At 44.9% G+C, this 72,089-nt stretch overlaps 2 long non-coding RNA genes across 4 annotated transcripts; both read right to left on the reverse strand.

Moving 5' to 3' along the window:
* Positions 1–7,529: 7,529 nt before the first annotated feature.
* On the reverse strand, positions 7,530–34,341 carry LOC137352450 (uncharacterized). 3 transcript variants are annotated; one of them, XR_010969718.1, is made up of 5 exons: positions 34,151–34,341; positions 33,889–33,937; positions 20,330–20,537; positions 14,427–14,484; positions 7,530–10,796 (listed from the first exon to the last, which is right to left on the reverse strand). It is a non-coding gene; the product is annotated as an uncharacterized lncRNA (long non-coding RNA). The 3 variants fall into 3 exon arrangements; XR_010969717.1 differs by lacking the exon at positions 20,330–20,537; XR_010969716.1 differs by lacking the exons at positions 20,330–20,537; positions 34,151–34,341 and having other exon boundaries at positions 33,889–34,128.
* Positions 34,342–41,571: 7,230 nt separating this feature from the next.
* Positions 41,572–43,573, reverse strand: LOC137352457 (uncharacterized). The gene is made up of 2 exons (XR_010969719.1): positions 43,520–43,573; positions 41,572–41,955 (listed from the first exon to the last, which is right to left on the reverse strand). It is a non-coding gene; the product is annotated as an uncharacterized lncRNA (long non-coding RNA).
* Between the last annotated feature and the right edge of the window lie 28,516 nt (positions 43,574–72,089).

The raw sequence follows: 72,089 nt of genomic DNA on the forward strand, positions 1-72,089 counted from the left end.
GTGTCTATAGCTGAATATTTGTCCTTGATATGTATTGTGTATTCGTAAATAACTTTAGACTCCTTGATGGCGATTTAAGCTAAACTGTCCGGTGGGAACAGGATAACCATGCCTTCAAAAATTTATGCTCCCATTGCCGTTTAATTCCTGCCACCCCACCATTGCTTTAACTGTACAAGCTGGCATCTCATGAATCCATGCAGTTGGGGTCCTAAAATGTCATTAGGACTCCAAAGTCTTTTTAACATGGAGAGTTGGATGTCTCGCCAATGCCCAACTTGCTGAGGAAGGTCTCATGCAATTGGTTTCAGAGGCTGACTGGAAGCTCTATTTAAAGACAGGCAGGCACAGACACTCAGATCATAAGGATTTATGTACTAGTGGGCTTTTTGGATTTCCTTGGGAAGTTTGGGCTTGGAAATTGCTTGTTTCTGATCTTTTCTTACTTTACAGAAAGGGAAAACAATTGGGAGAGATGTAAAAAGGAAGGCCAATTCATTATGACCCATCTTCTGCCCCGTGATAACAGTTAAATTTAACCCCATTGAAACCATTCAGCCAATGTTTATATCAATGACATGCTGACGATACAGATTCAGAAGCTGCTGTGGAAAGACACTGTAGACAAAAGTGACAAATGTGAAAAGGTTATTAATTTAACGCCAAATGCAATATTAACCTTGAATTCTTTTCTTACTCATTGCAATTCATCGGGGGGAATTTTATGCTGGCAACAGGGGTCTCGGCGTTGGGGGAAACTGACGCGGAGATCCCCGCATCACTTCTTTTCCAGAAGGCCTGCCGAATTTGATGCTAATGAGGCACTTAACTGGACAGTGGTCGACCTTCTGTAGGATTTATGACCCCGTTATCGGAAGTCCCGGCCTTGCAGAGCTGCCAGCCAATCAGAGGAGGCAGTGGCTGCTGCTGTAGCTGCAGCGACCAGACATCGAGGAGCGGCCCTGGAACCAGACCTAAGGTAGGTCAGGGCGGGAGGGCTCTTGCGGGGTGGGGGTTGCGGGGAGGGGGGACTTGGGGAGGGAGGTTGGCAGCAAAGGGGGGGGTGGCCCTCAGTGGGCCCCCCACTTTCCTGATGCCAGGTCCCTTGTTCAAGGGACCCTTTGAACAAGGGTCCACCCCCACCTCCCTCATAGCTGGAGGCAACACGGCTGCCCACCACACAGGTAATTGCGGCTGCAGTGGGAAGAGACCCTTAATTGGGGTTAATTACCAAGTTAAAGGCCACAATTGGTGGCAGGGCAGGAAGGCCGTTCACAGGACTAAATTTTGGTGGAAGTGGGATGGTGGCTGGGGGGGCCCCTGCCACCATCCCATCTAATCCCATTTTATGCTTTCCCCAGCTCCAAACCCACCGTGGGGAAAGCATAAAATTCCACCCCCTGTGTTTTTCTGAGAAGATGGTTTACTAACTTGTCTACTCCTATGGGGTGCCTTAAATCCACTTTCCTGCTGGCTCCCCCATAACCCTTGACTTCCTTCTAGATCGAACATCTGTCTAACTCAGACTTGAATATATTCAATGACCCAGCTTCCTCTGCTCTCTGGGGAAGAGAATTCCAAAGATTAACGACCCTCTGAGAGAAGAAATTCTTCCTCATCTTTGTCTAAAATGGGAGACCTCTTATTTTGAAACTGTGCCCCCTAGTTCTAGATTCACCCAAGAGGTGAAACATCCCCTCAGCATCTACCCTGTCAAGCCCCCCCTCAGAATCTTATTAGTTTTAATAAGATCATCTCTCATTTTTCTAAACTCCAATGAGTATTGGCCTAACCTGCTCAACCTTTCCTCATAAGACAACCCTTTCATTCCAGGAATCCACCTAGTGAACTTTCTCTGAACTGCTTCCAATGCAAGTGTATCCTTCGTTAAGTAAGGGGACCAAAACTATGCAATACTCTAGGTGATGTCTCACTAAAGCCCTGTACAGCTGTAGCGAGACTTCCCTACTTTTATACTCCATCCTCCTTGCAATAAATGCCAACATTTATTTTGCCTTCCTAATTATTTTCTGTACCTGCATACTGACTTTTTGTGATTCATGAAAGAGGACACCTAGATCCCTCTGTACTGCAGAATTCTGCAGTCTCTCTCCATTTAAATAACATTCTGCTTTTTTATTCTTCCTGCCAAAGTGGACAATCACACATTACCCACATTATACTCCATCTGCCAATTTTTTGTCCACTCACTTAACCTATCTATATCTCTTTGAAGTCACTTTGTGTCCTCACAACTTGCTTTCCTACCTATCTTTGTATCATTGGCAAATTTGGCTGCAATACACTCGGTCCCTTCATCTAAGTCATTAATATAGATTGTAAATAGTTGAGGCCCCAGCACTGATCCTTGTGGCACTCCACTGGTTACAGTTTACCAAACTGAAAATGCCCCATTTATTTTGACTCTCTGCTTCCTGTTAGTTAGCCAATCCTCTATCCATGCTAATCTATTAACCCCAATACCTTATCTTATCTTATGTAGTGACCTTTTATGTGGCACCTTATCAAATGCCTTTTGGAAACCCAAATACACTACATCTACTGGTTCCCCTTTATACACCCTTCTTGTTACATCCTCAAAGAACGCTAATAAATTTGTCAAACACGATTTCGCTTTCATAAAACCATGGCTGTGCCTTATCACTCCCGCTGATCTTAAATTGACTCAGGGATTTGATAGCGTAGATTCAGAGAAACTACTTCCTTCGATGGGCAAATCCAGAACAAGGTGGAACAATGATTCAATTAGATCCAGGTCATTCAGGAGAAAATCAGGAAATACTTTTACACACAGAGGGTAGTGGAAATCTGGAACTCTCTCCTCCAAAAGGCTGGGTCAATTGAAATTTTCCACACTGAGATTGGTGGACTCTTGTTAGGTAAGCGTATAAAGGAATATCAACGAAAGGTGGATAGATGGAGTGGAGGTACAGATCAGCTATGATCTAATTGAATGGCAGAACAGGCTTGAGGGGCTGAATGTCTTACTCCTGTTGCTATGTGCCAATGGACCATATACTGGAAAATATCACAAAGACTTAGAAATATCAGAATGTGACAATATGCCTCTAGCCCCCTACCGGCTTTGTTCTGTCCCTTCTGTGTTACAACTCACTAGCTTAAATTGCTTTTGCTATTACCTGCAAATAGGTTACAGTTGGCATCCGTCTGTCTATGAAAGACGATGGACATGCAGTAAACAATCCATTTTGGTGGGGTGTCTTCTCTTGGTGCACCTTTGCTGATGGCTGTGAAGGCCAATCCTTGAGACGCAGGTTTTGCTACAAGTGCTGCATGTGAAGCTGCCGTGTGACGCTGTGAGTTGTTGTTTTTGATGTTGGCGCCTGTTGCCACGCTGCTGTAGCAACTGGTCATCGTGGTAGTGCACAGAGTCCACAGGATGTGTCACCATTTCCCTCTTTCACCAACTCATGACTCCCAGGTGCGATAGTTGACAATTAGGGCCTTCATATCACGCTTGCAAGCATCTTTGAAGCGGAGCTTTGGGCACCCCACTGGTCGTCTGGCCTTGGCTACCTCACCATACAGAAGGTCCTTGGGTCTTCCATCCTGCGGGCATGTCCGATTCACCGAAGCCACCTCTGTTTGCTTAGTGCCAACACACTTGGGGAGCTCTGCCTTTAAGAGGACTGCCACATTTGTGATTTTGTCCTGCCAGGATATACCCATAATGCACCACAGACAATGAAGATGGAAATTATTGAGTTTCTTTTCCTGGTAGCTGTAAGTCGTCCATATTTCACAGCCACACAGCAAGGTGCTGAGAACACAGGCCTTATAAACCATCAACCTGGTCCTACTGGTCAGCTTGGTGTTATCCCATGCACGTTTTGCATGTTGGCCAAAGGTGGTAGCTGCAATCCCTATGTGGAAATATTATTGAGAAAGGCCATGGGATGGCACATGTGAGAAATGGAAAAAAATGTCAAAAACATTGATAGCAGTGTGCCTGCCATTTCCCTATATTTGTGACTGGCAGACAAAGCTCCCGCCAGCAGTATGAAATGTTTCATCTTAACACACCAGGATGAATTGGAGTAAAACAAAGAGCTATTCTTTTCCCGCAGTCATCATCTTCCCGAAATGTCTGTCATTTTTGCGCTCTCATCCTGATGACCACCTTCGTGTGCGGCTGCATCAAGCTTTGTGTATAGCCCCAGTATGCAAACACCAAGTGTCACTACGTGCTGAGGTTCTATCTGTCCCCAGTGTTGTGAAGGATGGGCTTGGTCACATTGCCGCGGAACGCTCCATCCAGTTGGACTGTGCCATACCACCTATCCTTCGTGGGAAAGTTTCTGAGGGAAAACACCTTTGACCACCAATCCATCAGGCAGTGGTCTGCACGGAATGTTCTCAAGGCCCTGCGGGAAAAGGAGATGGTGGATCCTGTCAGATGGTTCCCCGAGCAGACTGCCAAAACCATTTGCAGTGGGGAAGAGATAGTTGCCCACCTCCTTCAGGAATGTGTCTTTGCAAAGCAGGTGTGGAAAGAGATGCTGTGGTTTTTGTCGAGGTTCATCCCAAGCAGCTCTGTAACACAGGAGTCTGTGCTCTACGGGAAGTTCCCAGGGACGCACACCGAGATAAACATCAACTGCTGCTGGAGGACCATCAATTCGGTGAAAGACGCTCTTTGGTCTGCCCAAAACTTGCTGGTCTTCCAGTGCAAAGAGTTGTCCACGACCGAGTGTTGCAGGCTGGCACATCCCAAGGTTCAAGACTACATGCTGAGGGACGCACTAAAGCTTGGGGCAGCTGCTGCAAAGGCTCAGTGGGGAAAGGCTGCTGTCTAAGGTCCTCCTACTAAAGTGAACTGAGGGGCTGGACCCATGGGAAACCCCTTGGGCTGTATACACCTAATATGGTTTTGCTGTAAAATGTACCTGGCAGATAAAATGGAATGAAAGGGTTGTGAGGCAACTCATTATTGTATTGAAGAAAACTGATGTCCTTTGCACTTTTAAGAATGTCAACTTGGTGCTGTTTTGAACTCTTTCTTAATGAATGTTTTTACAGATTTTTGTGAATAAAGTACATTTTGGGGGGGAAAAAATCTGTCATTTCTGTGTCCAGTCACTAGTGCAAATTAAGGGCATTTTTGTACTGTAGCACTGTGTCAACTAGGTTTAAGACTATGGAGATACATTTTGCAGTTAGCAGGCAGAGGACTTGCATCCCATTAGTCTGAAGTGAATGCCCACTGTCCACTAGACCAGCCAACTCCTCCCATCTGTAGTATTCTTCTCAGTAGACAAGAACTCTGATGGTTTTTAAATAAGGATGGGATTCTATCTCTCTCACTGCAATTCTACTTGACAGTCTTTTGATACTCCAGAATGTAAAATCAAATGATTAATACTTTAAGAAATCCAATATTTTGTTTTTTTTAAATTTGCATGTCATGGATTTAATCTTCAGTGCATGCTGGTATTATAAATCACAGATTGGAAAAAAGGAAGTAAAATGAATGATTTTTTAAGTTAATCTCTTAAAGCACTGTTCAGTATTCCAATTATGCTTCGAGAGATTAATTTTAAAAGCCATCATTTCTTTTATTCTCTTTTTCCAAAGAACTAAACAGTTATTAGTAAAACCAACATGTACAAAGGATTAAATTGGCTACAAGCAACTGAACTGCAAACAATAACATTTGTATTGCTTTCTTATTGTATGAATTGCTGATTATAGCTGTGTTTATTTTAAAATTCCAGAATACACACTTGTGTCCCTGCTTGCAAAAGTTCGACTCTCACACGAATCATCATGAGTTACCAAGTCATTTTTTTGGTTATATTTTTCTACAACCTGAAGGAACATTAAGGTTAATTTTCTAATTTCATGTTTCGAGTTAGATGCCTTCTCTGTCCATTGCACATAGTTACAAATTTTAGTCTGTAGCTACCTTCTTGAGTTCAGTGGTACCAATCACTCCTGATCATTTACTGTTATGATAGTTCACACTGTCCTAAAGCTAGTTATACAACAGTATAACCTGGGGATCAAACAACACCGCCTCCTTGTGACCTGAACTGGATAGTCATGTCTTTTGCACATGAAGGGCTGAATTTGATGCAGCAGCGGGGACCCCGACAATAGGCCCAAAAGCCAGGGGCAACCCTGCTTCTGCCGTTTCTGGGACCCCTGGCTGCACTTTGGGCTAATTAACTGCCAGTGGGGCTCCTGTCCTTTTAAGGGACAAAAGCCCGCCTCCAAGAGCTGCCAACTAATTGAAGGGCTGGCATCTCTTCAATCTCAGCAGTACCACCGAGAACAGTGGCCACTGCTGGGACTGCACCCAGTCAAAAGGATGTACTGATGAACACCAGCGTTGCATCAAGGTGAGCGAGGTTGGGGGTTGCTGGGGCCAGTCAGGCAGGCCCTGGCAAGGGGAATGTGGGGGTGGGGAGTTGGTGAGGGCACTCTACCCCCTGCCTTCCCTCACTATTTTACAGGCCATCCCCCCCCCCCCCCCCCAAACTCATCCCTAAAGAGCTGGTGAAATCAAACCCGAGCTTTTTCAGTCTATCTCAAGGAGAGAGTGAACATTTGGTAAGACAAGGCCAGATACAAATTGTTAAGCTGCTTTATTTCAATACATGTGAACATAGAGTACTGATTGTGATTAAAACTGTCTTACTCCATTCAGCTTCACCTTGCTTTCTGTACGTTAAAAAATCATGAACTCACCACAATATATCACACTGATGGATTATACCACTCATATATTTTCAGAACCCTCTTACCTTTTGTGCGACTGTTGGCTCTGAGAAACTGAGCCCAAATATTTTGTCCTTCAGCCAGGGCAGAACCTTTTACTCTTCGCAGGCTTGTGAACTTAACCCCCTGAAAGCTAAGTGCAGCTCAGTAGTAGCATTTTTTAATACATCAAATTTAATACACACATTGGATTTCGGACACTCACTGCACACAATTTTCATCATTAATCTGTAAATGGAAAGTCATGTGTAGCAGCCCCTGGATTCCAATATCTGCCAAAAATAGGCGAGGATCCCCAGGGAAGCGTCAATTTTCAAGAGTGGAAAGGGGTTGGGCCTACATGTGATAAGCTGTAGGCCCTACATTGTCAAGTAAGTATGGCCACAGGGGGCATGCCTCTCACCTACCTCTTCCTATTCTGGAGCTGTAGCTATAGCATGGCCAGACAGAGGGGTAGCCTTATAAGCTGGCATTGGCCTTCGACCAGGAACCTCCTGCAGATCAGAGAAGCTCTGTATCCCCCAGCAACAGGCCGAAGAGAAGTCCCAAGGTAAGGTTGACATATCTTAATACTTTGCCAGCAGATCTTTGGGCCTTGGGGCCTTCTGCCTATTGCTATCCTGCAGCAGTGAGAAAGCCCTGAGGCTGGTGGCCAGGATTATAGCTGGAGACATTTGAGGCCTGAAATAGGCTTATGCTGTTGCGGGTGGCGGGGGGGGGGGGGGGGGGGGGGTGTGTGTGTGGAGGAGTGGGTGGTGCCATGGGCCACATTAATGATCTGGGGCATGAACATCTGGCACAACTGGACTGGTACAATTGTAGCCCCTTTGGGGAGAAGCTGGAGGAGTAGAGAGGGCAGTAAAACCAGCCCCATGGTGTAACAGCTTGGTGCATCAACCCATTTAAAATAAACAAATACAGTTCTGCACAGATGAAATGGTACAGACAAGAGTTTTAGGTAGTTTAATATGTTCTTGAGCCTTTTTATTAATGCTTAATTTGAAAGAAAACCTTTAATATAACAGGTGCTTAATCACAAGTTTATGTCACAGTTTATTTTACCTTCAAGTTGATCAAACGCATGTTTCTTTCCCACTGTCTGTGTTTTTTTCTTATTCCATTTTGATGTTAAAATTCTAAACTGCACCTGCTCTCCATGCTGAATTCATGCTGTATAACCTTTGTTTCTTGTGTTGGGTTTTTACATCCATTACTCTGTGCTTTAGCTCACCTGAGTCTGGAGGTGTAGGTGATTATATATTCCCTGAGAATGCCGTAGTCATTACCCACAGTAGACTTGACAATATGACCTAGGGGAGCGAAATTGAGATACCAGTATTGGAGGAGATTTGACAGGCTGATCAGAGCAAGTGCCAAAGACTTGCAGGTTGATAGGTAAATTGGCTATTATAAATTGCCCCTAGTATAGGTAGGTGGTAGGGAAATATATGGGCAGGTGGGGATGTGGTAGGAATATGGAATTAGTGTAGGATTAGTATAAATGGGTGCTTGATGGTCGGCACAGACTCGGTGGGCCGAAGGGCCTGTATCAGTGCTGTATCTCTAAACTAAACTAAACTAAAGGTTATTGGGGCATGGTCTAAAATATATTTGATCTATGCCATGACTTGGACCCTAGAGAGGTGAGTTTTCTTCCATTCTGGACAGCATTCTGAGATGCATGAAGGCCATGACCAACATTGAAATTCTCCTAGACCTTAATCTCTTGTCTCCTAGAATTGACCCAGGGTCTCCCTCAGGTGCACAGATTAACATAACTCTGCCAGCAGCAAGAAAATGCAACTCATTGATATGGTGAAAATGCAACCCTCCCCCAATAACAGGTGCAATCATATGTAGTCGTATGCCAGTTCAAGCATATGCTGAGCGGCCTCCAACTAGAAATAGGAACATACCAAAAAACCTGTGCCCCTTCTAAAAGGCCTACAAGACAAAATTCCCCACGGCATACTCCACAGCAATCTCAGTCACTCCTGAAAAAAGGACAGACTAACACAAGAGGGCTTAACTTTCCATTCACTCCAAAGCGAAGAAAAATCAGGTAGGGTACAAAACTGGCGGCTGGTCTTGTCAATTTCCTAAGTGGGTGTGAGTGCCCTCCCCAGGCCCCACCTCACTGTATGGGTTGTGGGAGGCCCTAAAAACTCTCCTCCTGTATAGGATCCTGAGGCCTAGTGTAAAAATAATAATAGCCATGGAAGAAGCATTCTGTCAGACCACGAATCCTTCCGCTGCTTCACACTATTCTAGCGGGAAGAGCACGAAGATAGAAATTATCAACTTTCTGAAATTTTGCAATAAGCTGATCTAATCACTAGGTGACAGTACAGCAGGCAAGCAAACAGCAATCCTCTTGGTAACCGGCTTCTCTATCCAGTCCCAGTAGTAAGCAATATCTGAGATATATTTGTTGAAATCAGTGCCATTGGTTTCAAAGACTGGACATTCAAAATATAACACTGTATTAACAGCAAGAAAACATTGTGTGAATTGTAAGCCCAATATTACAGTATTGTGACTTTCACTGGAATGTATAATGAATAACAGGAATTGTAGGATCTGTTGAAATGATCCACTGGGTGAGTGTAGGTGGTGGTAATCCATGATTCTGAAGGGACTGGGTGGTTCATATATTACAACATTGCAAAGTTTATGTCCCAAAGTTACTAATTAATTTATTTTGTACGTGATCACTCATGCAATTCTTGAGACAGCTATTCAGAAATGTCTAAAATGTAAACTGGGTCGCCAAAGTTATTTTTTAAAACAGTGAGTTTATTTTCCTCTAATGCCTGGCAGGCTCCCGCAAAGATTCCTGCCACAAAGAGGGAGCTCACCAGTGCTAAAAGTAGGATCGTGATGGTACTGCACTGGTGACACTGCAACACCATGAGAGCCGGTGTTGGACTTCCAAGGGGCAGAGGCACTCTGAAGATTGGAGGAGACTTTTCCCACCAAAGGCTTCAGCCAAGACTGAGGCCTTCAACAGCAACATACTGACCATGGTGGGATACAAATGGAGGAAGTGAAGGCCACTACAAGTCCCTTTTTCTTCATAGGGGAACGTCACAGCCATTGCTTCTGCTTTCAGCTCCCAATTCCACCTTCTCAATGGCAGCCCTGGGAAGCAGCAATAATACAGGTGAATGGGAGGGAAATACACTGGGTAACAAAGCCCTGCCATATGTGGCAGGTGACGAAGGAGTGGCCAGCAACGGTGTCTGCAGGGCTGGAGGAGGAAAATACAGGTCAGGAAATGAGGTGGTGATAACCGTTAGTGCCTGAATTTTACTTAATTCTTTGTCACTATCCCACCTGATTTGGGGTGGGATTACGGAAGAGAATCTCAGCCTTGACCCAGTGCTATTCTAAATCTATCTGACTTTGAGACTAGCAACAGGTGGCTTTCCTAGTTCTTTGTTAACTTTCCTAACTAGTGTTACGTCCATGTGAAGAGGGGTCTCAGTTACCTGCCTTGCCTTTCTTCTTATTTGACCGCAACAGGGTTTATTCCTTTTAAACAGTAGTTGTGCTTACCACCTCTGTGAGTGTTTTACCTTTTTCCTTTACTGTGATCTTTAAAGAGCCAATTCGACAGGTTTTCTTGAGTTTAAACAAGAAAGAGATAAATTTATTATACTTAACATTCTAACCCCGATTTAAAAATACTAAAATCTACGTTACACATTCACGCACGCATTCACACGAGAACACACGAATTCACACACACAAATAGATTACAGAGGGAAAAATATATTTGGTGGTTGGATTAAAGTCCAGAATAAATGGAACTTAAATACACAGTCTGTGAAGTGAATGATCTGGTAATCCTCTGGCTGAAGCTGTATTCTTGAAGTTTCGCTGGTCAAAGTGTACTTTGTGGATGTCCTGCTTTGCTCAGGGTTTTCTTGAAGGCAGAATTGTAGTTGGCTGTCTTCTCCTAGTCGCTGGCTGTAGCAGTCAGTAGGCTCGGAGGGTCCACAGTCACAGATGGTTTCCAAACTTGATGTTTTCTGGGGAGAGAGAAAGAGAGAGTGAGAGAAAGGGAAGCCTACAACTTTCTCTGCTGCTGTGGTCTCAGTTTCTACTTGTCTTCTTTGAGTGTAACAAAACTTCTGTTTTTTCAGAAATGGCCAGTCACATGGCTCCTTTGTTTTTAATGAGGTCTAAAATCAAAAGTCTAAAACCCAAAAGCTGTCACAAGTGGGTTGTCAGTGTTTTTCACCTGGGGGGATGTCTCCACTTATGAATGCCTCAGGATGACTTTGAATGGCCCGCTAATGAGAATGATCTGGGTAATCTGCACAGATAGCCAAAGCATTGTTTTAGCTGGGCTTCTTGTTAGACTTTTGTCTCCAGTTCAATCTTCTGATATTTCAGATGCAAATTGCAGTGGCCATCTTGGCTGCTAGTTTTTTAAAAGTCACTGTAGGATTTTTTCTGTTAAAAGTCTATGTAAGTTTCAACCGATGAAATTAATATTTCTCATTTGGCATATGGGGTTTTCTTGACACTAGTTTTAAAGAATCATAGAAATCATAGAATCATAGAAAGTTTAAGGCACAAAAAGAGGCCACTTAGCCAATCGTGTCTGTGCCGGCCGAGAAACAATCCACCTATTCTAATCCAGCATTTTCTTCCAGCATTTGGTCCATAGCCCTGCAGATTACGGCACTTGAGGTGCATATCCAGACTCCTTTTGAATGAGTTGAGGGTCTCTACCTTAATTACCCTTTCAGGCAGTGGGTTCCAGACCCCCACCACCCGCTGGGTGAAAAGGTTTTTCCTCATCTCCCCTCTAATTTTTCTACCAATCACTTTTAAATCTATGCCCCCTCGTCATTGACCTCTCTGCTAAGGTGAATAGACCCTTCACGTCCAGTCTATCCAGGCTATTCATAATTTTGTACATCTCAATCAGATCCCCCCTCAGCCTTCTCTGCTCCAAGGAGAACAACCCCAGCCTATCCAATCTTTCCTCATAGCTGCATTTTTCCAGTCCTGGCAACATCCTCGTAAAACTCCTTTGTACCCTCTCTAGTGCAATTACATCCTTTCTGTAATGAGATGACCAGAACTGCACACAGTACTCAAGTTATGGCCTAACCAATGAGTTATAAAGTTCCAGCATAACCTCCCTGCTCTTGTATTCTATACCTCGGCTAATAAAGGAAAGGATTCCATATGTCTTCTTAACCACCTTATCGACCTGTCCTGCTACCTTCAGGGATCTGTGGGCATTCACTCCAAGGTCCCTCGCTTCCTCTACCCCTCAGTATTTTCCCATTTATCGTGAATTCCTTTGCCTTGTTTGACCTCCCCAAATGCATCACCTCACACTTCTCCAGGTTGAATTCCATTTGCCACTTTTCTGGCCATCTGACCAGGCCATCAATATCTTCCAGCAACCTACAGTTATCCTCCTCGCTATCTACCACACGGCCAATCTTTGTGTCGTCTGCAAACGTCTTTTTTTTTAGAACATTACAGCGCAGTACAGGCCCTTCGGCCCTCGATGTTGCGCCGACCTGTGAAACCATCTGACCTACACTATTCCATTTTCATCCATATGTCTATCCAATGACCACTTAAATGCCCTTAAAGTTGGCGAATCTACTACTGCTGCAGGCAGGGCGTTCCACGCCCTTACTACTCTCTGAGTAAAGAAACTACCTCTCACATCTGTCCTATATCTATCACCCTTGATCATGCCTCCTACATTTATGTTCAAATCGTTAATTTATCACAAAAAGCAGGGGACCCTGTACTGAGCTCTGCGGAATGCCACTGGAAACAACCCTCCAGTCACTAAAACACCCATCAACAATTACCTTTTGTTTCCTTTTGCCACTGAGCCAATTCTGTATCCACCTTGCTGCATTTCCCTGGATCCCATGAGATTTTATTTTTTTAACCCGTCTGCCATGTGGGACCTTGTCAAAAGCCTTGCTAAAATCCATGTAGACCACATCAACAGCACTACCCTCATCATTGTTACTTCTTCAAAAAATTCGATCAAGTTGGTCAAACAAGATCTTCCCTTAACAAATCCATGCTGACTATCCTTGACTAACCTGTGCCTTTCTAAATGACAGTTTATCCTGTCTCTCAGAATAGATTCCAATAATTTGCCCACTACTGAGGTTAGATTGACTGGCCTGTAATTATTCGGTCTATCCTTCGCTCCCTTTTTAAACAGAGGTTCAACGTTAGCAGTTCTCCGATCCTCTGACACCACTCCAGTGAGGACTGGAAAATGATGGTCAGACCTTCTGCTACTTCCTCTCTTGCTTCTTTTAACAGCCTAGGGTACATTTCATCTGGCCCTGGTGATTTATCAACTTTCAAGGATGCTAGTCCCATTAATACTTCCTCACTCCCTATATTTATCACATCCAATACCTCACACTGCTCCTCCTTAACTACAATATATGCATCGTCCTCCTCTTTTGTGAAGACAGACGCAAAGTATTCATTAAGAACCATACCAACATCTTCTGCCCCTACACAGAAGTTACCTTTTTGGTCTTTTATGGGCCCCACACTCTCCTTAGTTATCCTCTTACTCTTAATGTATTGATAAAACATCTTTGGGTTCACCTTGATTTTGCTTGCCAATATTCTTTCATGCCCTCTCTTTACTTTCCTAATTTCCTTTTTGATTTCACCCCTCCACTTTCTATACTCCTCTTGACTTTCTGGCGTATTGAGTTCTCGGTGTTGGACATAAGCTTTCCTTTTTTGCCTTATCTTACCCTGCAGGCTCCTTGACATCCATGGGGCTCTAGATTTGGCTGTCTCATCCTTTTTCCTTGTGGGAACATGTTTACTCTGAACCCTTTGAATCTCCTCCTTGAATGCCTCCCATTGTTCTGACACTGATTTACCTTCAAGTAGCTGTTTCCTGTCCACTTTTGCTAAATCACTCCTCAGTTTAGTAAAATTGGCCTTGCCCCAATTGAGACCTCTAACTCCTGTCCTTTTCCATGATTATGTTAAAACTGACTGAATTATGATCTCTACCAAAATGCTCTCCCACTGCCACTCCTTCCACCTGCCCATCTTCATTTCCTAAAACGAAGTCTAAAACTGCGCCCTTTCTTTTTGGACATGCTACATACTGGGCAAAAACGTTCTCATGAATGCACCTCAATAATTCTGCTCCCTCAATTCCTTTCACACTAAAACTATCCCAGTTAATATTGAGGTAATTAAAATCCCCTACTATTACTGCCCTATTGTTCTTGCACTTCTCAGAGATTTGCCTACATATCTGCTCTTTTATCTCCCTCTGACTGTTTGGGGGTCTATAATACACTCCCAGGAGTGTGATAGCCCTTTTTTTGTTCCTTAGCTAAATCCATTTGAAGAACCTTCCATGATATCATCCCTCCTCACAGCAGTATTAGTTTCCTTGACCAAAATAGCCACTCCCCCTCCTTTCTATCGCATCTGAAAATCCTGTAACCAGGAAAATTGAGCTGCCATTCCTGTCCCTCCTTAAGCCATGATTCTGTAATAACTATGATATCATACTGCCATGTATCTATCTGTGCCCTCAGCTCATCTGTTTTATTTGCTATACTCCTTGCATTGAAGTAGATACCCTTGAGCACTGCCAAACTATTTTTTTATTTTCTAACCTTTGTTTCCTCTGTCTTCCAGGCTCATCCATTAACTTTCTGCCTTTCGTTTTCATTTCTGAAAAAAAATGTTGTGAATGTTTGGTTGTTAAGATAAATTTACATTTCCTTCAATAAAGACATATTGCTGTTGCTGTATTGAGCTACATGTCTGAATAATAGTATTTATAGTAAATAAAAGTCATGTTTGTAATATCCTCAGAAAGTGAGGCTTCAATTATATGAAAAAGTGTTCTTTTAGGGGATAATTTCCGAGTAAGTGCTGGCGGTAGGGGACCTTGCAGGCACAGTCCCAAAATTTTCCACTAAGTGTTGGCACTAGCACCAGACAAGATTCCCTCAGAAAATTGCCCCCCCCCAAAAAAAAAAATTTGATGAATTTTAAGCACATTAAGGTGACACGATGGCAAGGCTGGGAACTTAAAACCACTCTGGTTTTTCCACCTGGTATTAGGCTGCAATACACTATCTCAATGATATGCCTTTCTAACTCTAGCTTCCTTCTGCTCTTGTCTGACACTTCCATTTCTCATACCAGTCATGGTCAATCTCTTCTGATGCTTTTATCTGCAGCTAGGATGAGGGCCCCTTTGCTAAATGTCAAACTTACAGTATAAAATGAGCAGAGACAAATTGTTGCTCTTACAGGTAGTATCACATCAATAAAATCCTATTGGCTGCAGCATAAAACAGCCAATGCAAAACTCCACCAAAAAAGATTAAGGAGTTAAAGTGAAAGATCTGAGATGTCCCTCTTACTTTAATAAGAATAATAAGGAATAGAAAAAGGCCAACAGCTCTGTCCCTTTTTCAGCAATCCATCTAATTTACCCACGTTCTCACCAATCCCTCTATCCAAACATTGTTTTCTGAATCTACTTATACTGTCCGCTTCAGTGGTCATCCCAATACCCTATTCAACAACAACAACTCGCATTTATGAAATGCCTTTAATACAGAAAAAAAATCCCAATTCACCTCACGGAAGTGTAATCAGACAGAAAATGGACTTGGAGTCAATGAAGGAGATGATGGTCCATAATTTGCCATAGGAGTGTATCTAATGGATTTGCTGATAGTTAGACTTGTCCTTGCTCATTTAATCTCAACAATATTTTGCACCACAAGTTGCTGGCAGTTTGAGCAATGACATTTCAGTGAGCGAAACAGGGTATCTGGGGCCTGAGTGAACAGGGCAAACAACTGTGTATCTCCTTAACCAATCAGCTTGAAGAATTGCGAAATGAATAATACAAGGACTGAGAAGAAGGTGTAAATCACAGTGGGTGAATTCAAAATCCAGTCAGGTACTGAAAGGGAAATAGAGTGAAGGAAAGGAAAAGTAAAAAAAAAAAATCACATTTTTCATATATCCAACAACAATTAAAACCTAAAGGAGTGAGGCTCTACACTTGTAATAGTTAATTTTCAGCACCAATTGTTTGATTGGCAGTAATCAAGAATTAGCCCAGCATTGAAAGAATCTCTGACAGCTAATACAGATTTAAATAAATATGCTCAGACCTTAAATGGTTCCAAAACAGGCTGTTAGCATCACTTCAGACCAGCTGTATGTGTGGCGAGTTTAATTTGTATCTGCCGTGGAACTACAACAACTTCATACCATTCAATGGTGAGCCAGGTGCGAGATGCAGTTCTTATGAAGCTAACAGCAAAATGACCCCTCTGAGACAGTAACTTCAAGACTTCCACTATTTACCCCGCATCTGGCCTCACCTGAACTTTCTGTAGTAATTGTGTATAAATAATGTCAAATGTTATTAGTTATTAGCCTCCCTGTCATTTTGACGGCAAATTAGGGATCATTAGGATATGTGACTGAAAGCTTGGTCAAAGAAGTTTATTTTAAGGGGGCTCTTAAAGGAGGAAAGGGAGGTTGAGAGACAAAGGAGTTTAGGGAGGGAATGTCAGAGATTGGGGCCTAGGCAGCTGAAGGCACAATCATTAATTCCCATCCTAGAAGGAAGGGGGATGCATAAGAAGCCAGAGTTAGAGGAACAGAGGGTTCCCTGGGGGGTGGCGGGTGTGGGACTGAAGGTCATATGTTACAGAGATAGGGAAGGTCACAGCCATGAAGGGATTTATATACAAAGTTGGGAATTTTAAATTAGAAGCATTGGGGGACCAACATCCAGCGTTAAGTGAACCAGGACAAGGATGATGAGTGAATGGGACTTGGTACAGATTAGGATATGGGCAGCAAGAGTTTTGGATGATCTGAAGGTGCAGTATGGAAGGAATCCATTGGAATAAATGAAAGCAAAGGTGCCAAAAGCATGGGTGAGGGTTTCAGCAGCAGATGGGCTCAGGCAGGTAAGTGATAGGCAAGATATTATGGAGGTGGAGGTAGGTGGTCTTTGTGATGGAGAGGATATGGAGTCAGAAGCTCAGCTAAGGGTCAAATAGGACACCGAGGCTGTGAGCATTCTGAGACAATAGCTGGTGGGGTGGTTGGAGGTGGTGGCTAGGAGCTCGTAGCGGGCGCGAAGATGATGGCTTCAGAATTCCCAATGTTTAACTGGAGTACAAAAGCAAAATATTGCAGATGCTGGAAATTTGAAATAAAAACAGAAATGCTGGAAATACACAGCAGGTCTGGCATCTTCTGTGAAGAGAGAAACAAAGTCAGAAGTGGTTAAAGGTCATCGACCTTAAACATTAACTCTGTTTTTCTCTCAACAGATGCTGCCAGACCAGCTGGGTATCTGCAGCATCTTCTGTTTTTTTTTAACTGGAGGAAATTGCTGCTCATCCAAGACTGGTTGTCAGACAAGCAGCCTGACCATGCACAGGCAGTAGAGGAGCAGCCGGACTGTACACAGGCAGTGGAAGAGCAGCCTGACCACACACAGGCAGTAGAGCAGAGCCGGACTGCACACAGGCAGAAGAGGAGCAGCCTGAACATGCACAGGCAGTAGAGGAGCAGCCTGAATGCGCACAGGCAGTAGAGTAGCAAAATTGACCACGCACAGGCAGTAGAGGAGCAACCTAACCACACACAGGCAGTGGAGGAGCAGCCTGACATGTACAGGCAGTAGAAGAGCAACCTGACCACACTCAGGCAGTAGAGGAGCAAAATTGACCATGCACAGGCAGTAGAGAAGCAACCTGAACACATACAGGCAGTAGAGGAGCAGCCTGACCATGCACAGGCAGTAGAAGAGCAGCCTGACCGTGTACAGGCAGTAGAAGAGCAGCCTGACCACGTACAGGTACAAGCAGTTGAGGAGCAGCCTGACCACGTACAGGCAGTAGAGGGTTGGGAGAGATGGTGTAGAAGTTGTGCTTGGAGTTGTTAACTTGCATGTGAATGATGTCACAAAGACTCTACTGGCCTTTGAGTGAAAATCGTTCATTTTTTTTCTTACTCCTTAACTTTGTAATCTTTAATGGGATAATTTTTTGTCTTCACCACTCGGCTAATAATCTAGTGGTGTGGATTACCTGCCTGTTATAGGAGCTGCCTGATTTTCAATCCACTGAAATAACTGCCCACACTGTGAAGGTGAACATTTACCCATGTTTTCTGACATTTATACATTTGCTACAGCTAATAATTTGCTCATACTTAAATTCCTTTCATAACAGGCAGACTATCTTGGCAACCATAGCCTAATGGATAAATGCTCCTTCCACCTGTTTGACATATGCACAAATCTGCCTCCTGAATGTCACAGCAGTGCTAATAGAACAAAGAAAATTACAGCACAGGAACAGGCCCTTCGGCCCTCCAAGCCTGCGCCAATCCAGATCCTCTATCTAAACCTGTCGCCTATTTTCTAAGGGTCTGTATCTCTTTACTTCCTGCCCATTCATGTATCTGTCTAGATACATCTTAAAAGACGCTATTGTGCCCACGCCTACCACCTCCGCAGGCAACGCGTTCCAGGCACCCACCACCCTCTGCGTAAAGAACTTTCCACGCATATCCCCCCTAAACTTTTCCCCTCTCACTTTGAACTCGTGACCCCTAGTAATTGAATCCCCCACTCTGGGAAAAAGCTTCTTGCTATCCACCCTGTCTATACCTCTCATGATTTTGTACACCTCAATCAGGTCCCCCCTCAACCTCCGTCTTTCTAATGAAAATAATCCTAATCTACTCAACTTCTCTTCATAGCTAGCGCCCTCCATACCAGGCAACATCCTGGTGAACCTCCTCTGCACCCTCTCCAAAGCATCTACATCCTTTTGGTAATGTGGCGACCACAACTGCACGCAGTATTCCAAATGTGGCCGAACCAAAGTCTTATACAACTTATAACATGACCTGCCAACTCTTGTACTCAATACCCCGTCCGATGAAGAAAAGCATGCCGTATGCCTTCTTGACCACTCTATTGACCTGCGTTGCCACCTTCAGGGAACAATGGACCTGAACACCCAAATCTCTCTGTACATCAATTTTCCCCAGGACTTTTCCATTTATTGTATAGTTCACTCTTGAATTGGATCTTCCAAAATGCATCACCTCGCATTTGCCCGGATTGAACTCCATCTGCCATTTCTCTGCCCAACTCTCCAATCTATCTATATTCTGCTGTATTCTCTGACAGTCCCCTTCACTATCTGCTACTCCACCAATCTTAGTGTCGTCTGCAAACTTGCTAATCAGACCACCTACACTTTCCTCCAAATCATTTATGTATATCACAAACAACAGTGGTCCCAGCATGGATCCCTGTGGAACACCACTGGTCACACGTCTCCATTTTGAGAAACTCCCTTCCACTGCTACTCTCTGTCTCCTGTTGCCCAGCCAGTTCTTTATCCATCTAGCTAGTACACCCTGGGCCCCATACGACTTCACTTTCTCCATCAACCTACCATGGGGAACCTTATCAAACGCCTTACTGAAGTCCATGTATATGACATCTACAGCCCTTCCCTCATCAATCAACTTTGTCACTTCCTCAAAGAATTCTATTAAGTTGGTAAGACATGACCTTCCCTGCACAAAACCATGTTGCCTATCACTGATAAGCCCATTTTCTTCCAAATGGGAATAGATCCTATCCCTTAGTATCTTCTCCAGCAGCTTCCCTACCACTGACGTCAGGCTCACCGGTCTATAATTACCTGGATTATCCCTGCTACCCTTCTTAAACAAGGGGACAACATTAGCAATTCTCCAGTCCTCCGGGACCTCACCCGTGTTTAAGGATGCTGCAAAGATATCTGTTAAGGCCCCAGCTATTTCCTCTCTCGCTTCCCTCAGTAACCTGGGATAGATCCCATCCGGACCTGGGGACTTGTCCACCTTAATGCCTTTTAGAATACCCAACACTTCCTCCCTCCTTATGCCGACTTGACCTAGAGTAATCAAACATCTGTCCCGAACCTCAACATCCGTCATGTCCCTCTCCTCGGTGAATACCGATGCAAAGTACTCGTTTAGAATCTCACCCATTTTCTCTGACTCCACGCATAATTTTCCTCCTTTGTCCTTGAGCGGGCCAATCCTTTCTCTAGATACCCTCTTTCTCCTTATATATGAATAAAAGGCTTTGGGATTTTCCTTAACCCTGTTTGCTAAAGATATTTCATGACCCCTTTTAGCCCTCTTAATTCCTCGTTTCAGATTGGTCCTACATTCCCGATATTCTTCCAAAGCTTCGTCTTTCTTCAGCCGCCTAGACCTTATGTATGCTTCCTTTTTCCTCTTAGCTAGTTTCACAATTTCACCTATCATCCATGAGCAGCAGAAGCACAGATTCCTGCTGATGTGATGCAAAGTATTGAACTGATATTGTATTCTTTGGTGCAGCAAAAACATAGCATTAATAGTGTTGCTAACTTATTGCCAATCGGTGCTGAACTATGACAGTATTCTGCTGGGGATTTGTATCAAGTAGGACCTGACTGAAATGACATACACTTACCTAATGTTGGACCAATGTAGATTAGCTGGAATACAGAGGAGTTTAAATACTACCAGTCTGAACTGGATCCAAACTCAGGTTTCAGTGGTGAAAGGGCAGCATTTTAGCCCATTGAACCATCCAGTGCTTCTTCACCATGGCTGATAGGTGGTTTTACACCCAACACACGGATGTGAGTTTTGGAGAAACTTGATACCTTCTGTGGATCCTGTGAAAGTTTGAATGATGTGGCAATGAGCCCTATGATAGGAAGAAGGAATGTTCTTTGTGTAGTATATTGTACATTTAACAGAGTTGCACTCAATCCCAATGTGTTGGAATTGACCTGTGCTGTAATAGCACATATATACCACAAGAAGCAATCTTGGGTATCATTAAATCCAGAAGGAAAATCCTGTACCTGCATTTCACATTGTACAGCTGTGCAGAAAAAAATAAACTGCTGTATCAGTTAAAAGTTTCTGGCCCAAGCATGCCTTACCTTGCACTTTGCAAACTGCTGGGACAAGAGACAGTTATTCCCGTACTGTCACAATTGGCATCAAGGTCATTTCTCCTTACTTGGGCTTAAAGCAAATAGTTACACAATAAAAGTTTAATTATAGTTGGCACATTTGTCCCCCTTATCCCTAGACAGCCTGTCCCTCAAGTGCCTGCAGCCGTTTCCTCAGACCGAGTCTATGGTTAAAGAGACTCTGTTTCCTTCGAAGTGTGGGAACCTCGACTGTCAGGTCATCCAGCTGTACCACCAAACTGCTTTCTCATATTTGTCACAAGTGTCTAACTGGATCTACAATAAAACTGTAATGAACAATAAACCAGGCTAAGTCTCAGGGGTAAGCTGAGAGAATACAAATATTGTGCTCACCTGCCTACCCCCTTCCTATTCATACAAATCTACTAATACATTGTAAATGGAATTCCCTCTCTCTGTATAGAAATAACTTCCTTAAGGACAATATCACAACAATTATTTACTTATTCCTTTGGAAATAAGTATTGGCACACAGGAAAGACATGTTCCTTTGAAGCCCAACAACAGCATTTATATACTCCATTAATAAATAAAATTTGGCAAGGTTATTCATTTCAGCTGACTAAAATATTAACCTCTTAAGGCAGCAGTAATCCAAAAGCACAGATTCTGAATATGCCAATGTAATTTCATTTATTTCTTTTGTGTTATCTTTTTTCTGTTACTCGAGCAAATGTTCTTGTGCACAGTTCCGGGAGTACCTGTCTTCAATGTAGTGCGCGGGCGATTTATTTTAGTATGTGGCCCCTTTACGCATGCACAGTAACTTAACAGGGCCAACTTGTGCACAGCCTACGTGGGAACTCTTGGATTGCTACGTAGCCATGCAGCTTTGAGGGAACATAACCTGTCTTGGCCCATGTACATAGCACAGGGGCACATGCATTAGAGCCCTGATCCTGACGGGGTTTAGTGTCAGTGGAAAGGATAGAAAAGTGTCTGTCGAGGCTTGGAGATTGCAGAATAGAAAAATAAAGCAATCTCCTAATCAGATTTTGAACAACATGCCTCTGCTGTAGAACTAAGGCACTAGCTTTGCGGGCTGCATTTTCTGGAGGAAGTGGAGCTCCTGGCACCGGGCTGAAATGGTGAGGGGATGGAGGGGTGGGTGGGCAGGGGGATAGCCGCGTCGGCCTTTTAGTGCCCCCGGAGTGATCTTCTGATGTTTTGGCGGTTAAGTGGCCCGTACTGGGATCCCTGTCCCTTTAAAACGGGAATCCCGCCTCCAAGAGCTGTCGGCCAATCACAGGGCCGGTGGCTCAGCAGAATCAACAGTGCTACTGGAGCGGTGGCCACTGCCGGTATTGCAGAGGCCTTGGACCCAGTTCCATGCTGAACCCTGGACCTCAGTTAATTGAAGCAGGGTCGCCGGGGCCAGTCCGGAAGAGGGAAATTGGGGTGGGGGGGCGGGGTGTGGTTGTAAATCCCAGGGGGACGGGGTTCCTGGGAAGTGCATTGCTTCCTAGCCAAGGCCCTCAATCGGCCACAAATTTCCCATGGAGGAGGGATCCCCCCAAGCCCACAGTGGCTGGTGACTTGGTCTTCTGGATACTGTCTACTGCCCAAAAGCAGCAGCCAAAAAGCCTCTAACCTTCAGAATGTTATTCCTTGCCACAGAACAAAGGTGACACCTTTATCACCACCATTTTCAAGTGAGCTTTTACTGCTTGGACAGGGACCCTGGTGACCGGGGTTCAGTCGCCTTCTTGACAGCAATAGTTTGCAGGCTTTCCAGTTGGAAAACCTACTTTAATAGAAGGACCACATGAAGGTTGCTGTCTCCCCCCTCCATTGCCCTGTTGGCTACCAAGCCAGGCAAAGCAGCAGGAGTCGATGAGATTTACCCAGAATTCCTGAAGAACATCGGATCACGGAGAAGGAAGTGACTAGCAAAGCTATTTACCAACATCCATAGCACAGGCATCATTCCAAACATCTGGCGTCAATCTAAGATAGTGGCCATTGCCAAGCCAGGGAAACCACTCGATGACCCATGCAGCTACTGCCCCATTGTCCTGCTCTCAATAACATATACGGTCCTGGAACGCCTCCTGCTAAACAGACGGAGTCCCGTCCTGGAAGCAGTGATGCCCGCTCCCCTCCCCAACAGGCAGGTTATTGCACAGACGGCAAATGCTCTGAGCAGGTCCTGACACTGACCTCACATATTAAGGCTGGATTTCAGAAAGGCCTGAAGACAGGAACTGCCTTTGTTAACTTATCCTGTGCCTATGACACAGTGTGGTGGACAGGCATGATGCTGAAACTCTCCAAAAGCATCTGCTGTGTGAAAACCCTGAAACTAATCAACTCCATAATCAGAAACTGACCATTTGAACCTTGGAGATCAAATCAGCCATTCACGCATGACCTACAATGGGCTCCCACAGGGATCAGTTCTCGCACTGGCCCTCTTCAGTATGGATAAAAGTGACCTCCGTTCCACAAAGTCACGGCTTTTCATATCTGCCAACGACTTGGCCCTGGCTTTCCAGGCTAAAGAACTTCAGGACATTGAGAAAACACTCATTGAAGATCGATGTTCTCTGGAAGACGACTATAGAAAAGAGAGACTCCCACCAATTTTTTTTTATTCATTCATGGGATGTGGGCATCGCTGGCTAGGCCAGCATTTATTGCCCATCCCTAATTGCCCTTGAGAAGGTGGTGGTGAGCTGTCTTCTTGAACCGCTGCAGTCCATGTGGGGTAGGTACACCCACAGTGTTGTTAGGAAGGGAGTTCCAGGATTTTGACCCAGTGACAGTGAAGGAATGGCGATATAGTTCCAAGTCAGGATGGTGTGTAACTTGGAGGGGAACTTGCAGGTGGTGGTGTTCCCATGCATTTGCTGCCCTTGTCCTTCTAGTGGGTAGAGGTCACGGGTTTGGAAGGTGCTGTCTGAGGACCCTTGGTGCGTTGCTGCAGTGCATCTTGTAGATGGTACACACTGCTGCTACTGTGCGTCGGTGTTGAAGGGAATGAATGTTTGTAGATGGGGTGCCAATCAAGCGGGCTGCTTTGTCCTGGATGGTGTCGAGCTTCTTGAGTGTTGGAGCTGCACCCATCCAGGCAAGTGGAGAGTATTCCATCACACTCCTGACTTGTGCCTTGTAGATGGTGGACAGGCTTTGGGGAGTCAGGAGGTGAGTTACTCGCCTCAGGATTCCTAGCCTCTGACCTGCTCTTGTAGCCACGGTATTTATATGGCTACTCCAGTTCAGTTTCTGGTCAATGGTAGCCCCTAGGATGTTGATAGTGGGGGATTCAGTGATGGTAATGTCATTGAATGTCAAGGGGAGATGGCTAGATTCTCTCTTGTTGGAGATGGTCATTGCCTGGCACTTGTGTGGCGTGAATATGACTTGCCACTTATCAGCCCAAGCCTATATATTGTCCAGGTCTTGCTGCATTCAGTATCTGAGGAGTCACGAATGGTGCTGAACATCGTGCAATCATCAACGAACATCCCCACTTCTGACCTTATCATTGAAGGAAGGTCATTGATGAAGCAGCTGAAGATGGTTGGGCCTAGGACACTACCCTGAGGAACTCCTGCAGTGATGTCCTGGAGCTCAGATGATTGACCTCCAACAACCACAACCATCTTCCTTTGTGCTAGGTATGACTCCAGCCAGTGGAGGGTTTTCCCCTGATTCCCATTGACTCCAGTTTTGCTAGGGCTCCTTGATGCCATACTCGGTCAAATGCTGCCTTGATGTCAAGGGCAGTCACTCTCACCTCACCTCTTGAGTTCAGCTCTTTTGTCCATGTTTGAACCAAGGCTGTAATGAGGTCAGGAGCTGAGTGGCCCTGGCGGAACCCAAACTGAGCGTCACTGAGCAGGTTATTGCTAAGCAAGTGCCGCTTGATGGCACTGTTGATGACACCTTCCATCACTTTACTGATGATTGAGAGTAGGCTGATGGGGCGGTAATTGGCCTGGTTGGACTTGTCCTGCTTTTTGTGTACAACACTTACCTGGGCAATTTTCCACTTTGCCGGGTAGATGCCAGTGTTGTAGCTGTACTGGAACAGCTTGGCTAGGGGCGCGGCAAGTTCTGGAACACAGGTCTTCAGTACTATTGCCGGAATATTGTCAGGGCCCATAGCTTTTGCAGTATCCAGTGCCTTCAGTTGTTTCTTGATATCACGTGGAGTGAATCGAATTGGCTGAAGACTGGCATCTGTGATGCTGGGGACTTCAGGAAGGGGCCGAGATGGATCATCAACTTGGCACTTCTGGCTGAAGATTGTTGCAAATGCTTCAGCCTTATCTTTTGCACTGATGTGATGGGCTCCCCCATCATTGAGGATAGGGATATTTGTGTTTAATGGTCCACCACCATTCATGGCTGGATGTGGCAGGACTGCAGAGCTTAGATCTGATCCGTTGGTTATGGGATCACTTAGCTCTGTCTATCGCATGCTGCTTATGCAGTTTGGCAAGCAGATAGTCCTGTCTTGTAGCTTCACCAGGTTGACACCTCATTTTGAGGTATGCCTGGTTCTGCTCCTGGCATGCCCTCCTGCACTCTTCATTCAACCAGGGTTGGTCTCCTGGCTTGATGGTAATGGTAGAGTGGGGGATATGCCGGGCCATGAGGTTACAGATTGTGGTTGAGTACAATTCTGCTGCTGCTGATGGCCCACAGCACCTCACGGATGCCCAGTTTTGCATTGCTAGATCTGTTCGAAATCTATCCCCTTTAGCATGGTGATCGTGCCACACAGCACGAAGGAGGGTATCTTCAATGTGAAGGCAGGACTTCGTCTCCACAACGACTGTGCGGTGGTCACTCCTACCAATACTGTCATGGACAGATGCATCTGCGGCAGGCTGATTGGTGAGGTCGAGATCAAGTATGTTTTCCCCTCTTGTTGGTTCCCTCACCACCTGCCACATACCCAGTCTAGCAGATATGTCCTTTAGGACCTGGCCAGTTCGGTCAGTAATGGTGCTACCAAGCCACTCTTGGTGATGTACATTGAAGTTCCCCACCCAGCGTACATTCTGTGCCCTTACCACCCTCAGTGCTTCCTCCAAGTGCTCTTCAACATGGAGGAGTACTGACTCATCAGCTGAGGGAGGTGGTAATCAGCAGGAGGCTTCCTTGTCCATGTTTGACCTGATGCCATGAGATTTCATGGGGTCCAGAGTCGATGTTGAGGACTCCCAGGGCAACTCCCTCCCTACTGTATACCACTGTGCCACCACCTCTACTGGGTCTGTCCTGCAGGTGGGACAGGACATACCCAGGGATGGTAATGGCAGTGTCTGGGATATTGTTTGTCAGGTATGATTCCGTATGACTATGTCAGGCTGTTGCTTGACTAGTCTGTGGGACAGCTCTCCTAACTTTGGCAGGACTTTTCAGGGTCAACAGGGCTGGGTTTGCCATTGTCGTTTCTGGTGCCTAAGTCGATGCCGGGTGGTCCGTCCGGTTTCATTCCTTTTTATTGACTTTGTCGCGGTTAGATACAACTGAGTGGCTTGCTAGGCCATTTCAGAGGGCATGTAAGAATGAACCATATTGCTCTGGGTCTGGAGTCACATGTAGGCCAGACCAGGTAAGGACAGCAGGTTTCCTTCCCTAAAGGACATTAGTGATCAATGGTTTCATGGCCATCTTTAGACTAGCTTTTTTAATTCCAGGTTTATTAACTGAAATCAAATTCCACCTTCTGCTGTGGTGGGATTTGAACCCATGTCCCCAGAGCAATACCCTGGGTCTCTGGGTTACTAGTCCAGTGACAATACCACTATGCCACCGCCTCCCACTGTCATTTCAGCCTTCCACCTGAACTAGACTGTCGTTTCAGCCTTCCACCTGAACAACTCGAAGGCCAGGGAAGAACTTCACGTCCAGTTCTGCGACCGACCACTCACTCACCAGCAAAATACCTTGGCATCACTCATGACCATACATTGAACCACCGGCAACACCTCCAGAACACCAGAGCCATGGTCAAGACGAGAGTGAATCTAATAAGAAAACTGGCGGGTACCATCTGGGAAGCACAGCCAACACACTACACACAGCTTCACTCACCCCGGTCTACCCAACAGCAGAATACTGCTGCTCAATCTGGCTCAGGAGCCGTCACACAAACATGATAGATATCCACCTCCGGGAAATCATGAGGTTTATTTCTGGAACTTTGAGAGCAACACAGCTCAAGTGGCTTCATGTGCTAGCACACACTGAACCTCCTGATGTCCACAGGAAAAACATTCTCCTCAAAGAACACCACCAGCTGACAGCTAATGAAACACTCTCATTGATACATGAACTAAAAAAACCTCCCTGCACAAGCTGGAAATCTCGTAGCCCCGACTGGAACACACTCCACGTCCCACCAGCACTCCACGCCCCAAACTGATGACAGCCCCACCTCTCAATGGCGCACCTCCTGGTAACTGACCAGAGTGAAGTCCCAGGTTTCAACCTCCCACGGAAAATCTGGACAACCCTCACCACTTGAGGATGGGCCAGTGAAGATGTGGCCACTTGTTCCACAAGTGGAACATGAGGACCAGCTCAAATTGTGACTGTGGCCATCCAAGTCAGACCACCACCCACATATTTAACTCTTGCCCTGAGAGATCCATTCCTGGTGGCATCACAACCATTCACACTGAATCAGCTGAAGATGTTGAATAGTTTGTTAACCTCAACATCGAATTATAACTGATTCCCCAGTCATACGAATATAGTCACCTCCATGAGCATTCCTCTGATCTAAATTGGCCTGAGCACAGGGTCTAACACCTGCTTCTTCTGGTCATCCTTTCTCAGAGGTAACCAGAAACTGTTGGAAGATCAAAGTCAGGCAGAAAGCAGCTTTATATCCCTACAGCCTCAATCACAGAATAACAGAATTGTTACAGCAAAGAAGCAGATCATTCGGCTCATCATGTCTGCACCAGCTCTCTGAATGAGCAATTCACCTAGTGACATTCCCCCATCTTCTCCCCGTAACCCTGCACATTCTTCCTTTTCATATAACAGTCCAGTTCCCTTTTGAAAGCTTCAATTGAACCTGCCTCCAACACACTCTCTGGCAGCGCATTCCAGACCTTAACCACTCGCTGCATGAAAAAGTCACTTTTGCTTCTTTTACCAATTACTTGAAATCTGTGCCCTCTTGTTTTCGATCCTTTCACGAGTGGGAGCAGTTTCTCCCTATCTACTCTGTCCAGACCCCTCATGGTTTTGAATACCTTTATCAAATTTCCATTCAGCCTTCGCTTTTTCAAGGAAAACAGTCCCAGATTCTCCAATCTATGTTCATAACTGAAGGTCCTCATTCCTGGAACCAGTCTCGTGAATCTTTTCTGCACCCTTTCTAACACCTTCACACCTTTCCTAAAGTGCGGTTCCCAGAACTGGATGCAATACTCCAGCTGAGGCCAAACTAGTGTCTTATACAAGTTCAACATAACCTCCTTGCTCTTGTATTCTATGCCCCTATTAATAAAGCCTAGGATACTGTATACTTTATTAACCACTCTCTCAACCTGTCCTGCCATCTTCAATGGCTTATGCACATATACACACAGGTCCCTCTGCTCCTGCACTCCCTTTAGAGTGTTCCCTTTATTTTATATTGTCTTTCCATGTTCTTCCTACCAAAATGAATCACTTCACATTTCTCTGAATTGAACTTCATCTGCCTCCTGTCCGCCCATTCCACCAACTTGTCTATGTCCTTTTGAAGTTCCACACTATCTTCCTCACGGTTCACGATGCTTCCAAGTTTCGTGTCATCTGCAAACGTTCGATTGTGCTCTGTACACCAAGGACTAGGTCATTAATATATAACAGAAAAAGCAAGGGTCTCAACACTGATCCCTGGAGAACTCCACTATAAACTTTCCTCCAGCCAGAAAAACATCCATTAGCCGCTACTCTTTGTTTTCTGTCACTCAGCTCATTCCATATCCATGTTGCTACTGTCCCATTTATTCTATGAGCTATAACTTTGCTCACAAGTCTGTTGTGTGGCACCATATCAAACGCCTTTTGAAAGTCCATGTACACCACATCAACAGCATCACCCTCATCAACTCCCTGATACGACCTCAATAAACTCCAGCAAGTTAGTTAAACATGATTTTCCCTTAAGAAATCTGGCTTTCTTTAATTAACCCGAATTTGTCCATGTAACAATTAATTTTGTCCCGAATTAATCTTTCTAGAATTTTCCCCACCACCGAGGTTAAACTGCCTGGCCTATAGTTGCTGGGCTTATCTTTACACCCTTTTTAGAACAAGGATGTAACATTTGCAGTTCTCCAGTCCTCTGGCACCACCCCTGAGTCTAAGGAGGGCAGAAATATTATGGCCAGTGTCTCTGCGATTTCCACCCTCATTTCCCTCAGTATCCTTGGATGCATCTTATGTGGTCCTGGTGCCTTATCCACTTTAAGTACAGACAGCCTATCCAACACCTCCTCCTTATCAATTTTAAACCCTTCTAGTGTCTGTATTACCTCCTCTTTCATCATTGCCTGGGCTGCATGTGCTTCCTGGTAAAGCCAGATGCAAAGTATTCATTTAATACCTCAGAATGCCCTCTGCCACCATGTGCAATTCCCCTTGTTGGTCCCTCATCGGCCTCACTCCTCCTTTTACCTCCCTTTCACTATTCACATGTCTCTAGAAAACTTTGGGATTCCCTTTTATGTTAGCTGCCATCCCCTGTTCATACTCTCTTGCTGCTCTTATTTGCTTTTTTACTTCCCCTCTGCACCTGATATTGATATTCAGCCTGGTTCTCAATAGTATTCTCTACCTGGCCTCTGTCATAAACACACTTTTTCTTCTTTATCTTGATCTCTATCTCTTTTGTCATCCAGTAAGCTCTGGATTTGTTTATCCTACCTTTCCCCCTCGAAGGAACATACTAGACTGTGCCTAAACTATCTCTTCATTGTTCAGCTTTCAGTTTTCCTGCCAATCTTTACCTCCAATTTATTTGTCCCAGATCCATTCTTAGCCCCTTTTTTTAAATTCGTTCATGGGATGTGAGCGTTGCTCACATTTATTTTTGCGTCACATTTATTGCCCATCCCTAATTGCCCTAGAACTGAGTGGCCATTTCAGAGGGCATTTTAAGAGTCAACCACATTGCTGTGGGTCTGGAGTCACATGTAGGCCAGACCAGGTAAGGACAGCAGATTTCCTTCCCGAAAGGACATTAGTGAACCAGATGGGTTTTTACAACAATCGACAATGGTTTCATGGTCACAATGGACTAGCTTTTTTTTAAATTCGAGATTTATTAACTGAATTCAAATTTCACCATCTGCCGTGGTGGGATTCAAACCCATGTCTGCAGAGCATTAGCCTGGGCCTCCGGGCTACCAGTCCAGTGACATTACCACTACTCCACCACCACCGCATTGAAGTTGGCTTTCCCCCAGTTAATTATTCTTACTCTGGATTGTTCTGTCCTTTTCCATAGTCAGCCTAAATCTTATGATACAATGATCGCTGTCTTCTAAATGCTCTCCTACTGATACTTGATCCACTTGGCCCACCTCATTCTCAAGAACCAGGTCTAGCAGTGCCTCCTTTCCCATTGGACTAGAAACATACAGCTGTAGAAAATTTTCCTGAATGCACTCTCCGAACTCTTGCCCCTCACTGCCCTTTACACTACTGCTATCCCAGTCTATGTTTGGATAATTAAAGTCTCCCATTATAACTACCCAATAATTTTTGCACCTCCCTGTAATTTCCTTGCAAATGTGTTCCTCCACATCCTTCCCTCTAGCTGGTGGCCTATAGACAACACTGAGCAATGTAACTGCACCTTTTTTATTCCTTAGCTCTAGCCAAATTGATTCTGTCCTCAACCCCTCTGGGACATCCTTTTTCTCCAGCATTGCAATGCTCTCCTTAATCAATACCACCATCCCTTCCCCCTTTTCCCTTTCCTATCTTTCCTGAACACCTTGTATCCAGGAATATATAATACCCAGTCTTGCCTTTCTTTGAGCCAGGTCTCTGTTATAGCCACAACATCATATTTCCACATGTTAATCTGCACCTGTAACTCACCAATCTTATTAACTACACTCCGTGCATTCACATACATGCATATTAACACTGATTTGGACTTTATTACTTTCTCCCTTACTCTGACCCCATCTTATAACTTACTATTCTCTACTCTAGTGCTATCTATCTCTGCTAGTATTCTGTGCACCTTGGTATTCCTCTCTGACATTTCCTCCTGGTTCCCCCACCCCTGACAAGTTCATTTAAACCCTCCCCAATAGCACTAGCAAATTGCCCCGCAGGAAATTTGTCCCAGCTCTATTCAGGTGCAACCCATCCAGCCTGTACAGGTCCCAGCTACTCCAGAACTGATCCTAGTGTCCCAGGAATCTAAAGCCCTCCCTCCTGCACCATCTTTCCAGCCATGCATTCATCTGCACAATCCTTATATTTCTATACTCACGCACGTGGTTTTGGGAGTAATCCAGAGATTACTATTTTTGAGGTCCTGCATGCTAATTCCTTACCTAGCTCACTGAACACTTTGTGCATGACCACATCCCTCTTCCTCCCTATGTCATTGGTGCCAATGTGGACCACGACTGCTGACTGCTCACCCTCCCCCTTCAGGATGCTCTGCAGCGGTTCGGTGACATCCTTGACCCTGGCACTAGGGAGGCAACACACCATCCTGGATTCACATCTGCGGCCACAGAAATGTCTGTCCATTCCCCTGACTATTGAATCTTCTATCACTATTGCTGTTTCAGTATTCTTTGTGTCCCCCTGTGCAGCTGAATCACCCATGGTGCCATGGCTTTGGCTCTGGCCACACTCCCCAGATGAACCGTTACCTTCCTTAGTATTCATTATTGAATACCTGTTGGAGAGTGAGACGCAATCAGGGATCTCCTGCACTACCTGCCTATTTCTTTTTGACTATCTGGTGGTCACCCATTCTCTCTCTCCTTGCATACTCTTAAGCTGTAGGGGGACCACATCTATAAATGTGTTATCCATGAAGCTCTCATCCTCACGAATGCACCGCAGTGTCGCCAGCTGCTGCTCAAGTTCTGAAACCCGGAGCTCAAGCTGCTGCAACTGATAACTCTTCTTGCACTTATGGTTATTCAGGATGAGAAGCATCCTGGAGTTGCCACATAGCACAAGATGTGCACTCTAGAGATTGGAGCAGCCCTGCCATTCCTTTATATGTTAGTTAAGAACTTTGCCATTGCTAATAAACCTTTACCTATACTAATAAACCTTACTACTATTAATAAACCTTACTAATGTTAATAAACCTTATTAATACTGATAAACTCTACTAATACTTAATACACCTTAATACACAGGAAAACAGAGAAATTCTGGAGGAACACCAACCAGGCACAGATCCAGTAACATGGTTTCCACCTCTTTTTATCCCTGTTTTTCACCCTGGTATTGAGCATTCCCTGGGTGCAAAGCAGAGAAAAGCAGGCATCTGTTGTCTAAGGAGGGGAATTGTTAATTTATAACCTGTATGGATAACCCTCAGTCATGGTTTTTAGGTGGGTAAATATATAATGTAAGGAACTATTTCCATGTCAGTGGGTGACACATACAATTCGTCAACAACATTGTGCAACATTAATTATAATCATTGCTTGACTACACTGTAACAAAGCAACAGATTTAAAAAAAAACATACAGCTCCTTCATTTCAGGGAGAGTAGTGAAATATTTGTACTGTATTTCTCCTTGGTTACTCAAACCTGGAACCTACGCCAATATTTTATTGTTGAAGCAGGCAGGAGGAAGTCTCATGAATTAATGCAAATCAATGTCCTTTTACAACACTGGGACCCTGACTGCCTTTTAACCCAGACCTGAGCACCGACGGCACGAAGCTTTCCTGCCAGGTGAAAGCAGATTCGCAGCTATCAGGAAGGACACTGCCTCACTACTGTCACATTGCTTTTCCAATATCCTGTGTCTCTAAGGGAGAAATTGTGCATTCTATACTGAGCAGTAGAAACCCTATAGATAGGTCCAGAGTTATCAGGAGCTTGATTTACAGACTCTTAAATATGGTGTTCCTCTGGGATTTTTCTGGTTTCCCGTATGGTTGAGGCTGAGGCTGGAGGGATATAAAGGTGCTTTCCGTCTTGTTTTCCTCCTCCAATGTGGCTGGTACCTATTTGAAAGGTTGACTTGATGAAGTAGATGTTAGACCCTATTCCCAGCCTTGCTTCGATTAGAGAATCTGAGAGGAACAGGTTGCAAGGTTGTGAAGATACATGTCACCTTTTTGCTGAGGCAAGTAGCAATATTCTGAGGGGTCATAAATACACTTTTGTGTATATCAGATAACCAGCTGACAAAAAAATGAAACCACGTGAGCTTTGCCAGTGACAGCTGGCTGTTCAACCACAGAAGACATCACTCACACTTTCCAGCAGGGATTGCTGGAAAAGTATCAGAAGTAGACATCCTGGCTGACATTCCCTTTTCCAATCCCGGGGAGGGGGTTGGTGTGTGGGAGTTGGATGGTGAGTTCAGTTGTAGCACCTCAAATGAAACGCTGACTGAGATCAGCTAATTCCACATAGACAGAAGATTGAACTTGAGTCCTTTGTGATCTGTATGGTTCACTGACTCACTTTGTAAACTTGCTGAGCCACTGGGGAATTCATCAGAACATTTATAGTAGAAAAACTACTGTGAAATCACCTACGGGGCCTATTTACTGACTTTTTTACACTTCCTTAAGAAAACATATTTAACCTTCTAGCCTCTAATTAAAGAAACAGAAAACATTTCATCATTTGACCTTTATATCTCCAGATATGTTTGAAATACGGGTAGTGAACCATTAAACATCTGAAGCTGCTATCTAAAAACATGAACATGGCTGAGATATGTATCAAGCTATTACAAAAGGGTTGTTTATAAGTTTGCGTCCCAGGCAATGAGATTTATTTGAGAGTGACATTTAGTATGCTATTTAAAAAAAATCAGATCTGGCACTTACCTGTGTCCAATCTGGTGTCTGCTTTAGGTGGCTGCCTCCGCGTGCTCTTCTAAATTGAATCAGTGCCACAGTGTGTTAGTTTTAATCAACCTTCTCACTAAAGCATCCAAACGGATAAATTGGTGATTGATTGTTTAAATGTCTACCGCTGCATTTTTTACTGGAATTTTTTTTTGTCCCCATTTCAGTTACATTTTATCAGCTTACTTTATTTAATTATCTCTACATCTTTGCCTGACATTTCATCATTCCATGTACTTACTTTCTTTGCGCCTCTGCTTTCCACAGCAGTATTTGAACAGAGGAGGTTTATAAACCAGGGCCAAGTCAATTGAGCTCAGAGGCAGAGGGATAATTAAAGTCAGTTGCGCACGTCAGAAACCAGCTGCAGGTCCTTGGAATCTATTATCTGGATTTCTACAATGGCTCCATTACATTCAGAGCACAATTGTGAGAGACTTGTAATCTTGTTGGAGGAGTAGGAAAGGCCATGGTTTAATTAGGAGCTAAGGAGTGTCTGCATTAGGGAGGGGCCTTTTCGGCGATGTCACGTGGGTTTGTTGCTGATTAAAGTCAAGTTGCCATCATAAATTGGCATGCAAGACCAGACATTCTGATTATAGAGGCTGAGATTCACATGATCATCATGGTATTTGTCACAGCAGGTGGCAAGCAATGTCAGTCAACCACATTTTATCGAATAACAACATTTCTGAACAGAATAATTTCAATAAAATCTTATTTTATAAGCTTTTTTATTACCTTTTTTTATACCGTGAAGAAAAACAGAACGCTGACAGCATATCTCTATTTCTGCTCTGAGCTGAGGCAACTGTCATAGGCTGTCTTATGAGATGATACAGTACCGTTAACCCCCAAACAAAGTGTATCGTGGACCAGGAACACAGGTGGGAACACAGCAAAGTAGCCAGGATGGAAAATGTAGGTTGCACAGTGTTGTGGGGCAAAGGTTTTAGCAGCCTCTTTTTAACCGTTGCACATATACACTACAAATGCAAAACAAATTTGCATATAATTACTGCAGATGTGACGCCACACTATTGAAGCGCATTCAGGCACCATTTATAAATAGTACAATAACACTGTCCAGGAATGCCAGTTTCTCAAACCCACTGTCTAAACAGCCTAGTCTCTGTTGGCTGAACTTTGCAAAGAAAAAAATCAGTAACAGTACTTGAACAGAATGTTCTGTATGAGCAGCTTTATGATTAGTGGTACCTTTGTGTTCTTTTATAGATGTCCTGCCTCCACTTGAAATAGAAAATACTGAAAGAAATATAGAGCATACATAGACGTTTCTTTTCCAGTTGGTCGTAAATACAGAAAATTCTTTTGAAGCTGGTTGTTAAAGCAACAATTTCACTTTTTTGACGATGCCATTTTCACTTTATGCTGAATCTTGAGTGTGTTCTATAACATTCATCATTCAGTCAGTATTTTAGCTCTCGCAACTGCAATAGTGCTGTACCATCTATGTAATAGCAATAATAACAACAAGAGGAATACTCTGGATACTTCTCTCTAACATTTTTAATATTATTAATTAGACATTTAGCATCACCTTTATCTCAGGTGACTCACAATACATACTTTGTGCTGTACCTCCCTTATACATTAGATGTAATTAAAAGAAATTAAAAGTTAGGGGATTCAGGAATGAGTTTCATGAACTGGGGACTCTTCTGTGGACATTGTTTGCCCAGGAATGCAGTACCTCATTCAGGGACAGACCCTGGAAAACAGTGATGCATGGCCAGCATTGATAAATTTCTTCAAGTGATCCTTAAACAGGTGTTAGGCTCCTCATTAACATATTCAAAGGAAATAGCACTTGTTTAAAGTGGTTGCCCGTGACTCCTGAATATTGTTTGAGGCCAATATTTCATCGGACCTACTTAAGACGATCTTGGGGAGCAGGACATAGCCCATGAATTCGTTCCTTTTTGTTTCCATTTTTCCCTGGAGAAAGGGGTGCACCAATTTCTACTCCATAATTGTATAGGTTTCCATTTTAAATTTCAGTGTGTGGTATCTATTTCAAAGGACACGGCCATAAACAGAAGTAAATGCATTACAACAATCAGTGATAAAGTGATGTAACTACATCACCATCAACCTATGTTTCATTTTTTACACTTACATAATTTTGCAAGTAAAATAATAATGTTAAAAACCAGAGGTAAAACTTTGAGGAGGGGTAATTGGACTACACCAGCAATGAAAAATGGGGACGTATCAAATCGGCACCGTGCCAGTTTTTATTTTTCACTGACTTGGAAAATATTGCCAAGATTTTTAATTTCAAACCAAGTTAAAGCAACAGTGAGACTAGGAAACGAGTCACCAAAAACAGTTTAAGTTATCGTTCTGTGAACTTCAATGGAAAGAAGATTGGGCACGGTGAAAAATTGCCTGTTGATTCGCTATGAGTTTGTCTCGCACTGCTGTGCGAGTATGGTGTGTGGGAGCCCTGGAACCTGTTTCTGCCAGGTGGGGGAGGGGGGAATAGTTAAAATCAGGGCCTGAAATTCTGTGCTTTCAACAATAAACATGTTAAGTTATATTGACAATTAGGATGCAAATACTTAGCAGAAGTACAGATTCACAGTATGGTACAGGTGGCAATATTGTCCACCTTCCTATGAAGGTCTGCTTGATATTTTGTATAAAGTAGTTCAGAACTAAGGATGCTATTATCTTTCTTTGATAAAACTGTTTCTTTTTTTTTAGTTAGAAAATACTGAAGTATTGGTGCAGTTTTTAAACTTTGTGTGACCTGTGTTGAAGAAGTGAGAACGTGCTATTAAAATATTAATTACACTTTTTGCTGTGCATTTAACTTAAAGATGCAATTTTTTGTTGTGGCTATACTGTAAAAAGATTCAGCTACAATCAACATGGAACTGGCTAACATTGTTCTGAATTGTTGAACTTCACAGGTGAAGTTTAATTTGTATTATTTTGTTCTGTAGCTGCATAAAATATTTAAGTGTTAAGGTGCAAGTGATGTCTAAAAGATTTCAAGCTGGTGTTACTTCTGCTTGCATGGCAATGTCTCAAACGCATTTAAATTTCCTAGGTCAGCTCATTTGTATCTTTATTCATAGATGCAGATGCAGATTTCGACAAGTGTAAGGAGCACACTATTAGTAGGAGAGGAAATTCATGTCTAAGTTAAATCTAAAGCAATGGGGACAATTACAGGGGAATCTCATTATGCGAAACAACAATTCTGCTAAAATGCACTTTCTTGAAGTTTTGGTAATTTCTACAGCAAAACAAGGTGAAGCTAACCAAGTTGGGAGGATGGGAGTTCCCTTCGGATATTCCACACAATCCTACGTGAATTGGATGTGGAGAATAATTCACAAAGACATAATGTTTTCAGGGAGTATAGTCACATATGTTAAAACTCAACTCCTACTCCAGACCAAATTGTAGCTAACCATGAATTGAATCAGGAGGCCCAATTCATGAGGGCACATCTTCAAGCCCAAAGATACCTGAGGGGTTGCTTCCATTAATACTCAATGCCAGAGAAGACATATCAATGCCACCCCTTAGGAAGACAGGCAGCGACTGAGCTATAGCATCTGCTGCAAGCTTATCTACACACATGTCAAGGACTGGGATTGCTCCTTCTATAGCAATAAAGATCACAAAGGCATTACGCTGCTACATTATTTAATCCCATGATTAAGGTCGTAGGAGACATCTGCCAGACAATTTATTCATGTCTAGAACTCATGATCGATGCCAATTTGGCAGGAAACACCTTTATCATGTTCTCAGTTGAAAGGAGACACCCACTGGAAAGGGAATGGAAAGTTTATCAGTTGGTGGGCTTCTCAAGGGTCCAGGTTATTATAAATGGAACCCATGTAGCCATTAGGATTCCACACCAACCCTCATGCGTATGTTAACAGGAACGGATATCAATCTATCAACATCCAGATTGTTGCAGACATCAGCACATTAATGCCCATTACTCAGGAAGCAGCATTAATGTTTTTGTTCTGCAACAGTCCAGTGCTGGTATTATTAGGGCAGGCCTCAAAAAATGAATGGATGGCTCTTGTGACACCCTTTGCAACTGTGGCTAATAAATGGGGGAATTTTATTCTGGCAGTGAGGGTCTTGAAGTCCGGAAGAAGCAACGTCAAGATCCATGCGTTGTCTCTGCTCCAGAAGGCCCACTGAATCTAGTGCCAAACAGACACTTAAGTGGACATTGGCAGGCCTTCCACAGGATCAAGGACCCTGTCTCCAGAAGTCCTGCCCTGAGAGAGCTGCCAGCCAATCAGAGGAGGCGCTGGCTGCGGGTGGAGGTGCACCTACCGAAGGCTGAAGAGTGTCGCTGGACCCAGGCCTCAGGTAGGTCAGGGTGGGGGTGGTCTTGCAGGGTGGGGTCATGGGGGGTGGGGTCGGCAGCAAGGGCAGGGGTGTGGCTCTCAGTGGCCCCCCCTTCCCGATGCCGGATCCCTCGTTCAGGCACTAAGTGCCTTTTAATGAGGGAATGCACTCCCCCCACCCCCCAGCACCCCCAACCTGAAGCCAGGAAGCAACCTGCACGATGTTTTGTGCCTTACTTCCAATGCGGCGACAGGGCTGCCTGCCATATGGCTAATTGTGGCTGTGGCAGGAAGAGGCCCTTAATTGGGCATTAATTGCCTAGTTAAGGGCCTCAATTGGCAGGGAGGCGGGAAAGCCGTTCACCAGCTTTCCCACTCATACTAAATTTTGGCAGAGGCGGGAAGCTCCCCCCGCCACTATCCCACCTGATTTGATGCTCTCCCCACCTCCAAACCCACCGTAGGGGAGAGCATAAAATTTTCCCCAAAGTCCCCAGCAGCAGAGTGGAAATACAATGAAACCCTTGCCAGCCCCTGTGTTTCTTGGGAGCACACCATAGGATGCTGAAGCAATGAAGTTCATTGATTGGACTGCTTTGGTTGATGCCACTACAGTTAAACCAAAGTTTCCCAGATCATCACTGTCTGCTGGAGCAGCATCATTCTGCCATCCAACAAGGAGTGAGATTGCAGTAGACAGAAGTCGAGGCCAATGGCCATAGTCCTACAGGAGATGAACAAGGAAGAGGAGGAGGGTGATGGGTAGAAATGATGCACAGACAGGAAAATTAATGTAGGAGTGCTGTAGATGACAGGTAGATTTCCATATTGTTTCACATGGTTGTCCCTGCGTGACTTCACCACATGCCATTTTTCCAGCTTTCCATGGGCCTTCGTCAAGGTTATGGCAGATAACGGTGGTGAAAATTAACCTCAACTATTCCCAATAATGGACACCTCCACTACTGGCTAACATTGGTTTTCCTTATGGGCAGTCGCACATTGCAGCAGCAAGAATATGGTGCCCATTCCCTGCATTCCAGCTGCTCTCCCATCGTTCAGTCCTCCACCCAGCACTGCTACTACCTCTCCTCAGCCAGACTCAAAAAACACTGAACCTACAAAGGAGAAATAAAAAGCTCTCTATTTATGAAATATGGTATAGAATGGAGACGTGTAATATGTGCGTCCTCTTGGTGTTCCTGGAAGGTGTACTTGTCCTGTACATCAACCTAAGAAAGTGTAGGTGCTCCCTGAGTGGTGGAAGCTGCTGTTTGGTGCTGTGGACATGGTCATGGCCTCAAACCGCTCGGTGCAGAATCATGTGATGTCCCTGCAGCAGCTGCAGCAACGTCCAACGATACAGTGACTGCCAGTGCCCGCCTACTCTGTGGCACTTCCTCAGTCCTGGGAGACTTGGGGAGGATATGTGGACACCTTGAGAGGATGTTACCTTCCTCAGTCCTTTATCATGCCACTTCCCTAGTGCTGGGCATCCCAGCTGGATGTCCAGCAAACTGGAGAGGAGTGGTCAGCAGGGCATGCTCTTCCTTCAGAAAAGGCATAAACCGAATATATAAGTCCAGCTGCTGAACCCTCAGGGTGATAAACTACAACGCATGCGCAAAGAGCTGTAAAAGTTCAAGCAGGGCTTAAATATGGTGTGCTCGTTGTAATATATGAAATCAATCGTTGTGCTGCTTTGATTGTTTTGTTGTAAGTTTTTTTTTAAAAGCACTGCCTGGGTAGGAAGAACTGCCTCTTTAAATTGAGATCCATATCCCCCGCCCCTAAAAGCAGCTGCTTCCTCTGTTACTTCCTTTCATTTATTAGGCATGAAAACATTTGTAGAAAGATTAGTAATTCTCAAGAGATTGCTTGGGAAATCAAATGGTCCAAAAGATTATTTTCTATTGAAAACATTTTTAATGCTATTCATAACATGCCATCATTGGTTGTCAGTTTGATTCATGTGACAGCTTTTACACGCAGGACCTATTAATCGAGAAAGCAAATATTATTAACCTCTCCCAACTCCAACTTGACAATTTCACTGGCCCATTCTATAAGAAATATATATATTTGCACAGGCACAATGGGCCGAATGGCCTCCTTCTGTGTTCTATCATTCTATGAAGATCACCTCCAGGCTGAAAAGCCCAAATTTTTCCAGTCTTTCTTCATAACTCAGAGCTTTGGCACAAGCCTCTGGAATTTATGCCGGGTTCTCCCAGTCTCCCACTGTAACCTCGGCAGAAGATCGATGAAAACCCCAGAGTAATAATGTAACCAGCCAGTTATGATGCATCTGCAGGGATTCAACCAATCAGCATAGGAACAGGATTATGCATTTAGCCCCTCGAGCCTGTTCCACCATTCATTGAAATCATGGCTGATCATAGAACCATAGAAAAATTACGGCACAGAAGGAGGCCATTCAGCCCATCCTGTCTGTGCCGGCTGAAAAAACTAGCCGCCCAAGCTAATCCCACCTTCTTGCACCTGGTCCATAGCCTTGCAGGTTACAGCACTTCAGGTGCATGTCCAGGTACCTTTTAAATGAGTTGAGGATTTCTGCCTCCACCAACGATCCGGGCAATGAATTCCAGACACCCACCATCCTCTGGGTGAAAAAGCTTTTCCTCATGTCCCCTCTAATCCTTCTATCAATCACCTTAAATCTGTGCCCCTGGTAATTGACCACTCTGCTAGGGGTAACAGATCCTTCCTTTCTACTCTATCTAGGCCCCTCATAATTTCGTACACCTCAATTAAGTCACCCCTCAGCCTCCTCTGTTCTAAGGAAAACAACCCTAACTGATCCAATCTTTCCTCATACCTGCAACTTTCAAGCCCTGGTACCATGCTTGTAAATCTCTTCTGAACTCTCTCCAGAACAATTATGTCCTTTCTGTCCTCTTATGTGGTGACCAGAACTGTATGCAATACTCCAGCTGTGGCCTAACCAGTGTTTTATACAGTTCCAGTATTACATCCCTGCTTTTGTATTCTATACCTTGTCCAATAAAGGAAAGCATTCCAAATGCCTTCTTCACCACTCTATCTACTGGTTCTGCCACCTTTAGGGACCTGTGGACATGCACTCCACGGTCTCTCACTTCTTTTACCCCTTGCAATGTCCTCCCATTCATTTATTTATAACCAAATTATGCTTATTTTTAAAAAATAGTTGTAACAAACCACTGGAATATTTGATGTAAAGACTACAACGTGTTTGGTTCATTTGTATGACAATGAGGAAATAGTATTGTGCAGATGTTAAAGCTCAGAATTAAATGGAATAGCTTGCTTTGAGGAGTTAAGATTTTATTTAGACCATTAGAAGTTGGTGCAAGGAGGAACATTTTGATGGCCTGAGACTTACAAATAATTGTACTGCGAAGGTGTACTGAATAAGTCTGTCTCTCAACAGGCAGCAACTGTTGCCACTACACGTGCTCCCTGTTCAATATCATAAGGCATTCCGGCATCTTCTGGGCCATCTACCATCAGTCCTTTAATTATTGCCAAGTTGTGAAGCACACGACATGCACAATGCCTCCGGTGATTGCTTCACTCTGTCCCTTTCCATGATGGCGAATGCAATCATTTCAAGGGAGGTTGGGGAGATGGTATGCATGCGGGCTCTTCCTTCTCTGGTTCCAGACTACTGTCTGGTATTGTGTCCAACCTTCTGCAAGAAAGAAGGGAATGTTTTCTTGAGTGTCTTGTGAGGTGCTTAGAGAACTGGCTATCATGGTGAAACACCTGATTTAGTGTGTTAGCTGTGGCTCAGTTGTAACACTCCTGCCAGTGAGTTAGAGGTTGTGGGTCAAGTCTCACTCCAGGACTTAATCACAAAAATCTATAATAACATTGGAGTGAGGTGCTGTCTTTTAGATGAAGTATTAAACTGAGGCTCCATCTGTCCTCTCAAGTGTATCTAAAAGATCCCATGGCACTATTTTGAAGAAGAGCAGGAGTGTTATCCCCGGTGTCCTGGCCAATATTTATCCCTCAATCAACATCATTAAAAAGCAGATATTTGGTCATTATCACATTGATGTTTGTGGGAGCTTGCTGCCTTATTTCCTACATTACAGCAGTGATTACACTGCAAAAGTACTTCATTGACTAGTATGATGTGCCACCTTCTCCTGCAAACAAGTAAGGTCATCGACTTGAAACGTCAACTCTGTTTCTTGCTCCACAGATGCTGCCTGACATGCTGAGCATTTCCAGCACTTTCTATTTTTATTACTTATAAATCATTTGTTCGGCCTCAGCAGGGGTATGGGGTCCAATTCATGGCACCACACTTTAGAATCAATGAAACACAGAATGGTTACAGCACAGAAGGAAGCCATTCAGCCCATCATGTTCGTGCCAGCTCTCTGCAAGAGCAACTCAGCTAGTCCCACTCCCCCACCCTTTCCTTGTAGCCCTGCAAATTTTTTCTCTTCATGTGCTTATCCAATTCCCTTTTGAAAGCCACAATTGAATCTGGCTCCACCACACTCTCAGGCAGTGTATTCCAGATCCTGATCAGTCACTGCGTAAAAAAGTTTTTTCCTGATGTCACCTCTGGTTCTTTTGACAATCACTTTAAATCGGTGCCCTCTGAACAGTTTCACTCTATCTACTCTGCCCAGACCCCTCATGTTTTGAACACCTCTATCAAATCTCCTCTCAACCTTCTCTTTTCCAAGAACACCCCCAGCTTCTTCAATCTATCCACATAACTGAAGTCCCTCAACTCTGGAACCTTTCCAATCAATCTTTTTTGAGTCCTCTCTAAAGCCTTCACATCCTTCGTAAAGTGTAGTGCTCAAAATTGGACACAATACTCATGATGAGGCTGAACCAGTGCTTTATAAAGGTCCATTATAACTTCCTTGGTTTTGTACTCTTTGCCTCTACCTGTAAAGCCCTGGATCCGTATGCCTTTTTAATCACTTTCTCAATCTGCCCTGCCACCTTCAATGATTTGTACCCCAGGTCCCTCTGCTCCTGCATCCCCTTTAGAATTGTACCCTTTAGTTTCTATTGCCTCTCCTCCTTCTTCCAACCAAAACGTATCACTTCACAATTCTCTGGCTTAACTCGCACCTGCCACTTATCGAGCCATTCCACCAACCTGTCTACATCCTCTTGAAGTCTATCACTATCATCCTCACAGTTCACAATGGCCCAGATTTTGCAGTCAGCGGTGAAGTCGTGGTGATTGCCGCTGACTGCACAGAGGAATATGAACTTACCTGGTTAGTTCGCTGCAGCGAGAACTTTCACTTCTTGCTACAGAGGTGTCCATCGAGGAAACAATCTGTGAGGCCTAGCAACATGGCACATTGCCAATTAAGCCACACCCCCAATGACATCATGAGCTGAAGACACTCCCTTTGAGGTCAGTTTTCAACTCAAGGCCTGGCTGAACCTGTTCTCACATTGAACAATTTCTCCTTCAACTCCACTCACTTCCTTCAAGTAAAAGGTGTTGCTATGGGTACTTGCATGGGTCCTAGTTATGCCTGTCTTTTTGTCAGGTATGTCAAACATTTCTTGTTCCAGTCCTACTCAGGCTCCCTCCCCCAACTCTTTTTCCGGTACATTGATGACTGTATCGGTGATGTTTCCTGCTCCCGCCCTGAACTGGAAAACTTTATCAACTTTGCTTCCAATTTCCACCCTTCTCTCACCTTTACATGGTCCATCTCCAACACTTCCCTTCCTCGACTTCACTGTCTCAATCTCTGGGGATAGGCTGTCCACTAATATTCATTATAACACCACCGACTCCTACAGCTACCTTGGCTACACTTACTCACACTCTGCCTCCTGTAAGGATTCCATTCTCCCAGTTTTTCTGTTTCCATTGCATCTGTTCTGATGATGTAACCTTCCACAACAACGCTTCTGATATGTCTTCCTTTTTCCTCAACCAAGGATTCCCCCCCAGTGTGGTCTACAGGGCCCTCGACCATGCCCAACCCATTTCCCGCACTTCTGTCCTCACCTCTTCCCCCTCCCTCCCAGAACCACGACAGGGTTCCCCTTGTCCTCACCTTCCACCCCACCAGCCTCCACATCCAGAGGATCATCCTCTGCCATTTCCAGCACCTCCAGCGTGATGACACTACCAAATGCATCTTCCCCTCTCCTGTCAGCATTCTGAAGGGACCGTTCCCTCCCCGACACTCTGGACCACTTGTCCATTACGCCCGACACCTCGTCCCCTTCTCATGGCACCTTCCCATGCAATCGCAGGAGTTGCAATACCTGCCCTTTTACCTCCTCTCTCCTCACCATCCAATGCCTCAAGCATTCCTTCCAGGTGTAGCAGCGATTTACTTGTGGTTTCCTCTACATTGGGGAGACCAAATGCAGATTGGGTGACCGTTTTGTGGAACGCCTCTGCTCAGTCTGCAAACAGGACCCCGAGTTTCCGATTGCTCACCATTTTAATTCACCACCCTGCTCTTACACCCACATTTCTGTTCTCGGCCTGCTGCAGTGTTCCAGTGAAGTTGAATTAGAATTAGAATTAGAATTAGAATTAGAACATTACAGCGCAGTACAGGCCCTTCGGCCCTCGATGTTGCGCCGATCATCTGACCTACACTATTCCATTTTCATCCATATGTCTATCCAATGACCACTTAAATGCCCTTAAAGTTGGCGAGTCTACTACTGTTGCAGGCAGGGCGTTCCACGCCCCTACTACTCTCTGCGTAAAGAAACTACCTCTGACATCTGTCCTATATCTTTCACCCCTCAACTTAAAGCTATGTCCCCTCGTGTTTGCCATCATCATCCGAGGAAAAAGACTCTCACTATCCACCCTATCTAACCCTCTGATTATCTTGTATGTCTCTATTAAGTCACCTCTCCTCCTCCTTCTCTCTAACGAAAACAACCCCAAGTCCCTCAGCCTTTCCTCGTAAGACCTTCCTTCCATACCAGGCAACATCCTAGTAAATCTCCTCTGCACCCTTTCCAAAGCTTCCACATCCTTCCTATAATGCGGTGACCAGAACTGCACGCAATACTCAAGGTGCGGCCTCACCAGAGTTTTGTACAGCTGCATCATGACCTCGTGGCTCCGAAACTAGATCCCCCTACTAATAAAAGCTAACACACCATATGCCTTCTTAACAGCCCTATTAACCTGGGTAGCAACTTTCAGGGATTTATGTACCTGGACACCAAGATCTCTCTGCTCATCTACACTACCAAGAATCTTCCCATTAGCCCAGTACTCTGCATTGCTGTTACTCCTTCCAAAGTGAATCACCTCACACTTCTCCGCATTAAACTCCATTTGCCATCTCTCAGCCCAGCTCTGCAGCCTATCTATGTCCCTCTGTACCCTACAACACCCTTCGACACTATCCACAACTCCACCGACCTTCGTGTCATCCGCAAATTTACTAACCCACCCTTCTACACCCTCATCCAGGTCATTTATAAAAATGACAAACAGCAGTGGCCCCAAAACAGAACCTTGCGGTACACCATAATGCAAGCTTGAAGAACAGCACCTTATCTTCCGATGAGGCACTTTACAGCTCTCTGGACTCAACATTGATTTCAACAATTTCAGACCATGACTGCCATTTTGATTGTTTGTTTACCATGTGCCAGTCTTAAACTTGTTTTTCATGTTTCTGCTTTCAGACAGAGCTATTCATTATTCTGCCATTAACACTCTCTCTGGACAAATGCTATGTCTATTACTATGGCTATTACTACTCCCTTTGTCTTTTATTCTATGACATATTTGTCATTTAATCTCTCCTGCCCTCTGCCCTATCACAGACCATCCCTTTTGTTCTCCTTCCCCCACCCCCTTCACTTCCTCAAAGCCTATTACATTTATAACCTTTGTCAGTTCTGATGAAAGGTCACAGACCTGAAACGTTAACCCTGGGGCTGGATTTTGTGCTGGAGGCAGGACTTCTGGCACTGGGCTGAAAAGGTGGGGAGGATCCCCACCTCTGCTTTTTCGTGCCCCCCCCCCCGCACTCCCCGGAGAAATCCTCATGTCTTTTTAAATCAAAGTTTCAGGAGGTGGGATCCACGTCCCTTTAAAGTCTTTAAAGGGATGGGGATCCCACCTCCAACAGCTGTTGGCCAATCACAGGGCCATCAGCTCAGCAATATCGGCAGTGCCACTGGGAGCAGTGGCCACTGCTGGTTCTGCAGAGGCCTTGGACCCAGGCCCAGTGCTGGAATCCCGGACCAGAGGTAGGACCAGTCCAGAAGGCCTTGGAGAGACAGGGGGTTGGTCGTTCAGTCCAGGGGATCACGTCACAGGAGAAAATTTGTTCCGTTGGGGGTCCTCCATGGGCCACAAATTGCCCATGAAGAAGGGACCCCTCCCCCCAGGCCCGCAGGGAAGGCGCCTCATTTTACAAGATGTTCTCCCTGCGTGGTGGAGCCCCCACCACTGGTAAGATCCCAGCAGTGGCAGGAAGAGGCCCTTTATTGGCCGTTCATAGGCCACTTAAGGGCCTCAATTGGCCTCTGGGTCATCAGCCTATCCCACCCCCAGCAGGATGGCTGGGTGACAGGGAGGCCATGGGCAGATGACGGGCCCTCCGCCGCGCTGCCTCCCCTGCCATCCATCGCAATAATCCGTGCCCCCCGCCTTCGACCCTGCGTCAGGTGGCCGCACAAAATCCCGACCTCTGTTTCTCTCTTCACAGATGCTGCCAGACCTGCTGTGTATTTCCAGCACTTTCTATTTTTATTTCAGATTTCCAGCATCCGCAGTATTTTGCTTTTATTATATTGGAGAATCTAGGGTTGTTCTCCTTAGAGTAGAGAAGGTTAAAAGGAGATTTAACAGAGGTGTACAAAATCATGAATAATTTTGCTAGAGTAAAAAGGAGAAACTGTTTCCCGTGGCAGAAGGGTCAGTAACCAGAGGATATAGATTGAAGGTGATTGGCAAAAGAACCAGAGGTGAGGAGAGGAGAATTTTATTTACGCAGTGAGTTGTCACGATCTGGAATGCACTGCCTGAAAGGATGATGGAAGGAGATTCAATAGTAACGTTCAAACTGTTGTTGGAGAAATACTTGAACGGGGAAATCTTTGCAGGGCTATGGGGAAAGGGCAGGGAAGTGGGCCTAATTGAATAGCTCTTTCCCAGAAACAGCACAGGTATGATGGGACAAAAGGTCTCCTTCTGTACAGTATGATTCTATGATCCATGGTTCTATTAGCAATTAGTCTCTTAGTTGATATCAGAATAATCGTGTGAATACATAGAACATTTTTGTATCTGCTCGTGTACATGACGAGATTACATGAATCATTGAACTTTATGTAAACTGGATAGAATTATTAAATTTACTTAGGATCACATCATAGACTTTCCTCCATATACTTTACAATAATAGCATATGCATGTTAAATACATCATGAAATAATTAATAGGGTGCTGGTGACAGGCGCGCTGCATAGTAAACAGGTCAGTGCACAGAGACACCATGGGCTGAATTTTTAGGCCCCAATGGGGGCGGGCTATGAGGCAGGTGGGTGCAGGATTTTGCACCGCTGACCAACCTGCCAGTTTGCCGGCAACTTCCCGCCCCCGGGCCATTTTCCCAGAAGCGGAATGCGGGGGCAGCAGGGCTACCAACCTACAAGAGGTGCGTATTCAATTAAGACCCTTTAAAGGCCTATCCACCAGGTCCCCAGAGGTGCTGGGAAACAGGCCTCCTGGCGGCGGAAAAGGGGGGAGGGGGTGCCCAGAGCTCCAGGCAGGCTTTGAGGCCCTCCCTGCCTGCCCGGTTGTAGCTGCAGCCGCAGGCCACCCTGTGGAGGGTTTCCCCCTTCACAACGGTGGCCCAGCTACTGAGGGGAATTTTGAATGTAAAATTGTTAGATGGTGGGCGCCTCCATTTTGGGGCACATTCTCTCTTTTATTTACCTGAAAAGGCAGTTTGCTGCTTTCTTCTTCCAAGCTGGAAGACCTTCTATTGGCCTTCCAGCTTCAAGAGCCCGTCCGCTGTCCTTAAATTGGACGGCGAGCCTGCCTTCTGTCCTTTAATTGGCCAATCTGGGGAGAATCACTGCCGGGTGACTATGCCTCACACAGTGCAGACCTCTGACCCCCATTTGACCCTAACGCCGGATCTCGAAGCCTCCAGGGAAAATCCTGCCCCACAATTCCTTGATGAAGTCAGGAAGCTTCAGATTGCATATTAAAGTTAACATTTTAAATCACATGATAAATGTGCTGTCTGCCAGGTCCATGGTGGTTACATTTTAAACTGATAGTTGATCAGCTGTTAAACTGCTTCACTTCCAGGTTTCCTGACCAATCACAGAGCACATGTGGGATCATGCGCTGTATCTGTCAAAGGAAGAATTTCTAATTAAAGGCAATAAAACAGAAAGTGCTGGAAATATTCAGTAGGTCTGGCAGCATCTGTGGAGAGAGAAACCGAGTTAACATTTCGGGTCTGTGACCTTTCATCAGAACTGGCAAAGGTTGGAAATTTTGAGCAAGTGAAAGGGGGAGGGGAGAAGAAGAACAAAAGGGAAGGTCAGTCATAGGGCAGAGGGCAGGAGAGATTAAATGACAGAGATGTTATGCAATAAAAGGCAAAAGGAGTGGAGTGGTAATGGTTGTAGTAAAAGACAAAGCATTAGTCGAGAGAGAGTGTTAATGGCAGAATGATGAACAGCTTGGTCCAAAAGCAATGTCTAATTAAAGGGAACCCAGCACGATTCAGAAGGCTCAACTGGATATGGATTCCTGAGGCTACAGCAACCAAAGGAACGGCGAGGAGATCTGGGAAGGCTGTGCCTCAGGTCTCTCACTCTTACCTGGAGGTCTTGCTGTGGGATCTGAAGGGCTGCAGTGAGGTGATCCTTACCAAGGATGGGAGGAAGAGGCCAACCTCTCCAACCAAGCAGGTGTGGATGGAAGTGGCTGAGGAAGTCAGCATCAGAGGTGTGATCCCTCCAACTTGGAGTCAGTGCATCAAGAGGATCCAGGACCTCAGGAAGGTGGGATGGGTGAATGGAATGACACTTTCAGATGCCAAGCTCCACACTCTGACTTTTGCAGCATTCTTCTGCACAATACTCCTCAGGTCAACACACCTTGTAGCTCCACACATTCGTCTCTTTCTCCAGGCACCTCACATAGAGTCTTTGTGTCATTACAGCACAGTAGGAGGCCATTTGGCCCTTTTAGTCCATGCCGACTCTCTGTCGAGCAATCCAGTCAATTCCATTCCCCTGCTCTATCCCTGTAGCCCTGCAAGTTTACTTCCCTCAAGCGCCCATCCAATTTCCTTTTGAAATCATTGATCATCTCCACTTCCACCACCCTCGTGGGCAGTGAATTCCAGCTCATTACCACTCACTGCATAAAAATGCTCTTCTTCATATTCCCCCTGCATCTCTTGCCCAAAACCTTCAGTTAAAGGGAACAGCTTTTCTTTGTCTACCTTGTCTAAACCTGTCATACCCTTGTGCCCCTCAAACTCCTTTGCTACAAGGAGAAAAACCCCAGCTTCTCCGACCTGTGCAGCCAACACTCACCTTCGTCCTATTGCCCTCTCCCACCCATGCTTCATAGTTACCCTCCACATATGTAGTTCTTCCCTCCGCTCCACACAAGCCATTGCTAACACTCATAACTCTTTGCTTTCTCTCCTTCAGGAGAAGACAACATATACCTTCAGGGAGAGGCATGGACTGGGGGTGGGGGGAAGAGAGCCACTGCAGGGGGGGGGGGTGCAGGTGTGGGACCCCACCAGTCACAGGCACCTTGACATGCCCACTTGGAACACTGGGAAGGAGGTCTTGTTCCAGGAGGCTGCAGATGTCAGCAATGACCTGCCGTGAAAGGTTAAGCCACATGAGGCACTGGTACTCGCACATGTTGAGAGCTGATCCTTTGCCTATAGACCTTGTGTTGGGGCTGTCCCCTCTTTGAAGCTGGTTCTCTGTGTCCATCTCCTCTTCCCTGTGGAGCAACATGTGGCTGGGGAGAAGGCATTTGGTGCTGCTGCTGGTGTTATTCCCGCTGCTGCTGGCACCCTTGGTATTGGTTGTTGCTGCCCCTTTTATTCCTTATCAGATGTTCAAGGTAGAGCTGCATAAGCTGCTCCCATGCCATGGTGAAGGCTGGCAGCTGAAGGTGAGTGAAGTGATTTCCAAGAAGAAGGTAATCATTAGAACATAACATAAGACGGAGGAGGTGAAGTAGACCATTCACCCCCTCGAGCCTGCTCTGCCATTCAATAAGGTCCTGGTGCATCTAATTGTGACCTTAACTCCACTTTCCTGCCAGCCCCCAAGAACCTTTTATTTCCTTGTTGATCAAAAATCTGTCTAAATCAGCCTTGAATATATTCAATGACCCAGCCTCCACTGCTCACTGGGGTAGAGAATTCCAAAGATTAACAACCCTGTGAGAGAAGAAATTCCGCCTCATCTCCATCTTAAATGAGAGACCCCTTATTTTGAAACTGTGACTCCTAGTTCTAGATTCCCCCTCAAAGGGAAACATCCTCTCAGCATCTACCCTGTCAAGCCCCCTCAGAATTTTATTTCTTTCAATACAATCACCTGTCAGGTACTGAAAGCACTCTCTGTATCCTGTATCCTGTAAGCATCCTCTCACCTGGCCGTGGCTGCAGCCCTTTAGTTTCACTGATCAAAGGCTTCCCAGCCTGTCAGTTTCAATGATTAAGCACTCCCCGCTGTGTACTCACCTCAGTGTCCCTGGCGAATTTCACACAGCTCGGGAAATAGGTGCGCTGCCTGTTAAAGTCAGAATGGTTGGTTAAAATGGGCATAATTACAGATTTGAATATTTTAATTACTTGCCTGACAGCATCATGGGGGTTCCCCGCTCGTCAGCAAACCCAACTGGGTGAAACCCAGATGTGGGCAGCATGATGTCGGGATCCCGACCCAATGTCACTTTTAAGGGATTTAACTCCCCGAACACACCCGAGCCCACCTCCCCTTGCCCGTAACATTTCCCCCTCAGTGTTTTCTTCGACATGGACTAGGTATCAGCAGGTCAGTTCAGCTTTATGAATGAGATACTGCTACTGAGAAGAAAAAAGTTGTAGTTGCATAATGGGACAGAACAACAAAGAGTAAGAGGGGATTAAATAATATTTATCAAACTTAAAATGAAAGCTAAGGATAGGAATAATGGACATGCACAACAGGTTGGGCAGCAACCTACTAATTGACCTGCTGTGTATTCCCTGTATTTTCTGTTTGTATTACAGAATTCCATCATTCAGAATGTTTCTTTTTACCTTTAAATCTGGAACACTTTATAACCAGTTTGGAACTTTGTTCATTGTTAAATCAGCCACTGTTTGGCAGGTCCACCACAGTAGTTGAGTGTTGTTTGCATGTAATCCCATATCTGCATTTCCTACTTGAACCAACATTCATTGAAGCAATTCATTGAAGCAAATTTGAAAAGGAAATTGTAGTTAAAAATAATTCTTATCATTTAATTTCTCTTTCCCATGGTCCTTTTTGCAGATTACTTAAATGTTTGGGAAGGGGAGATGAAACACAAAATGTGTTGTGTGCTCAGTTTAGATCCCAGATGTTCCCTTTATGGAAGTAAAAGGGGAGACTTCCTTCCTTTTACAGAACAATGCTCACCTGTTGTTGTTTACTTCATATTATCTACTTTAACAGCCTGGTTTCACACGAGACTTGTAAAAACAATTAAAGAAACAAAAGAAAGACTGCCATTTACAAAGTGCCTTCACGACCTCAGGACATCCCATAGCACTTTACAGCCAATGAAGTACTTTTAAAGTTTATAGACTGTTGCAATGTGCAAATGGAATGTCCTAAAATTTTTAACTAAGCAACAAAGCAACTAATACATGTCCAAGTGTCACTACCCTCAAAACTATGAAAACCTACTCTTATTCTCTTTCATGTACAATTATATATAATATGGTGAGTTTGAACTACCAGTAGGTGGAGCCCCAGACATCTGCTGCAGCACAAAAGCCAGTTACTGTTGTTTAAATTAATCTGATTACATAGTTGAACTGGTAGCATTGTACTTCCTCAGGATTCTGTACGGATGAGTGACCAATTCAGTTTTTACTCCCTCTTTTAGTTCAATTCCTCTGATCTGGCTGATTTAACCTTGCCACTTGGTTTTTCAAACTGGATCACTAAAGCAGCACAATTATACTTCAGCTCAGTGCTTAACTTGCACAAATTTGTTGTAAAATCAGTCCTGACCTGCATTTATGACTTTTCTCCCCCAAGCACACAAGCGATCTTAAGCTCGGAGTTAAAGCTTGTCTTTATGAATCACCTCCGAAGTATTGAGTTACTTTCCTTCTCTTTATTTGATCTTCTAAGCCATCATATACCATAATTAACTAATTAAATACAATGAATCAGTGGTCTGAAAAACATAAATATCGGATCACATTTTGCTTCAAGTGATTCAGTAATTCAAAATCAAGCGTGTGCACAATACAGCATTACAGTTCTCTTGTATAGTGTTTTGGCAATGTTTTACTTTGATACAGTAGCATAGTTTGTTGTACTGATATTTTGTAATTTCTTCCTCTAATATTGTACTTCCACTCTGTTTTCACATGCAAGCACACGTACAGATCTGAAAATAAGTTAAATAAGGAGAGTTGGCTGGTAATATTCCATAGACGTGTGATAACTGTATTAAGAAGTCCACCTTGGCTCAGTAGTAGCGCTCTCACCTTTGAGTCAGAAAGTCATTGGTTTAAGTTACACTCCAGAGACTTGAAGCTGACACTTCAGTGCAGTACTGAGGAAGTTCTGCACAGTCAGAAATGTCATCTTTATGATGAGATGTAAAACCAAGACCCCATCTGCCCCTCTTAGGTGAACATAAAGGATCTCACAGCACTATTTGAACAGTGGGGGAGTTTTCCTGATATCTTGGCCAAAGTTTATCTCTCCACTATCATCACTAAACTAGATTTATCTAGTCATTTACTTCTATTTGTTTATTGAGTAATTGCTGTTTGTGGGACCCTGCTCTATGGAAATTGGCTGCTGCATTTTCTATATTACAACAGTAATAATGCTTTAAAAGTACTTCTTTGGCTACAAAGTGCTTTGAAACGTCCTGAGGTTTTGAAAGGCATTACTTAAATCTAAGTCTTTCTTTCTTTCTACAGCTCCTTGCTTCATAAAAATAATAAAAGTTATTTTGTTGTCCTCGGTGAATATTTATTTTCAAGCTATGAGTTTTGGTCAGATGTAATTAAAAACTAAGCAGGATGGCTTTTAATGAAGTCCCATAGGTATACTGATATTTGCTGGCAACATAATTCATTTGGTTTCTTTCAATATGGCAGGCCTTTTGAATATTCCATCAATTTTTATCTGAAATTCTTTTATTGACTAACTCTAGATCAGCAAAGACTTTTTTTTCCTTCATTTGCTCTTTTCCAATTGACTTTTCTTTTCTCTAACAGGTAGTGTTGGTGGGGAAGGATCTTGTTCTTCACTGTTATGTAGCTTCCCCAGTTACTAAATACTAATAGGACTTTGTCTAATCCTAACTTAAAGGGCCAATGTTACAGAATTAGAAAAGGCAGGGAGATACACCAACTATAGTACATGATGAGCTGAATTTTGATAGGTCGCTGCCGAGATCGGCGCGAGATGTGCACTGTTGAGCCGCCACGATATTTTATGTGGCGGCTCATTAATATGGAGAGGGTGGAACGCCCACCCCCAATGACGTAGACGGGGCGGGCACTCTGTCCCCGGAAACTGCATCCGACGCCATTGCGCAGGCGCCAGCGCCATTTATAAAGGGCTTCCAGCCCTTACAAGACATTTACATTTTTAAAGAGAACTGCAAGTGTTATTTAAATTTACACATTCAATAAAAGAATGAAGCCCCTCTTCCAACCCTCCCCCCCGCCACCAATGACCTAACAAGTTATTTATTTCCCTCTCCCCTGAGAAAACTTCTTTGCCGGTCCTGAACTTTCATGCCCAAACGTAGATATCTTTGCCTTTCAACCCCTTCCCACCATCCCCTCAGCCAGTTTTCCCCGCTCCCCCCTCCCGCCCTGAAAACCTCACTCCTTCCCCCTCCCCACCAGTGTTATGCCTTGGATCTACGAACGGAGATCCGAAGGCGTGGAACTTCTGGCTATCGGCGTGGGACAGCCGTCACTGCAAGGTAAGTCATTATTCATTCATTAAACTTTATTAATATATTTAAATTAAGTTTTTCTCGCTGTGCAGCAGCAGCTAGGGGCCCGCCCGAGTCCTTGCCGCCGCCAGTAAAATGGGGCAGGGCCTTCCTGGCATCAAGGCCCACGGTGCGTCTCTCCCAGAGATGTTTTCCGGCCCTCCCACCACGACCCCCAACATTGGGGGGTTAGTTTCACTGCTTAATGTTGACTACAAGATTCTGTCCAAAGTCATAGCCAGTCGAGTCAAGTCTGCTCTGGAGTTGGTGATCCACCCCGATCAGACCTGTACTGTACCCGGCAGGAAGATCTCTGATAGTCTCGCGCTACTCAGGGATACGATCGCCTACGTGCGGGACAGGAGGGTGGACACCTGCCTCATCAGCCTGGACCAGGAGAAGGCTTTTGACAGGATATCGCACACCTACATGATGGACGTGCTTTCCAAAATGGGGTTTGGGGAGGGAATCTGCAATTGGATCAAACTGCTCTACACAAACATCAGTAGCGCAGTCTCAATCAATGGGTGGGAATCGGAAAGTTTCCCGATCGAATCTGGAGTCAGACAGGGCTGTCCTCTCTCCCCGGTCTTGTTTGTTTGCTGTATTGAACCCTTTGCTGAGTCTATTAGGAAGGATGCGAGCATAAGAGGGGTGACAATCCCAGGCAGTGGAGGCACTCAGGTTAAAACCTCCCTGTACATGGATGACGTCGCCGTCTTCTGTTCGGATCCGCTGTCTGTGCGCAGACTGATGAATATCTGCGACCAGTTCGAACTGGCCTCGGGAGCCAAAGTTAACCACGGCAAGAGCGAGGCCATGTTCTTTGGGAACTGGGCTGACCGATCCTTTGTCCCCTTCACCGTCAGGTCAGACTGCCTGAAGGTGCTGGGGATATGGTTTGGAAGGGCTGGGGCATGCACCAAAACCTGGGAGGAGCGAGTAGCCAAGGTACAACAAAAGTTGAGCATGTGGGGGCAGCCATCTCTATCCATTGTGGGTAAGAACCTGGTCATCAGGTGCGAGGCGCTCACGTTGTTGCTGTACGTGGCGCAGGTCTGGCCCATACCCCACTCCTGCGCTGTGGCGGTCACCTGAGCCATTTTCCGCTTCATCTGGGGATCTAAAATGGACCGGGTTCGGAGGGACACGATGTTCAAATCTCTGGATAAGGGCGGGAAAAATGTACCCAACGTGGCCCTCATCCTGATGACCACCTTCGTGTGCGGCTGCATCAAGCTGTGTGTAGACCTCCAGTACGCAAACTCCAAGTGTCAGTATGTGCTGAGGTTCTATCTGTCCCCGGTGTTGCGAAGGATGGGCCTGGTCACATTGCCACGGAACGCTCCATCCAGTTGGACCGTGCCGTACCACCTATCCTTCGTGGAGCAGTTTCTGCGGGAAAACACCTTTGATCACTGATCCATCAGGCAGTGGTCTGCACGGAATGTCCTCAAGGCCCTATGGGAAAAGGAGACGGTGGATCCTGTCGGATGGTTCCCCGAGCAGACCGTCAAAGTCATTTGGCGGAATGCCTCATCACCAGAACTTTCAAACAAGCACCAAGACGTAGCTTGGCTGGTGGTGAGAAGGGCCCTCCACGTCAGATCCTTCATGCACGCCCGCAGTCTCGCCCCCTCCGCCCAATGCCCCCGCGGTGGCTGTGGTGGGGAAGAGACGGTTGCCCACCTACTCCTGGAATGTGTCTTTGCAAAGCAGGTGTGGAAAGAGATGCAGTGGTTTTTGTCGAGGTTCATCCCAAGCAGCTCTGTAACACAGGAGTCTGTGCTCTACGGGCTGTTCCCAGGGACGCACACCGAGACAAACATCAACTGCTGCTGGAGGACTATCAATTCAGTGAAAGACGCCCTTTGGTCTGCCCGAAACTTGCTGGTCTTCCAGCGCAAAGAGTTGTCCACGACTGAATGTTGCAGGCTGGCACATTCCAAGGTCCAGGACTACGTGCTGAGGGACGCACTAAAGCTTGGGGCAGCCGCAGCAAAGGCTCAATGGGGAAAGACCACAGTGTAAGGTCCCCCCACCAAGCTGAACTGAGGGGCTGGATCCATGAGAAACCCCTCGAACTGTATCCCTGGACAATGAAATGGAAGGGTTGTGAGGCAACTCGTGATTGTATTGAAGGAAACTGATCACCTTTGCACTGTTTGTATTTTTTTGACTTGATGCTGTTTTAAACTGTTTGGGAATGTAATTTTTACCGATTTTTATGAATAAAGTATATTTTGGAAATGAAAAAATTGGGGGGCTAGTTTAATTCAGCCCTATGTGCCCACCCATTTATGTCACCAAATTATGTCACTAGGTTATTCCTTCAGAAATTGATCTCATTTTTTATAGATATAAGAGAAAGAGACATCCTGGGACCTTCTCAGTCTGGTTGATGGGCTTTGGTGACTTTTTTTCCTGGGGTTGGAGAGACACTATAGGTAAGAAGTGCAATAAATGTTTGGGGAAGAAAATACAAAAATCTTGAAATTCTTCTGACTCTACTTATAATTTCTCCATGGCTAATAGGGCATCTTTCCCAGTTTTGGTGCTTTTGCACAGAGAAAGTTGTATTAGATAATTATAAAGTGTAAATGATGCTATGTACTGAGATAGTGCAAACTAATAAAAATTATAGTTTTAAAAAGTTAGAGAAATGGGAACATGTAACAACACCCTGGCACTGACCTCATTGCAAATATAAAATGGGGACTATGCCTTTAAAAATAATTATGTGCAGACTTTTTCTATTTTTAAACTGTCAATTAAGAAAAATGAGAAAAAAGGATAATGTCTGGAACAAGTCAATATTTAGCATCTGGAACCTAATTCATCTATAGTACTATGAAACTAATTGAATTTTTTTAACTGAAGCACTCAGACATATTGGCTAGTTTACATTCTGTTCTTACAACTTCCATTTCTTACTTTACATGAAAGATCACTTTAACCGGTACAAGGAAATTGTTTTTAAATTTATTGTAGTTAACATTTTTATGTAGGGTGGTTCATTTAGTCATCTTACTGATCTAATGTGTGGACTTATCAATATATCAGATGATATACTATACTAAAAATTGTAAAATCAAAAGACATAATGTTCAATTGAAAATGCTAAGTATTATGTTTACTTTATTTCTCTATGGACATATTTATTGCTAAGATTGGATTGACACTCATTAATCTAGCTCATAAATTTTACTTTACATAATCATGGTAATTTTACATGAACTACCTTGCTTGTCACACCCTTGTTAACATTTCTCTATGAGTTCAGTATTTTTGTAAATTGCTTTAACTTTCCTTAATCGCCTTATCTGTCCTGAGTTGCTACTTTACAGTAAAATTCATGCCTTACCTTTGTACACTTTTTAAAGTCTTCTTCCAGGCCTTCTGTTAGGTCGCTAAAGTAATGACTATGCATTTTACGTTCTCCATGGCATTTTTGCTTGCCTGTTATGTAAGTATCAAAATTTCAATCTAATCATTAAACTATTTTGCAAAGATTTGGAGTACTCAAAGCTGGATTAAAGAATTGGTATCATTTACACCTATTAAGTAGGTAAGTATCTGCTTGAAAAGTGTTTAAAGATCATCACATTACAAAGAGCAGTGAGATCATAACATTTTCTCAATAGTGGTTGTTACTCCAGACTAGATGGATGGGTTTTGCTAATCCCACAAAAACTAAGGGTTGTTCTGTAGAAATACATGAAGGGTAATTGATTTCCAGTGGATCTTCAGATGTCCAGTTTATCCTGGTCCCACTTAAGTGTCTTCTACTCTATTACCTATCGATTATTTCTGTATAAATGGTGGTATGTCAGGTGTGTGCCCATAGGGCAAGGGAATGGATGTTTCTTAGGGTAAAAAATAATGATTGGTTTCTGGAAATTGCAAAAAAATATCAAAACACCTTTTCACTATCCTTATATAAAAGCAAAATACTGCGGATGCTGGAAATCTGAAACAAAAACAAGAAATGCTGGATTCACTCAGCAGGTCTGGCAGCATCTGTGGAAAGAGAAGCAGAGTTAACATTTCGGGTCAGTGACCCTTCTTCGGAACTTCCGAAGAAGGGTCACTGACCCGAAACTTTAACTCTGCTTCTCTTTCCACAGATGCTGCCAGACCTGCTGAGTGAATCCAGCATTTCTTGTTTTCACTATCCTTCTTGGTTCAAAGCTCCCAGGAAATAATTTTTAAAAAACCTCTTCATATCTCTTACAAAGTTTTAGCCAGTCCTCTGACTCACTGTGAACAATGTCACAGGAGATGTACTTAAAATATAAAACATAGTTGACAATTGTTTACTGCTTTTTAAAAATTCTTTTATGGGATGTGGACTTTGCTGGCAAGGCCATCATTTGTTGCCCATCCCTAATTGTCCTTGAACTGAATGGCTTGCTAGGCCATTTCAGAGAACAGTTAAGAGTCAACCACAGACCAGGTAAGGGGATGGCAGATTTCCTTAGTGAACCAGATGGGTTTTTACAACAATTGACAATGGTTTTATGGTCACCATTAGACTAGCTTTTAATTCCAAATTTATTAATTGAATTCAAATTTCACCATCTGCCGTGGTGGGATTCAAACCCATGTCCCCAGAGCTTTAGCCTAGGCCTCTGGACTACTAGCCCAGTGACATTACCCTACACCACCACCTCCCCCCATTTGTTCTCTGTTCATCATCGTTCATAAATAGAAGGAGAAGGATGCCAATCAGTTGACTATATATAGAAAGTGAAACTTAGGCATTGTTCATACCAGTTGGAGCTGTGCTTGGATGTTTTGAATATATTATTCTCCACTTCTTCTCACTACTTTCTGAATGTACATTAAAATCTGTCTGCATCAAGTTAAAAATAACTCTGTGATGTTCATGTTTATATGCTGGTTTGGGATTGAAACTGTGGCTCAGTTGATAGCACTCTTATCTCTGAGTCAGAAGATTGTGAGTTCACATCCCACTTAAGCACTTAAACACAAAAATCTAGGTTTATGCTCTAATGCAGCATGGAAAGAGTGCTATACTGTCCTTCAGATGAGATGTTAAACCAAGCCCCTATCTGCTCTCTTGGGTGGCTGCAAAAGATCCCATGGCACTATTTCAAAGAAAAGCAGGGGAGTTATCCCTGAGATAAAACAGAAAGTGCTGGAAATACTCAGTTGGTCTGGCAGCATCTGTGGAGAGAGAAGCAGAGTTAATGTTTCAGGTCTGTGACCTTTCATCAGAACTGGCAAAGGTTAGAAATGTGATAGCTTTTAAGCAAGTGAAAGGCGGGGGGAGGGGAGGGAAAGAGAACACAAGGGAATGTGTGTGATAGGACAAAGAGATTAAATTACAAAGATGTCATGGGGCAAAGGGAGTGATAACAGTTGTGGTGAAAGACAAAGTCAAGAGAGAGTGTGAATGGCAGAATAACAAACATGAAAAACCAAGTTTAACGAAGGCACATGGTTAAAAAAATGAAACAATAATAAAAAAAAGGCCGGTCATGCTCTGAAATTGTTGAACTCAATGTTGAGTCCAGAAGGCTGTAGAGTGCCTAATCGAAAGATGAGGTGCTGTTCCTTGAGTTTGCTTTGATGTTCACTGGAACACTGCAGCAGGCCAAGAACAGAAATGTGGGCATGAGAGCAGGGGGGTGAATTGAAATGACAAGTAACTGGAAGCTCGGGGTCATACTTTTGGACTGAGCAGAGATGTTCTGCAAAGTGGTCATCCAATCTATGTTTGGTCTCCCCAATGTAGAGGAGACTGCATTGTGAGCAGCGAATACAGTATACTACATTGAAAGAAGTACAAGTAAATCGCTGCTTCACCTGAAAGAAGTGTTTGGGGCCTTGGATGGTGAGGCGAGAGGAGGTAAAAGGGCAGATATTACACCTCCTTCGATTGCATGGGGAAGTGCCATGGGAAGGGGATGAGGTGTTGGGGGTAATGGAGGAGTGGACCAGGGTGTCGCAGAGGGAACGGTCACTACGGAATGCTGACGGGGAGGGGAAGATGTGTTTGGTGGTGGCATTATGCTGCAAGTCCACAAATGGCGCAGGATGAACCTCTGGATGCGGAGGTTGGCGGAGTGGAAAGTGGAGACAAGGGGAATCCTGTCACGGTTCTGGGAGGGAGGGGAAGGGGTGAGGGCAGAAATGTGGGAAATGGGTCGGACTCAGTTGAGGGCCCTGTCAACCACGGTGTGGGTGAATCCTTGGTTGAGGAAAAGGGAAGGCATATCAGAAGCGCTGTTGTGGAACGTTGCATCATCAGAACAGATGCGTCGGAGATGGAAAAACTGCGAGAATGGAATGGAATCCTTACAGGAGGCAGGGTGTGAAGAAGTGCAGTCAAGGTGGGAGTCAGTGGGCTTATAATGAATATTAGTGGATTAAAATCACTCATGATTATTGCCGTCCCTTTATCACAAGCACTCAATAGGAGGGTGGTGGATGGGGACTGGTTGGGCCTCTGTTCAAGGAAGAAGCGGAAAGCCCACAGATTGAACATCCATAGTGAAGAGGAGGCGGTTAAAGCCACGAAACTGGAAATTGTTGCAAGTTATTCCTTTGTCCTGGCCAATAATTATCCCTCAGTCACCATCACTAAAGAAAGTATCTGGTCATGATCACATTGCTGTTTGTGAAAATGTAGAGTCATAGAGTTGTACAGCACAGAAACAGGCCCTTCGGCCCATCATGTTTGTGCTGGCCATCATACACCTATCTATTCTAAACCCATTTGCCAGTACTTGGCCTGTAGCCTTGTATGCTGTGGCATTTCAAGTGCTCATCTAAATGCTTCTTAAATGTTGTGAAGGTTCCTGCCTCTACCACCCCTTCAGGTGGTGTGTTCCAGATGTGCAATTTTTTTTATATTAGTTCATGGGATGTGGGCGTCGCTGGTTAGGACAGCATTTATAGAGTCATAGAATCATAGTTATACAGCACAGAAACAGGCCCTTCAGCCCATCGTATCCGTGCCGGCCATCAAGCACCTAACTATTCTAATCCCATTTTCCAGCATCTGGCCCATAGCCTTGTATGCTATGGCGTTTCAAGTGCTCATCTAAATACTTCTTAAATGTTGTGAGGGTTCCTGCCTCTACCACCCCTTCAGGCAGTGTGTTACAGATTCCAACCGCCCTCTGGGTGAAAATTTTTTTCCTCAAATCCACTCTAAACCTCCTGCACCTTTCCTTAAATCTATGCCCCCTGGTTATTGACCCCTCCACTAAGGGAAAAAGTTTCTTCCTATCTAACCTATCAACGCCACTCATAATTTTGTATACCTCAATCATATCTCCCCTCAGCCTTCTCTGCTCTAAGGGAAACAACCCTAGCCTTTTCAGTCTCTCTTCATAGCTGAAATGCTCCAGCCCAGGCAACATCCTGGTGAATCTCCTCTGCACCCTCTCCAGTGCAATCACATCCTTCCTATAGTGTGGTGCCCAGAACTGTACACAGTACTCCAGCTGTGGGCTAACTAATGTTTAAGACAGCTCCATCATAACCTCCCTGCTGTTATATTCTATGCCTCGGCTAATAAAGGCAAGTATCCCATATGCTTTCCTAACCACCTTATCTACCTGTGCTGCTGCCTTCAGTGATCTATGGACAAGTACACCAAGGTCCCTCTGACCCTCTGTACTTCCTAGGGTCCTACCATCCATTGTATATTCCCTTGTCGTGTTGGTCCTCCCAAAATGCATCACCTCACACTTATCAGGATTAAATTCCATTTGCCACAGCTCTGCCCATCTTACCAGCCCATCTATATCATCCTGTAATCTAAGGCTTTCCTCCTCACTATTTATGACACCACCAATTTTCATGTCATCTGTGAACTTACTGATCATATCTCCTATATTCACATCTAAATCATTAATGTACACTACAAATAGCAAGGGTCCCAGCACTGATCCCAGCGGTACACCACTGGTCACAGGCTTCCACTTGCAAAAGCAACCCTCGGCCATTACCCTCTGCCTCCTGCCACTAAGCCAATTTTGGATCCAATTTGCCAAATTGCCTTGGATCCCATGGTCTCTTACCTTCTCAACCAATCTCCCATGCGGGACCTTATCAAAAGCCTTACTGAAGTCCATGTAGACTACATCAACTGCTTTACCCTCATCTACACATTTCGTCACCTCCTCAAAAAATTCAATCAAGTTAGTCAGACACAATCTCCCCCGGACAAAGCCATGCTGACTATCCCTGATTAATCCCTGCCTCTCCAAGTGGAGATTAATCCTGGACCTCAGAATAGTTTCCCAACCACTGACGTTAGACTCACCAGCCTGTAATTACCTGGTTTATCCCTGCTATCCTTCTTGAATAATGGTATCACATTCGCTGTCCTCCAATTCTTTGGTACCTCTCCTGTGGCCAGAGAGGATTTAAAAATTTGTGTCAGAGCCCCTGCAATCTCCTCCCTTGCCTCACATAACAGCCTGGGATACATCTAGTCTGGGCCTGGGGATTTATCCACTTTTAAGCATGCTAAAACTGCTAATACTTCCTCCCTTTCAATGCTAATATGTTCAAGTATATCACAATCCCCCTCCCTGATCTCTATACCTACATCACCCTTCTCCATAGTGAACTCAGATGAAAAGTAATCATTTAAAACCCCACCTATGTCCTCCGGCTCCTCATACAGATTGCCACTTTGGTCCCTAATGGGCCCCACTCTTTCCCTGGTTATCCTCCTGCCCTTAATATACTTATAAAACGCCTTAGGATTTTTCTTTATCTTGCCTGCCAGTGTTTTTTCATGTCCCCTCCTCACTCTCCTAATTACTTTTTTAAGTACCCCCCTACACTTTCTATACTCCTCCAGTGCCTCCACTGTTTTCAGCACTTTGTATCTGCCATAAGCCTCCTTTTTTTTATTGATCCAATCCTCTATATCCCTTGACATCCAGGGTTCCCTGGACTTGTTGGTCCTACCCTTCACCTTAATGGGTACATGTTGGCTCTGAACTCTCACTATTTCCTCTTTGAATGACTCCCGCTGATCTGATGTCGACTTTCCTACAAGTAGCTGCTCCCAGTCCACTTTGGCCAGATCCTGTTTTATCATCTTAAAATCGGCCTTCCCCCAATTCAGTACCTTTATTTCTGGTCCATCTTTGTCCTTTTCCATAATTACCTTAAATCTTACAGAGTTATGGTCACTATCCCCGATATGTTCCCCCATTGACACTTGTCCAGCTTCATTCCCTAGGATTAGGTCCAGTACTGCCCCTTCTCTTGTCAGACTATCTACATACTGGTTCAAAAAGCTCTCCTGTATGCATTTTAAGAATTCTGCCCCCTTTAAGCCTTTTGCACTAAGACTATCCCAGTTGATATTGGGGAAGTTGAAATCCCCTACTATTATTACCCTATTATTTTTACACCTCTCTGAGATTTGCCTACATATCTGCTCCTCTATCTCTCCCTGACTATTTGGAGGCCTGTAGTACACTCCCAGCCAAGTGAATGCCCCTTTTTGTTTTTAAGTTCTACCCATATGGCCTCATTTGAGGAACCTACTAAGATATCATCCCTCCTTACTGACTGTTCACCCTCTACCTTCAGAATGTCCTGCAGCCGCTCCGAGACGTCCTTGACCCTAACACCAGGGAGGTAACATACCATCCTGGAGTCTCGTTTGCGGCTACAGAAACACTTGTCTGTTCCCCTTACGATTGAATCCCCTATCAGTATGGATCTCCCACTCTTTTTCACCCCCTCCTGTGCAGCAGAGCCATCCGTGGTGCCACGAACTTGGCTGTTGCTGCTTTCCCCTGGGAGGCCATCCCCACCCCCTCCAACAGTATCCAAAGTCGTATATCTGTTTGAGAGAGGGATGGCCACAGGGGACCCCTGCACTACCTGCCTGCGTCTACAACTCCTCCTGCTGGTCACCCATCCCTTTTCTGCCTCTGCAGCCATTACCTGCAGTGCGACCACCTCACTAAACGTGCTCTCCACGACATCCTCAGCATCGCGGATGCTCCACAGTGAGTCCATCCGCAGCTCCAGCTGCGCAATGTGATCAGCTAGTAGCTGCAGCTGGACACACGTCCTGCACACATGGACGCCAGAGCCACTGGAAGTGTCCCTGATTTCCCACATAGTGCAGGAGGAGCATATCATGGGACTGAGCTCTCCTGCCATGACTTAGCCTTAGATTAAGCTCCTTAGTTACTCTCTTTAATTTTGAGTACTAATTACGCTAGGGAGCTTATTCTACTCCAAGCACTACCTACTATAATCTAAATTCCCGACCTTTCCTTTTACTTTAGCTATTGAAAGTAGTAAAAAAGGGTAGAAATACTCACCTGTTCCTACTTACCAATCAGCTGCCTTCCCTTGCAATGCGTCACTTTCTGAACTGTGACATCGGTCGTGGAACTCTCTCGCTGTCCCTGTGAGAGTCTGTGAGAGTATACCTCTTTTAAGCTGCTGGAACTCCTGCTTGCCAGTGCCTGTCTCCTCGCAGGTCCGCTCGGTCACGCTCTGTCCCTGGCCTCTCGCAGCCTCATTTAAGCTGCTGGAACTCCCACTCGCTGGTGCCTGTCTCCTCCCAGGTCCGCTCAGTCTGGCTTTTTCCCTGATCTCTTGCAGCCCCTTTTAAGCTGCTGCAACTCCCGCTCGCCAGTGCTGGTCTCCTCGCAGGTCTGCTCGGTCTCATTTATTGCCCATTCCTAATTGCCCTTGAGAAGATGGTGCTGAGCTGCCTTCTTGAACTGCTGTAGTAAATGTGAGTTAGGTACACCCACAGTGCTGTTAGGAACGGAGTTCCAGGATTTCGACCCAGTGACAGTGAAGGAACGGTGATAGAGTTCCAAGTCAGGATAGCGTGTGGCTTGGAGGGGAACTTGCGGATGATGGTGTTCCCATGCATTTGCTGCCCTTGAACAAGACAAAGAACAAAGAACAGTACAGCACAGGAAAAGGCCATTCGGCCCTCCAAGCCTGTGCCGATCTTGATGCCTGCCTAAACTAACATCTTCTGCACTTCCGGGGCCCATATCCCTCCATTCCCCTCCTATTCATATATTTGTCAAGATGTCTCTTAAATATCGCTATCGTATCTGCTTCCACCATCTTCCCTGGCAGCAAGTTCCAGGCACTCACCACCCTCTGTGTAAAAAACTTGCCTCGCACATCCCCTCTAAACTTTGCCTCTCGCACCTTAAACCTATGTCCCCGAGTAACTGACTCTTCCACCCTGGGAAAAAGCTTCTGACTATCCACTCTGTCCATGCCGCTCATAACTTTGTAAACCTCTATCATGTCGCCCCTCCACCTCCGTCGTTCCAGTGAAAATAATCCGAGTTTTTCCAACCTCTCCTCATAGCTAATGCCCTCCAGACCACGCAAACCTGGTAAACCTCCTCTGTACCCTCTCCAAAGCCTCCACGTCCTTCTGGTAGTGTGGTGACCAAAATTTCACACAATATTCTAAGTGTGGCCTGACTAAGGTTCTGTACAGCTGCAACATGACTTGCCAATTTTTATACTCTATGCCCCGACCGATGAAGGCAAGCATGAAGGCACAGGTATGCCTTCTTGACTACCTTATCCACCTGCGTTGCCACTTTCAGTGACCTGTGGACCTGTACGCCCAGATTTCTCTGCCTGTCAATACTCCTAAGGGTTCTGCCATTTACTGTATACTTCCCACCTACATTAGACCTTCCAAAATGCATTACCTCACATTTGTCCGGATTAAACTCCATCTGCCATTTCTCCACCCAAGTCTCCAACCGATCTATATCCTGCTGTATCCTCTGACAATCCTCATCATTATCCGCAACTCCACCAACCTTTGTGTCGTCCACAAACTTACTAATCAGACCAGCTACATTTTCCTCCAAATCATTGATATATACTACAAAGAGCAATGGTCCCAGCACTGATCCCTGCGGAACACCACTAGTCACATCCCTCCATTTAGAAAAACACCCATCCACTGATACCCTCTGTCTTCTATGACCGAGCCAGTTCTGTATCCATCTTGCCAGATCACCTCTGATCCCGTGTGACTTCACCTTTTGTACCAGTCTGCCGTGCGGGACCTTGTCAAAGGCTTTACTAAAGTCCATATAGATAACATCCACTGCCCTTCCTTCATCAATCATCTTCGTCACTTCCTCAAAAAACTCAATCAAATTAGTAAGACACGACCTCCCCTTCACAAAACCATGCTGTCTCTCGCTTGTCCTTCTAAGTGGTAGAGGTCGCGGGTTTGGAAGGTGCTGTCTAAGGAGCCTTGGTGTATTGCTGCAGTGCACTTGTAGATGGTACACACTGCTGCCACAGTGCATTGGTGGTGGAGGTAGTGAATGTATGTGGATGGGGTGACAATCAAGTGAGCTGCTTTTTCCTGGATGGTGTTGAGTTTCTTGAGTGTTGTTGGAGCTGCACCCATGCAGGCAAGTGGAGAGTTTTCCATCACACTCCTGACTTGTAGATGGTGGACAGGCTTTGGGGAGTCAGGAGGTGAGTTACTCGCAACGGGATTCCTAGCCTCTGACCTGCTCTTGTAGCCACGGTATTTATATGGCTACTCCAGTTCAGTTTTTGGTCAATGGAAACCCCCAGGATGTTGATTGTGGGGGATTCAGCGATGGTAATGCTATTGAATGTCAAGGGGAGCTTCTGTCTTGTTGGAGATGATCATTGCCTGGCACTTGAGTGGTACAAGTGTTACTTACCACATATCAGCCCAAGCCTGGATATTGTTCAGGTTTTACTGCATTTCTACATGGACTGCTTCAGTATCTGAGGAGTCACAAATGGTGCTGAACGTTGTGCAATCATCAGCGAATATCCCCACTTCTGACCTTATGATTGAAGGAAGGTCATTGATGAAGCAGCTAGAGATGGTTGGCCTTGGACACTATCCTGAGGAACTCCTGCAGTGATGTCCTGGAGCTCAGGTGATTGCCCTCCAACAACCACAACCATCTTCCTTTGCGCTAAGTATGCCTCCAACCAGCAGAGAGTTTTCCCCCTGATTCCCCTTGACTCCGGTTTTGCTGGGGCTCCTTGATGCCATACTCGGTCAAATGCTGCCTTGATGTCAAGGGCATTCAGTCTCACCTCACCTCTGGAGTTCAGCTCTTTTGTCCATGTTTAAACCAAGGCTGTAATGAGGTCAGCAGCTGAGTGGCACTGACCTAAGATAAACTGAGCGTCAGTGAGCAGGTTATTGCTAAGCAAGTGTCGCTTCATAGCACAGTTGACGACACCTTCCATCACTTTACTGATGATCGAGAGTAGACTGATGGGGCGGTAATTGGCTGGGCTGGACTTGTTCTGCTTTTTGTGCACAGGACATACCTGGGATATTTTCTACATTGCCAGGTAGATGCCAGTGTTGTAGCTGTATTGGAACAGCTTGGCAAGTTCTGGAGCACAGGCCTTCAGTACTATTTACAGAATGTTATCAGGGCCCATAGCCTTTGCAGTATCCAGTGTCTTCAGTCGTTTCTTGATATCACGCGGAGTGAATCGAATTGGCTGAAGACTGGCATCTGTGATGCTGAGGACTTTAGGAGGAGGCCGAGATGGATCATCCACTCAGACTTCTGGCTGAAGATTGTTGCAAATACTTCAGCCTTATCTTTTGCACTGATGTGCTGGGCACCCTCGTCATTGAGGATGGGGATATTTGTGGAGCCACCTCCTCCAGTTAGTTGTTTAATTGTCGACCATCATTCATGATTGGATGTGACAGGACTGCAAAACTTAGATCTGATCCGTTGGTTATGGGATTGCTTAGCTCTGTCTATCGCATGAAGCTTACGCAGTTTGGCACACAAGTAGTCCTGGGTTGTAGCTTCACCAGGTTGACACCTCATTTTGAGGCATGCCCTCCTGCACTCTTCATTGAACCAGGGTTGGTCTTCTGGTTTGATGGTAATGGTAGAGTGGGGGACTATGCTGGGCCATGAGGTTACAGATTGTGGTTGAGTACAATTCTGCTGCTGCTGATAGCCCATAGCGCCTCATGGAAGTCCAGTTTTGCATTGCTAGATCTGTTCCAAATCTATCCCATTTAGCAGAGAGATTGACCATTGACATGCTGTTCCCTCTTCGTCAGATACAGGAGAAATGCCGCGAACAACAGATGCCCCTCTACATTTCTTTCATTGATCTCACCAAAGCCTTTGACCTCATCAGCAGATGTGGTATCTTCAGACTACTAGAAGAGATTGGATGTCCACCAAAGCTACTAAGTATCATCACCTCATTCCATGACAATATGAAAGGCACAATTCAACATGGCAGCACCTCATCAGACCCCTTTCCTATCCTGAGTGGCGTGAAACAGGGCTGTGTTCTCGCAACCACACTTTTTGGGATTTTCTTCTCCCTGCTGCTTTCACATGCGTTCAAGTCTTCTGAAGAAGGAATTTTCCTCCACACAAGATCAGGGGGCAGGTTGTTCAACTTTGTCCGTCTAACAGCGAAGTCCAAAGTACGGAAAGTCCTCATCAGGGAACTCCTCTTTGCTGACGATGCTGCTTTAACATCTCACACTGAAGAGTGCCTGCAGAGTCTCATCGACAGGTTTGCGGCTGCCTGCAATGAATTTGGCTTACCCATCAGCCTCAAGAAAACGAACATCATGGGGCAGGATGTTAGAAATGCTCCATCCGTCAATATTGGTGACCACACTCTGGAATTGGTTCAAGAATTCACCTATCTAGGCTTAACTATCACCAGTAACCTGTCTCTAGATGCAGAAATCAACAAGCGCATGGGAAAGGCTTCCACTGCTATGTCCAGACTGGCGAAGAGAGTGTGGGAAAATGGCGCACTGACACGGAACACAAAAGCCCGAGTGTATCAAGTCTGTGTCCTCAGTACCTTGCTCTATGGCAGCGAGGCCTGGACAACGTATGTCAGCCAAGAGCGATGTCTCAATTCATTCCATCTTCGCTGCCTCCGGAGAATACTTGGCATCAGGTGGCAGGACCGTATCTCCAACACAAAAGTCCTCGAGGCGGCCAACATCCACAGCTTATACACACTACTCAGTCAGCGGCGCTTGAGATGGCTTGGCCATGTGAACCGCATGGAAGATGGCAGGATCCCCTAAGACACATTGTACAGCGAGCTCGCCACTGGTATCAGACCCACCAGCCGTCCATGTCTCCGCTTCAAAGACGTCTGCAAACGCAACATGAAGTCCTGTGACATTGATCGCAAGTCATGGGAGTCAGTTGCCAGCGTTCGCCAGAGCTGGCGGGCAGTCATAAAGGCGGGGCTAAAGTGTGGTGAGTCGAAGAGACTTAGCAGTTGGCAGGAAAAAAGACAAAAGCACAAGGGGAGAGCCAACTGTGTAACAGCCCCGACAAACAAATTTTTCTGCAGCACCTGTGGAAGAGCCTGTCACTCTAGAATTGGCCTTTATAGCCACTCCAGGCGCTGCTCCACACATCACTGACCACCTCCAGGCGCGTATCCATTGTCTCTCGAGATAAGGAGGCCAAAGAAGTGCCACACAACTCAATGGATGGTATCCTCAATGTGAAGACGGGACTTTGTCTCCGCAAGGACTGTGCGGTGGTCACTCCTACCAATACAGTCATGGACAGAAGCATCTGCGGCAGGCAGATTGGTGAGAACGAGGTCAAGTATATTTTTCCCTCTTGTTGTTTCCCTCACCACCTGCTGCAGACCCAAGCTAGCATCTATGTGCTTTACGACTCAGTCAGTAGTGGTGCTACCGAGCCACTTTTGGTGAAGGACATTGAAGTCCCCCACCCAGAGTACATTCTGCACCCTTGTCACCCTCAGTGCTTCCTCCAAGTGGTGTTCAACATGGAGGAGTACTGATTCATCAGCTGAGGGAGGTAGGTGGTAATCAGCAGGAGGTTACCTTGCCCATGCTTGACCTGATGCCATGAGACTTTATGGGGTCTGGAGGCATTATTGAGAATTCCCAGGGCAACTCCCTCCCGACTACACCACTGTGCCGCCACTCTGCTGGGTCTGTCCTGCTGATGGGACAGGACGTACCGGGGATGGTGACAGCGGTGTCTGGGACATTGTCTGCAAGGTATGATTCGGTTGAGTATGACTATGTCAGGCTGTTGCTTGACTGGTCTGTGGGACAGCTCTCCCACTTTTTGCCCCAGATGTTAGTCAGGAGGACTTTGCAGGGTTTGCCATTGTTGTTTCCAGGTGGTCTGGCCAGTTTCATTCCTTATTGACTTCGTAGTGGTTGGATACAACTGAATGGCCATTTCAGAGGGCATTTAAGAGTCAACCACATTGTTGTGGGTCTGGAGTCAAATGTCAGCCAGACCAGATAAGGACAGCAGATTTCTTTCCCTAAAGGGCATTAGTGAACTAGATGGGCTTTTACAACAATTGATTCATTACCCTATTAACTTTTTTTAAATTCCAGATTTATTAATTGAATTTAAATCCCACCACAGCAGATGGTGGGATTCAAACCCATGTCCCCAGAGCAATACCCTGGGTCTTTGGGTTACTAGTCCAGCAAAATTACCACTATGCCACTAAGCCATTGCCTCCCCTCTGCTAGAGTTCCTAGGTTAAAACAATGACTACAGTTCAAAAGTACTTTATTTGCTGCAAAGTGTTCTGGGACATCCTGAGGTTGTGAAAGGCGCTATATAAATGCAAATCTTTTTCTTTTTGTCTTATGAAATTGATGGTCTCCTTATCACATATTTAAACAAGGCATTTTATTGGAAGGAATGTAACTGCATTACACCAAAAGATTGTGTGCATGTGGTATTAAACTGTACACATGAATGGATATGACCATTCATACTACATACAGAAAGGAGGAATGCATCCAGAAAAACTAAATTAAAGACATTTTGAATTTTAAACCAAGACGTTTGACAGCATCCAACTTGTATGAAATAGTCAGGAGTACAGTGATATTTATAGTGTGGTAAAATAAACAAGGTGTCGGTGCTAGCTCCAGGGAATCACTGTAGCATTTGTATGTGATATTGCTATAATGAAAATGATGAGGGCTTTTGCAGATAATTCTCTCAAGTATTTAATAAAGGCAATGGTCCTGAACATTCGCCAACATGTAATCCCAGCAAAGATGCTGGCATCGTACTGGGAACCTTAACCACAGACCTGAGGTTCCCGTTAAGATAAATCCTGGCATGACTTAAAAACAGAAAGTGCTGGAAATATTCAGCAGGTCAGGCAGCATCTGTGGAGAGAGAAGCATGACTTGCCTGTTTTGGAGGAAATAGTGGATTCCCCACAGATAGTTACCTCAAGTGCCCTAAATAGCCCTTTTTGTGTGGGCAAAAGCACAGTGAATAATGTATTTTTAAATTTCTTCTTTCTTCAGCAGTCCAGGCCGTAGGCCCCCCCAGGTGGTGGTGACTCCAGGTCCCCTGTCCTCTCTTGCCTTGCCACTACTGCCTTGTGCCCATGATCAAGTTGAGGGTATGTAGATCTGCATGAATGTCCTGCAGACACTGAGTGCTCTGCTAGATGTGGCTCTCCATTAGAGCCGCCAATCTCTCAATGGAGGATGCCACTTGTGCACCAGTCAGAGAGTGCAGCACTCAAGGCCTTGATGGACTATT

The sequence above is a fragment of the Heterodontus francisci genome, chromosome 3 (genome assembly GCF_036365525.1).
Source record: "Heterodontus francisci isolate sHetFra1 chromosome 3, sHetFra1.hap1, whole genome shotgun sequence".
NCBI lineage: Eukaryota > Metazoa > Chordata > Chondrichthyes > Heterodontiformes > Heterodontidae > Heterodontus > Heterodontus francisci.